Source organism: Rutidosis leptorrhynchoides, chromosome 7 (assembly GCF_046630445.1).
Source record: "Rutidosis leptorrhynchoides isolate AG116_Rl617_1_P2 chromosome 7, CSIRO_AGI_Rlap_v1, whole genome shotgun sequence".
NCBI lineage: Eukaryota > Viridiplantae > Streptophyta > Magnoliopsida > Asterales > Asteraceae > Rutidosis > Rutidosis leptorrhynchoides.
The window spans coordinates 358,079,991-358,152,079 of NC_092339.1; the positions used below are offsets into that span (position 1 = coordinate 358,079,991).

At 30.4% G+C, this 72,089-nt stretch overlaps 4 protein-coding genes across 4 annotated transcripts; 1 reads left to right on the forward strand and 3 right to left on the reverse strand.

Annotated features, from left to right (window-relative positions):
- Positions 1-21,716: 21,716 nt before the first annotated feature.
- LOC139858479 (mitochondrial import inner membrane translocase subunit Tim13) lies at positions 21,717-23,369 on the reverse strand. The gene is made up of 2 exons (XM_071847328.1): positions 23,191-23,369; positions 21,717-22,093 (listed from the first exon to the last, which is right to left on the reverse strand). The coding sequence occupies exons 1-2, from the start codon at positions 23,305-23,307 to the stop codon at positions 21,944-21,946; spliced, it is 267 nt and encodes an 88-aa protein (XP_071703429.1). The 5' UTR covers positions 23,308-23,369; the 3' UTR covers positions 21,717-21,943.
- A 1,790-nt stretch (positions 23,370-25,159) lies between these two features.
- On the reverse strand, positions 25,160-25,968 carry LOC139857126 (photosystem I reaction center subunit II, chloroplastic-like). The gene has a single exon (XM_071845852.1). The coding sequence runs from the start codon at positions 25,873-25,875 to the stop codon at positions 25,267-25,269; it is 609 nt and encodes a 202-aa protein (XP_071701953.1). The 5' UTR covers positions 25,876-25,968; the 3' UTR covers positions 25,160-25,266.
- Positions 25,969-26,767: 799 nt separating this feature from the next.
- On the reverse strand, positions 26,768-32,435 carry LOC139860443 (origin of replication complex subunit 4). Its single transcript, XM_071849202.1, has 17 exons — positions 32,172-32,435; positions 31,131-31,270; positions 30,935-31,025; positions 30,788-30,844; positions 30,647-30,694; positions 29,198-29,248; positions 29,070-29,113; positions 28,694-28,757; positions 28,454-28,540; positions 28,200-28,291; positions 28,029-28,110; positions 27,845-27,930; positions 27,654-27,763; positions 27,422-27,514; positions 27,279-27,343; positions 27,022-27,191; positions 26,768-26,873 (listed from the first exon to the last, which is right to left on the reverse strand). Exons 1-17 carry the CDS (start codon positions 32,433-32,435, stop codon positions 26,768-26,770), a joined length of 1,650 nt encoding a protein of 549 aa, XP_071705303.1.
- A 16-nt stretch (positions 32,436-32,451) lies between these two features.
- On the forward strand, positions 32,452-33,174 carry LOC139860445 (uncharacterized mitochondrial protein AtMg00310-like). The gene has a single exon (XM_071849203.1). The coding sequence runs from the start codon at positions 32,452-32,454 to the stop codon at positions 33,172-33,174; it is 723 nt and encodes a 240-aa protein (XP_071705304.1).
- Positions 33,175-72,089: the final 38,915 nt, after the last annotated feature.

Here is a 72,089-nt window from a genome sequence, read left to right on the forward strand (position 1 = left end):
AGACTCACACCTTCTTTGCAAATCCTGTGATGCTTGTCAAAGGGCCGGAAAAATAAGTCAACGTGATGAAATGCCACAAAATGTCATCCAAGTATGTGAAGTATTTGACATTTGGGGTATTGACTTTATGGGTCCATTTCCAAAATCTCATAATAATCTATATATACTCGTAGCCATTGATTATGTATCTAAATGGGCGGAAGCACAAGCTATCCCAACTAACGATGCACGAGTTGTAGTCAACTTTTTAAACGTCTTTTTGCAAGGTTTGGAACACCGAAAGCTTTAATAAGTGATCGGGGTACTCATTTCTGTAATAATCAACTTGAGAAAGTTCTTAAAAGATATGGAGTAACTCATAAAATCTCCACCGCATATCATCCACAAACAAGTGGACAAGTTGAAAATACCAACCGAGCTTTAAAAAGTATTCTAGAGAAAACCGTAGGATCAAATCCGAAGGAATGGTCCATTAAATTGGAGGATGCACTCTGGGCTTTTAGAACAGCCTACAAAACTCCAATTGGAACCACACCTTTTAGACTTGTTTATGGAAAAGCATGTCATCTTCCAGTAGAAATTGAACACAAAGCATTTTGGGCTTTGAAGACATGTAATCTTGATTTACATGAAGCCGGACGTCTACGATTAAGTCAACTAAACGAATTAGAAGAATTAAGACATGAAGCATACGAAAATTCGTTAATCTATAAGGAAAGAACGAAGAAATGGCATGATAAAAGAATCAGAAGTTCAAAAGAATTTAAAGAAGGAGACATAGTTCTTCTTTTCAATTCACGATTCAAGCTATTTCCTGGAAAATTGAAATCAAGATGGTCTGGACCATTCATAGTCAAAAGAGTTTTCTCATACGGAACGATAGAATTAATAAATTCAAATGGGATTGAATTTAAAGTTAATGGTCACAGAGTTAAACATTATATAGATAGTCCGATGGAAGTCGACAACGAAGTTAATCACAATTTCGACACCACAGCTAACTAAGTGTGGGGAGAATCAAGTCTTTAAAGGATAATATGTATTTCTGTTAGAGTTAGATTGTCTGTTTTCGTGTAGTTCTCGAAAATGGAACCCGAACGGTCTTTCCCTAGCAGACCCTAAAGAACTAGTCTTCTCCCCCCATTCTGAATTTTTATTTTTTTTAGGTTTTTACAAAATGAAGACTGCCTGTGAACTAAACCATGGTCTAATGCTACACGCTTTGATCACTAAACGTAATAATGACACACTTCCGAGTGAAATAGTATCAGTAATCAGAGAAAGATTGGATGGAGTTAGAAAAGAATCCAGATGCGAAGATAATAAGTTACAATTTGGTAAAGGAAAATCAAAATCCGCAGCGAAAAGAAGAGCACGACACCTAGAAAGATGTCACAAATGCGGAAAATGGTCACATGTAGGTAAATGTTCAAATAATCAAACCTATTCAAATACCGAATTTGTTACTTTATGCAGAGACGGACCGTTCATATGTTTAGAAGAAAAAACACTGAATGCTCGAGGTTACGCCTATGTAGCTATGGAAAACCAATTAAACCGACTATCTTATGAATGGGATAGATCATATAACTAAGAAATCTATTTCACAGGTATGTTTGTACAGTTTTTATTTTTTTTATTTTTATTTTTAACCTTTTGATAATAAACGCTAATTTGTTCGCTATAAAGTATTAAATTGGTATTGAATAAAATTAGGTTTGGCGACCGAAATTATTGATATCATTCAAAAATTTATTACATCACTGCGAAATTTAACGTTTATTCTTAAGGTATAAATATCTTTAATCAATCAACCCAAAATATTTCAAAAATTCGTCATGAGTTAAATTAGGTCTTGGAACCGAAATTACTTTACCGAAAAGAGGGGCGCATATTTTTGATAATATTTGATTGATTAAAGTGGGATAAAAAAGCCAAAAAGATTTTTAATTTTATTTTTACCATGTTTTTAAAATTAATATATAAATCTTAAATTAATATTGTAAACTTTGTAAAAACAATATATTTAAAATTGTAAATATTTGAAAAATTAATATAAGTTTGGTGTGAATTTATAATATGAATTTTTAAATTAAGTTTGGTGTGAATTTTTAATTTTTAAAATATGAATTTTTAATTTTATGCATTTCAAATTTTAAGTTTGGTGTGAATTTTTAATATTAATTTTGAATTTTATATTTAAGTTGTGTGAATTTAAAAACAAAAATTTACTTTATCTCATTAAGTTAAAAATATGATTTTTAAAATTCGTCGTAAGTTGAAGACTAGATCGTTGAACCGAAATTGCTTTACCCGAGGGAGGGACGAGAACTTTTATTATCATTATTTTTAATCTTATTGAATTAAAGTATGCCAAAAACATTAAAAAAAACCCAAAAATCTTAGCTTTTAAAACAATCGCTACAAAAAGACAAATTTTAAAATTTTGTCGAAGGACGGACTAGGACATCGATCCGAAACGACCTCGTCCTAAATAACAAGGGAAATAAAATTTTAAAATTAATTACTTAATTGTTTTAATTAGTATAAGATATAAAAAAAAAAAAAAAAATACAAACTCCGCGACTCGCGGAGTTTGAAGGTTTAAACCCCGCGACTCGCGGGAGGACCAAAATACAGAAAAAAATAAAATCGAGCTGAACTGACCAGTCCACACACAACTCAAAAATACTGCGAAAATAATACCCGAAAAAACCCGAAAAACACCCCCAAAATCACAATTTTTAACCGTTAATCATCAAATCTTTTACTAAAATCATGTTGAGAAGGATGCTATAAAGGAATTACTCAAGAAAAACGGTAAATTTCTACACCTAAACACCATTTAATCCGAAAATTAGTGTTCTTGAGCAATTTTTTCCCCAATTTGATTTTGATGCTTTTTAGTGTAATTATGCTTAAATTGTTTATGTATTATGCTTGTATAACCTAGATTGATGCTATTTAACATGATTAGAAGCCTTAAACTTCAAATTTTGAGTAATCTAGGGTTTGTGTTCTTGAGCAATTTGGGGCTTTTTGATATAAACAGGTTATGGCCGATTTTTGTCATGAATTGTTGCTAACTTAAGTAGTGTAACATGTTTAGGTAGTTAAATGATCCAAACTTTGAGCCTAAACATGATTTTGAGAATTAAAGTGGACTTTTTCAAGTCTAAAATTCATGAACTTGATTTTTGAGAGATAATGCCATTTGAAACTTGTTTAATTGCTAGTAATGATTATTTTGACATGTTATTTGAGTTAAATATTTGAAAAAGTGTAGATTTGATGAAAATATGAAAATGAGCTTAAGTTTGATATAAATTGATCATGTCATTGTAATTATTTTGATTGATGATTTTGCTGACACTAATGCATATTTGGATGCACAAAAATTGTGTTTGATGTGTTTTGCAGACTGAAAGGGGTGAATCTTCATCCCAAGCTCGCAATGCTCCTGCTGAGAATGCGGAACAACAGGAGGTGGATAACTACTACAAACAAGATATACCTCATCCAATCATGACATTTTCTGATATGCACTTGGAAGATTTGCACCCGAACCTGAGATTTGACAGACTTTGGATAGATTATCCAAAATACCAAAGGGGTTTGCATACTCTTCATTCTAAAGTTGTTGAGGTACCTAGGGTCATAGAATGGGGACCATTAGAAGCTGTAGAATTTGCCGGGCCAATTAGGGAATTACTTGCACAGAGGTATGGTAATTCTACTTTTAACGACTGGGTACGTTTATTCACCATGTGTAGACCTGTATATAAAGTATGGTGTGAAGAATTGTTGTGTAGTATAGAATTAAATGATCGGGTAGCTAGTTTAACTGATCGATCTTTTATTAGATTTTTGTTAGGAGGTTCGATGAGCCACATGTCTTTACTAGACATGGCTCAGGCTTTACGTATATATACGCCTGAGGAGTTAGCATCTGCCGATTGTAGAGGGTTGATACTAAATGGTAGAAAGATAGATGAAAATTTTGATACACATGGTGTATGGAGTCAAATGACAAGCCATCACCGATTCAAAGGGGGAAATTACTCTTATTTGGATATAGATAGAGCTGAATTAAGAGTAATTCATAGGTTTTTAGCTAATTCAATTACACAAAGAGGTAAGAACCAGGAAAAGGTAAATGAACAGGATTTGTTTTACCATATGTGTATTCGAGACCCACAAAGCGCTGTAAGTATACCTTATTGTGTGGGTTATTATTTATCAGCTATGGTTAGGGGGATGAGACCGCATAGCATAATAGGAGGTGGTATATTTATAACTTTGATTGCTGAATATCTCGGTGTGGATATAAGTCGGGGGGGATTATTAGTCGAAGAACCAGAACCCCGCGATACAATAGGTTTAAATGTATACCATGGTGCGAAAGTTTTGAAGAGGTGAAATAACGTCGCAGTACAATACCATGGTAGACATCCACAGGTTGAGAGAAACCAACAGCAAGGTAATGTAGGAGGGGGAAATGAAATGCAAGAAATGCAAAGGTTTATAGCTTCACATGAGTACGAAAATGCTAGACAGAGAGCATTTGAAGATTGGCAAGTTCATCAAAACCAAATCATAGCTTATTGCCAACATATAGGTAGAAACTATATTCCTACTCCAAAGCCCATATTCCCTCCCTGGTCTATAGAGATTCAACCACCGTATCCTACGTATAACCCAGCCGAAGCATTTTATAGCACCTATGGTTATGCATGGAACCCCTATTGGTATCAGTATCATCCCTAGTCTAATTAGTTTTATTTCTTTTGTAATTTGTAATGTTGATACGTTTAATACTTATGTTAATATTGTAATAGTTTTTATAATTTTCTAACTTTTATTCTTAGATTTTAATAATTTTTGAATGTGGGGTAATATACCAAACTTCAAAAATATGTATATATGTTTGCAGTTTATCTTATGTACACAACAGGGTAAAACAACGCATTTTCAAAGACTGGCATTAAGTTCAGCAAAAGCAACTAATTTTGACGACAAGATGCAAAATATATGTGAAATAACAACAAGACGGAATGAACAAATGATATGCACCATTTATCATTTAGCAAACAAACGCCAATATATTTGGAAACTTTGGTAAAATTTAATCATTTTCACACAAATCACCCTCAATAATTTAAATTGTTACTGATTTCTTGCAAATGAGGGCATTGCAAGATCTTAAGTGTGGGAAGGGGTTAAATTCTTTCGGATAATTAAAATTTTTACTTTATACACTTGGTTACCATTAGAAATACTAGTAAAGTAGTAGTTGTATTAGAATCTAGTGCTCTCTGATAATAAAGAACAGCCCTAGTCTTATATACTGACTACCCAATTCTAGTAAAATTTTTCAAAATTTTTAATTAAATGAACTCAAAATCATGTTTATACATATTTATGAACGATAAAACTAGGTTTTAACACTGAAATTATTGTTACCTCAGAAAGGACATAAATTGAGAAACAAACCAAAATGTTAAAATTCATTTAAAATGGAATAGAGGATAATAAAAAGGAAAATAAAAGCCAAGTGTGGGAAAAATTACCAAGTTATCTTAAACATATGTCACATATTTCTGTAACAAATAACTGAAAATACTTTTGCTTTGGACTAAACTAAACTATTTTACCCGATGAAAGAAAAGAAGAGATGGATCTACACGATGAATCAATTCCATCATTAAAAGGAAGTAAAGTCTTCCGAAAAAGAAACGCGCTTCTTGATTTAGGTCATGAAGTTGTCGTCCAGACCAGCTGTAGGTTGACGAAAAATCTAGAAAAGTCATCACTAAAATCAGCAGCAATCCACGGACCTCAGCATTAAACAGGGTCGCCATGTGGTCAGACTTATCCTAACCATGAGAGGATCTGTCTCGTAAAGTGGGGGCCACCATGCAAATTAGCTGGATAAGACAAATGAATCAGATCCCCAGAAAGGATAATCTCCTTAAAAGATCAAAAATCAGCTTTTAAGCCTGATATTACTCAATCCTAGAGATTGACCTTAAAGATTGAAAATTCAAACTCATGGAATTCAATGATATCTAAACTCGAGCTTGAACGAGAAAATATTTTGATCAAATTATAAACCGATTTATTTTCTGAAAACCCATTTTCAATGCGTCCATTACCATTGAACGTAAAATCCTAGGAATTCACCTGGAATTCATTAGGTCACCTGAACCAAATCGGGTGTCAACCGTAAGAACGGTGGTTGCATAGTGGTCAAAGACAGGACCTTGTGCCAAACCTACAAATTATAAGGGTGAGCTTTGCTATTGCTCCTACCAAGGATAGTAATTGCGTCTGACACGTTATAGACCATAATTAAAAGCATGTCAAGGGACATTGCCTTAACAGTTGCTTGTTCAACGCTTTCCTTTACAACCGGACGGTAGTTTACTGAAAGGTAATATACGGGACAAGTAAACTGGACGTGTTGCTTTCCTAATACAAGGTTAGCAAGTGGGTGACACAAAACCGCAAGTTTTGAGCTAAAATTTTCAAATCTGAAACCCACCAAACCCACAAAAATATTTTGCAAACACCGGTGAAGGGTTATTCCGGAAAACTTATCTAGGATAAAAGCTAGATTTAATTTTCAAAAGATCAAATGTTTTCATAAAGATCCAATTTCCTTAATGGATCTAAATTTTTATAGTCATGTGGGACTGTAAACCATATCGTTACTACCATTGTTTATACCGCCGTATAGAAATCACTGATGTACAAAGTGTGAAGAATAAAGAAGTGATTCTAGTATTTCAAGACGATATTGCTTGAGGACAAGCAACGCTCAAGTGTGGGAATATTTGATAATGCTAAAAACGAACATATATTTCATAGCATTATTCCTCAAGAAAGACAAGCTTTTAGTTGCAATTGTTCTATTTAAAAGTGATATTCGTTTAAATAATAAAAGGTGAAGACAAAAGACAGATTCGACGAATTGAAGACGCAAACGACCAAAAAGCTCAAAAGTACAAAATACAATCAAAGAGGTTCCAATTATTGATAAGAAACGTCTCGAAATTACAAGAGTACAAGATTCAAAACGCAAAGTACAAGATATTAAATTGTACGCAAGGACGTTCGTAAATCCGGAACCGGGACCAGAGTCAACTCTCAACGCTCGACGTAACGGACTAAAAATTACAAGTCAACTATGCACATAAATATAATATAATATTTAAATAATTCTTATAATTATTTATATATTATATAATATATTATAAACCGTCGGCAAGAAAGGCTCCAAACTTGTGAAAGCTGTAAAAGCAAACTCCGCGAGTTGCGGAGTTTGCAGTGCAAAAATTACGCGAGTCGCGGAGCCCCAAATTTAGAAACTGCCTATAAAGCTCGCGCATTCTGATCGTAAAAACATAATATATATCCATCCATCTATCTAAACGTATATATTTATATTTTAATTTTAATTTTAATTTTAATTTTAATTTTAATCCTAATAAAAAGGGTATGTTAGCGAAAGTTGTAAGGGTGTAAGTCGAAATTCTGTCCGTGTAACGCTACGCTATTTTTAATCATTGTAAGTTATGTTCAACCTTTTTAATTTAATGTCTCGTAGCTAAGTTATTATTATGCTTATTTAATCCGAAGTAATCATGATGTTGGGCTAATTACTAAAATTGGGTAATTGGGCTTTGTACCATAATTGGGGTTTGGACAAAAGAACGACATTTGTGGAAATTAGACTATGAGCTATTAATGGGATTTATATTTGTTTAACTAAATGATAGTTTGTTAATGTTAATATAAAGATTTACAATTGGGCGTCCCTATAAATTACCATATACACTCGATCGGACACGATGGGCGGGGTATTTATATGTACGAATAATCGTTCATTTAACCGGACACGGGAATGGATTAATAGCCACTAGAATAATTAAAACAGGGGTGAAATTATGTACAAGGACACTTGGTATAATTGATAACAAAATATTAAAACCTTGGGTTACACTCAGTCGACATCCTGGTGTAATTATTAAACAAAGTATTAAAATCTTGTTACAGTTTAAGTCCCCAATTAGTTGGAATATTTAACTTCAGGTATAAGGATAATTTGACGAGGACACTCGCACTTTATATTTATGACTGATGGACTGTTATGGACAAAAACCAGACGGACATATTAAATAATCCATGACAAAGGACAATTAACCCTTGGGCATAAAACTAAAATTAACACGTCAAACATCATGATTACGGAAGTTTAAATAAGCATAATTCTTTTATTTCATATTTAATTTCTTTTATTTTATATTTAATTGCACTTCTAATTATCGCATTTTTATTGTTATTATATTTAATTGCATTTTTAATTATCGTACTTTTTAATTATCGCAAGTTTATTTTATCGCACTTTTATTATTCGCAATTTCATTATCGTTATTTACTTTACGCTTTAAATTAAGTCTTGTATTTAATTATTATTTTACATTTGGTTTTAACTGCGACTAAAGTTTTAAAATCGACAAACCGGTCATTAAACGGTAAAAACCCCCCTTTATAATAATAATATTACTTATATATACATTTGTATTTTTATAAAAGTAAACTAATATAGCGTTAAGCTTTGTTTAAAGACTTTCCCTGTGAAACGAACCGGACTTACTAAAAACTACACTACTTTACGATTAGGTACACTGCCTATAATTGTTGTAGCAAGGTTTAAGTATATCCATTCTATAAATAAATAAATATCTTGTGTAAAATTGTATCGTATTTAATAGTATTTTCTGCTAAAATATAAAGCTATTTTATATACACCTCGCATGACATCAAGTATTTTTGGCGCCGCTGCCGGGGACAATTTAGCTTAAAAGCCGGAAGCGCAACGCTAATATAAAAAAAAAGATTTTTAGTTTACTTTTATTAAAATTCATTTTTATAAAAATACGTTTTAAATATTCGAAAATATAAAAAAAAACAAAAATATAAGTATTTTTAAGATTTTGTTAAATATTTAAGTTTTATAAAGTTTCTTTATTTTTATATAAGTTTTATTTAAGTATTTTGTTTTTATTTAAAACATAAAAAAAAACCGAAAAAAAAATATATGTATATAAATCTAGTTTTAAGATTTTTATTTATAAAATTATAAAGTAGTTCTATTTTTATTCTAATTTTTAAAATATAAGTTTTTATTATATAAATATTTTAGATTTTAAAACAGAAAATATAAAACAGAAAATATAAAATAAAAAAAGAAAAAAGAAAAAACGCGTCGAATTTTAAACAACCTGTCATTTGAATTTTGGAACCCCGCGACTCGCGGAGTTTTCTGCTTCGGGCACCGCAACTCGCGGAGACACCCTGACACCGACAGAAACCCTAATCTGCATTTAATTAGGAGTAATTATTAATTATTATTATTATTAACCCTAATTACTTATTATTATTATAATTAGTTTTATTTTAAGTTTCTTTTTATTTAATTTATATATTTAGTTAAATTAGTTTAATTAAAATATAAAATTAATAGTTTTATTAAATAAATAATATTAATATTTTTATAAAAATTTGTAACTTTTTACAACTTTTTGTATATTTTTATATTTTGTCCCTTTTTAATCGTTTTAGCGTAATATTTGTATTTTTAGCTCATATTTAGTTTTAAACTTAGTTTTTACCATAGTTATTTTTACTTCTAGATTTTTAGGCTTTGCCGTAGAATTTCTTAAGTGTTTTTTCTTTAGACTAAGATTTAGGTACTTTAGAACTTTGCGACGCCTTTTTAAGTTTTAGTTTCTTTTTAAGTTATTTCCATTTGGGATTTAGTTTTTCCTGTAAGCTTTAATATTTTTAGACGACTTTTACCTATGTATCAATTATCATTCCAATTAGTAATCTCAATTTGCGATTATAATTTTAAGTTAGTTGTAGTAATAAGGTTAGGTTAGTCAAGTGTTTTTTAAGTGTTATAAATTTCTTTTATTTTTCCGTCACCTTTTATTTTTCAACCATTTTTCTTTTTCGACCTTTTTCGACACGCTCTTTTTCTTTCTTATTTCTCGCTATTCTAGTTTTTAGGACATAGATTTTTATTCTACTTCTTATCTAAATTTCTTAAAATTACGAAAATTTATTTTAAGTGGTTAAATTGATAGACATCAAAATTTTCTGGTTCGTAGTAATAGTTGGATTTGTACGTAGACCGGGTTATTGGAGCCAAACAGTCCTCAATTATATTGAGACCAAACGAATCCTGCCCCTCTGCTGCATCTTTTGGCTATTCGAAACGTGGGCAAAATCAGAAAAGTCTATTGATTGGATAACTTATTATAATTTTTCTTTCCTTTTAAAAACTAATAGGATATTCAGTGAATGCACCGAGCAAGACGTTCACCACCTTTTGTACGTTCACCACCTGTAACTAGATCAAGACATTTAGCAAATATTACTGTCGTTGATTTTTCTTTAGAACCGTCATCCAGTCGACCAAGTACTCCAGTTCAAATTTCCGATAATCCATTTTTTGAACCCGACCTCACAATTGAGAATCCGGAGAATATTCAGGGACGATTCGTAGATCCTGAACCACTAAACTTTCCTCCGGAACCACCAATCATTCAAACAGAGATTGTTGAGGAACGAACCATTAAATCAGAATCCTCTAGTGATTCGGATTCAACAAATTCAATTATGGAGAATCTGGAACCCATGCGATCGTATGGCAGCCAGAATTCAGAAACATTCTATAAATTGGCCAGTTTGCTCAACACACACACATATTATTATCTATATTACTCCGTATTATATTTTATATTTATTATTTATATTTATTATTTATATTATTATTATTATTAAGATTAATATTATTATTAATCTTATAGTTAGGAGTATTATTATTAGTATTATTATACATAAAATACTACGACAAGGTCATGAGCGAATTATTTTCAAACAAGCCTTCCGAGCGGGATAGAGCTAGGGAAACTATGGGTTATAACTATGGAGGTTATGGGTAATGTTCGTGAGTATTGTTCGCAAGTCAAACTAGTATTTATCATCTCCGTTGCGTCTACATATTTTTCTGCAATATTGAATCACAATATTGATACGTAAGCATTTATATCTTATCTTTTATATATTAATAGTGTATCCATGTCTAGTACTCGAGTATATATGTTTATGCATGCTTGTATGCTTTAATTTTGTCGTTAGATAGTTTATGATGAATCACAAATTTGATACATATATTATTGATAAAAGGTATATGATATACATGTCATTGAAAAGCTGTCGAAAAATTAATAACTTTTCATTTAGAAATCGTATGTTTTCGATGAACGGATTAAAAGTTATGGTCAACTGAATTATAATTAACATTAATTGAAATTGCTTTTGAATCTGTAATTGATATTTAAACAACTTGTTTATAAGATTGATAAATTGGATTTTTAAATATTACTAATCGAGTAAATGAATTTCTATATAAGGCACGTCTCGTCTTGTTGAACAATTGTCAAAGTTGACTGTCTTATCATGTTTTAAAGCTTTATAAACACTATAATCTGATTTTTCAAGTATTGGAAAACTATATGAAAATCATGTTCGATTGCCATGATAATTCAAATATAATATAGCCCCTGAAATAAATAATATTTTGAGTTTGATAAACTATAAATTCGTTCAATTATCAAGACTTACACTATGTTAATAAACATGTATAGATTTAAAGATCATATTGGGTCAGGTTGACTTTTGAGATGACTTTTGTTAAACTTCTGCATGTCGGTCTCGAGCATTAGGATTGTGATACACTATGACCCAACCTAGTTTATTAGACATGTATTGACCAACATATGTTATCTAGGTTGAGATCTACGGTTAATCTTGCATTCCGAGTTACGGTCACTTTTTGATGAATGACCTTATGTGCTGCTAAGGTGAGTTTCATTTGCTCCCTTTTTAATTGCTTTTGCAATCTATATTTTGGGCTGAGAATACATGCACTTTATTTTATACGCAATGGATACAAGTACATACTAAATTCTACACTGAGTTTTAACCGAAAATCCCTTAGCTTTGGTAACTAGTAACTGCCGGTTATAAGAACTGGTGGGCGCGAGTAGTAGTATATGGATCCATAGGGCTTGATATCCCCGTCCGAGCTAGAGCACTAGCCTTTTAACGGACGTATGCTATTCGAGGAGCGTACACGTTGGTTTGCGTGTATTATTAAGATGATTATACATAGGGTATAAATTATATATACGTTAAGTTTAGTTACCAGAGTGCTCAATTTCGTAGAATATTTTGATAAACGTTTCTGGATAAAACAACTGAAAACTTGTGATTCACCTTTATATACAGATTATGCGCAACATTAAAACTATGAACTCACCAACCTTTGTGTTGACACTTTTAAGCATGTTTATTCTCAGTTTTCTAGAAGTCTTCCGCTGTTTGCTTATATGTAATACAAGCTATGTGCATGGAGTCATACATGCTTTATTCAAGAAAACTTTGCATTCACTAAATCATCACCGTGTATCTTATTTTGACTGCATTGTCAACGAATGTATTATGGTAAACTATTATTTATGGTGATTGTCTATATGTAGAAATCATCAAACGTTGAAAACCTTAGAAATTGATATTCATTTATTGTGTACCTTTTGAAAAGAATGCAATGTTTACAAAACGTATGATATAGAGGTCAAAACCTCACTATGAAATCAATGAATGATGTATTCGTCCAAAGGGATTTGGAAGGATCATCACAGTTGGTATCAGAGCTTGAGGTTATAGAGAACCAGAATTTGCATTAGTGTGTTTAACTGGTAATTGTTAGGATGCATTAGTGAGTCTGGACTATGACCGTATTTGTTCTTACCAATTTTCGCTTATCATTTCTTGTCAGAAATTACATGCTTATCATTCCTAAGTCTAGACACGTCTTACTGCATTTACTGCATAGATAGTGTACCGACAAAATTCATATCTTAGCATATCTGTTACTGTAAACTTTTCCTGACATCTTCCGAAAATTTCTCCGTAATTTACGGGATTTTGGTATTATATATACATATGTAAATTATGTATTGAAGAGTACCAATCTAAATTCTATAATCTATTTCATATCAAAAATCATCCCTCTAATTATACAAGATGGATCACGCATCAAGTTTAAATTCCTTAAACTCCGACAGCTATTCCGATATGGATATTCACCTGAACTCCGAAGACAGTGTAACCAGAATGGATCAACCAATCAGCCATCACCTATTCTAGATGAATTGGGGATGGGTTCGTAGCCTACTTAGTCATTGGAGACAAGAAGAAGGTGATCTCTTCCATCCACCACATTGCCCTCTTGGCGAAGAACCTGAAGCACTTACCGGTGAACCTATCCGAAGCACCATTTTCTCTCTCATTTCCAGAGTATCTCGTCATGATTATATACTATCTCAGATTCTGGATCTTATTCATCCGCTCGTCCGAACCAACAATCTCCCGTTGTAATAGAAGAAGTCAACGAGCTTCGCGCTCGGGTAGTGGCTTTGGAGAATGTGGTGCAAAGGTTACAAGCACCAGCAGCAGCACCGGTAGCAACAGTACCACCATCAGCAACACCAACAGTACCATCACCACCACCAACAACAACATCCGCATCCCACACCTCAACATCACAATCTGTACCTCGAACATCAACGTCATTCGCACTATAGATACCAAGGAATACCAACAACAACAAACGATGAAGTATTGATTCATAACTTCATCGAAGAAATATTCTGCAGAAAATATGTAGTTTCTAAAAGTTTTAGAGATTATATATTCTAGTCCTAGTCGAAAACCAGATGAGATTAATATTATGTTAACTCATTAAAATCGTGATTACATCTAAAGAAAATATATATGTAGGTGTATTTTCATAAAGAATGTAATTAAGAAAACTCTTTTGTACAAACTGTTAATGGTGAGAATATTTTAACGGGTAGATAATACCCGAGAGATATATAAATTCACTATTAATATGTTACATTCTTCGATTCTGATTCAACAAATCATCAACTATACTCACTACTTTCACAACAATATATATTCTTTTATAAAAATCAAAACAACCATTCTCATCCAAATTTGATTACATATTTTGATTTTGACAAATCAAAATCCAAAGTCAAGATTTAACAAAAGACATCATACTTAGATTCCTACATCTTTCGAAGCTATACTTTGACTTCAAAACTGTGCTAGAACATCACTTTTATTCATAAAATCCAGAAAAATATTTGTGTCATTCAAAATTCTAGAACATCATATGTATCTTGACAAATACAATCTTCATGCAAACCCTTCAAACTTTTAAAAACACCTCAGATTGATAACCAACGATTCGGTTATGATAACTTTGAATGCCGATGAAGCAGCAAAAACTGTAAATGACCTTAACAGCCAAAAGTTTGAGGATAAAGAATAGTGTGTTGGCAAAGCTCAGAAAAAAAGAAGGTTTGGAACTGAAAAACGGGTTGAGAAAACCATGAAGGAGGCTGTGGACAAATCACAAAGACTAAACCTGCCTTCAAAGAATCCAAGTGATTCAGTATCTACTGAAGTCATTAACGAATACCTTGCTCCTGACTCTAAACCTTTACGGACAAATCTTCTTTATCATCTTTCGATATTAGAAATTCTAAGATATCATCGTATCTTTCATTATAAATATCCTCGATATTTCTGAAGATATTTTCATAACTATTCTTATCTGAAATCATTTATCTCTTCACGATATCAGTGTTACATCAGAAAGGAAACTGTTTTAGTTTCTAAAATCTGAATAGTTTGAACTTAAATGTTATTGAAGCAGTATTGGGAACTGAAGTATGAGTTAGTATAATATAATAACACTTGATCAACGTGATTATATTACAGTAATTCATACTGAGTTTCTAAATGGAACGTGATGATTCACAGATCATAACGTCATCATGTGCTATGTCATACGACTCTTGTATTCTATTTAATCTCTAAAATATCAAGAAAATATTTCTTGATGATTCGGTCTTTTCCAGGGTATTCTGGTAATTTAACAAATCAAGATCGTACCATTACCATTTTCTTCTTAGAACATTAACAATGTTCATTCTGAAATTCATATCTGCGAATTCTGGACCATTACAAACAATGCTTAGTCACAAGAAGAAGAAACAAAGGGACAAAACTCCGAAATAGAAATTGGGGTATAAATCGCAGCAAATAAAAGAGAGCATTAACTGGGAATGACAATAGTTATAGAAGACAGAAGCAGGAACTTTGAAATATAAGGGAGAATATAAAGCCCGATAACAACACATAAATTACAAAACGTGTATATCAATGTTTATCGCAACATAAAGACACGGGAGAATTAAAAGCACTATAACCCCAAGGGCAAAGTAGAAGTAAGCAGATTTCTCTGGCGGAAGTTGGAAAAGGAGAATAATTGTTGCGATAGTAAGGATAAGAACAAGGATCAGAACTGGATTAAGCATTTTCACAATCTTTTGAATTTGGGAATTGAGTATAGGAATGGTAAAAGTAAGGAAACGAAGGGGGTGGATTTATAGTGAAATATTCGACAGAGTAATCAAAACAGATGATCGCATTTAAAGCGGATTCTAATTTCCTTGATTTTTGAAGAATCAAATCTTATTACTAAGACCTTCTCCAAATCTCTTGAACTCTGGAAATCAACCTGTCTACGTCAAAAGATATGACGAAACTTTACCTACTCATTTCACTCCTTTGTGATAACTTCATTTATACTCTTCGCGTAACCAAATTGTTTTATCTATATTACTCGCTGATGATAAAACTTTAATTTTCAGCTCGCATGCATCATGAAAACGTATTTATTGTCAGCCATGACCATCTCAATCAAATTTCGGGACGAAATTTCTTTAACGGGTAGGTACTGTGACAACTCGGAAATTTCTGACCAAATTTAAACTTTATCTTTATATTATTCTGACACGATAAGTAAAGTTTGTTAAGTTGAATCTCAAAAAGTGTAAACTGTATTCATACATTCATTTAACCTTGACCAAACCCTGACGATTCACGAACCATTATAATTGGATTGGAAAATATACATACATATATACATATATATATATATATATATATATATATATATATATATATATATATATATATATATATATATATATATATATATATATATATATATATATATATATATATATATTTTACAAAAATATAATATTAACTTAGTCAAAAAAAAAACGTCCTGATTTAAAATAATATATTTTGATAAACAACGAGTCACTGATTTATAGAAGCAAATGACCACAACGCTCAATTTTGTAAGTTACATTTTTTATAAAGTAATTTATTGATGAGTAAGTCAAATTATTAATAAGGGTACACGTCGCGTAACGTAAAAGGCTAGTTTTCTAAACGTACGAAAGTGCGTTAGAAAAACCGAAAGTCGTACACGAGTCGAGTATCAACGTACGAGTCAACGGACCTAAAATTACAAGTCAACTATGTACATGAATATAATATAATATATATAATTAATATAAATTATATATAAATAATATATATATATATATATATATATATATATATATATATATATATATATATATATATATATATATATATATATATATAATATGTCGACAAACAAGAAAACAAAAAAATTGTGAGCTGGATTTTGAGGCCATGCGACCGCATGAGAAATAGGCATAAAACTCATGCGATCGCATGGCAGCCAGAATTCAGAAACATTCTATAAATTGGCCAGTTTGCTCAACACACACACATATTATTATCTATATTACTCCGTATTATATTTTATATTTATTATTTATATTTATTATTTATGTTATTATTATTATTATTATTAAGATTAATATTATTATTAATCTTATAGTTAGGAGTATTATTATTAGTATTATTATACATAAAATACTACGACAAGGTCATGAGCGAATTATTTTCAAACAAGCCTTCCGAGCGGGATAGAGCTAGGGAAACTATGGGTTATAACTATGGAGGTTATGGGTAATGTTCGTGAGTATTGTTCGCAAGTCAAACTAGTATTTATCATATGTGTTGCGTCTACGTACTTTTCTGCAATATTGAATCACAATATTGATACGTAAGCATTTATATCTTATCTTTTATATATTAATAGGGTATCCATGTCTAGTGCTGGAGTATATATGTTTATGCATGCTCGTATGCTTTAATTTTGTCGTTAGATAGTTTATGATGAATCACAAATTTGATACATATATTATTGATAAAAGGTATATGATATACATGTCATTGAAAAGCTGTCGAAAAATTAATAACTTTTCATTTAGAAATCGTATGTTTTCGATGTACGGATTAAAAGTTATGGTCAACTGAATTATAATTAACATTAATTGAAATTGCTTTTGAATCTGTAATTGATATTTAAACAACTTGTTTATAAGATTGATAAGTTGAATTTTCAAATATTACAAATCGAGTAAATGAATTTCTATATAAGGCACGTCTCGTCTTGTTGAACAATTGTCAAAGTTGACTGTCTTATCATGTTTTAAAGCTTTATAAACACTATAATCTGATTTTTCAAGTATTGGAAAACTATATGAAAATCATGTTCGATTGCCATGATAATTTAAATATAATATAGCCCCTGAAATAAATAATATTTTGAGTTTGATAAACTATAAATTCGTTCAATTATCAAGACTTATACTATGTTAATAAACATGTATAGATTTAAAGATCATATTGAGTCAGGTTGACTTTTGAGATGACTTTTGTTAAACTTCTGCATGTCGGTCTCGAGCATTAGGATTGTGATACACTATGACCCAACCTAGTTTATTAGACATGTATTGACCAACATATGTTATCTAGGTTGAGATCTACGGTTAATCTTGCATTCCGAGTTACGGTCACTTTTTGATGAATGACCTTATGTGCTGCTAAGGTGAGTTTCATTTGCTCCCCTTTTAATTGCTTTTGCAATCTATATTTTGGGCTGAGAATGCATGCACTTTATTTTATACGCAATGGATACAAGTACATACTAAATTCTATACCGAGTTTGAACCGAAAATCCCTTAGCTTTGGTAACTAGTAACTGCCGGTTATAAGAACTGGTGGGCGCGAGTAGTAGTATATGGATCCATAGGGCTTGATATCCCCGTCCGAGCTAGAGCACTAGCCTTTTAACGGACGTATGCTATTTGAGGAGCGTACACGTTGGTTTGCGTGTATTATTAAGATTATACAAAGGGTATAAATTATATATATGTTAAGTTTAGTTACCAGGGTGCTCAATTTCGTAGAATATTTTGATAAACGTTTCTGGATGAAACAACTGAAAACTTGTGATTCACCTTTATATACAGATGATGCGCAACATTAAAACTATGAACTCACCAACCTTTGTGTTGACACTTTTAAGCATGTTTATTCTCAGATTTCTAGAAGTCTTTCGCTGTTTGCTTATATGTGATACAAGCTATGTGCATGGAGTCATACATGCTTTATTCAAGAAAACTTTGCATTCACAAAATCATTACCGTGTATCTTATTTTGACTGCATTGTCAACGAATGTATTATGGTAAACTATTATTTATGGTGATTGTCTATATGTAGAAATCATCAAACGTTGAAAACCTTAGAAATTGATATTCATTTATTGTGTACCTTTTGAAAAGAATGCAATATTTACAAAACGTATGATATAGAGGTCAAAACCTCACTATGAAATCAATGAATGATGTATTCGTCCAAAGGGATTTGGAAGGATCGTCACAATTGCACGCCAGTTATATAAATTAGTATTCGATAACATCAGTCATGTCTATTTATCAGATATATAATACAATTACAATAAAAATCCGCTTATTACTAATAATATTTGTATCGAAAACATTAGTATTTAATACTAACGCGTATATCATGAGCCCGTTTATGTGGCATATTGTTTATTTAAAAATATAAATAAACAAAATTATTTGTAATTATAAATATAAATTACATACCTTTAAACGGTTTTTTAATATTTTGTAATTAAAAATATAAACATAGGATTAAATATGGAATTAAAAGTTTCACGGATATAACAGAAATTAAGAATCCTATGATATTACAATACTAACAACAACAACAACAACAACAACAACAACAACAACAACAAAACCCAATACCACATGAGTGGTGTATGGGAGAGGTGATATGTAGACAATCTTTCCCCTATCCGAGAATAAAGACAAGTCATTTCTCCACCGAGTGAAACACTCTCAAGAGTAGAAAAAGGCATCCCTCTCTTTATTCGACGAATAAAGAGACCGCTTCCGAGAGGACCCCCAGCCTTTAAATAGGAAAACGTTTTTTACAAAAAAATAAAAATAATAATAATAGACGCCATGAAAATGGTAGAATCCAATTTACATGGGTTTTAAATCATGCCTGAAATTTAATTTAAGCTCTAAGAATCAGTCAAGTTGCCAATAAATTGATGAGTGATGTCGACTCAATAGAGCCGTAGATATTACAATACTAAGAGTGGTAAAATTCTTAATAGATACTCCGTACAAAAGTTAAGAGTCGTATGATATTATAATATTTGACATGTTAATTATTTTAAGGAATTAATATTTAATTCAGTATAACTAAGGAAATAACACGTATGATTACTTAAATCAGTTTAATTAAGAAAATGACATGTATTTATAGCACGTGCTTTATAATAATGTATAGATAGATAGATTTTGGATTGACGTTAATCTTTTAGATTGACCATTACCCTTCTCCAATTAAGTATATAAAATCAGAAATGCCTTCATTTTTAAGGTTGAATCTAGGCGACAATCCCAAACTACTAGCCTTTCACAGGCCCTTTTGGACCTAAGTCCGATAGATAGCATCCAGATGTTTTCATTTAATTGGATTTTTAGCAGTTTATAATGTAAATCAGACTACATGGCTTCAAAGTCCATGGTTGATACATGTTGGTGTACGTATGTTGAAGCAGTCAATCAATTAGCAATAGTTGTTTACCAAAGTCTACCATGTTCCAATATAGGTGGGCATAAAAACCGGATCCGAAAAAAAAATCGAAAAAAAAATCCAGAACCGGATCTGACAGGATCCGGTTTGTGTCAGAACCGGAACCGGTTCCTGGATCCGATCCGGATCCGACCGGATCCCAACGTTCGAAAAGGACCGGATATTTTCCGGATAAAAACCGGATAAAATCCGGATTTTTTGGGCTGCTTCGATTTTTTTTTAAAAATAGCTGTTTGGGCCTTTTTTTTGCAGTTTTTTGAATTGTTATGGACCATTTTAGCCCTACAAGTGTAGTATAAATAGATGGTATTGGGTTTTGGTTGAAAACACACCATCTAATTCTCTATGTTCTCTCTAAATCTCAAAATACTCTATAATTACACTATAATTAGTTAATTACTCACTAAACTCTACTTACTAATCATATAATGGATAATTCTCAAGCATCCGCTTCCGATTCCGCTTCCGTTGCAACATCTTCACAACGTTATACCAACAACGATGTTCATATGATCAAAAATATGAGTCGAAAAGGTGACGTTTGGTCGAATTTCGACTTGTGCGTGATGAACGATAATCAAGAAAGAGCTCGTTGTAAGAGATGTTTTAAGTTCCTAGGTGTTTCGGGTAACTCTACGTTAAGAAAACATCTTGAAAAAAGTTGTAAAGGAGCCGTTCAAGAAGACCCGACACAACCTACACTTGGTCGGGATGGTTCGATTTTTTTCTACGATCAAGAAGCTCTTCGTGAAGATTTGGCAAGGTTTGTCATTCAACAAGAGCTTCCTTTCAACCACTTCGACAATCCAAAGCTTACAGAGCTAATTCGGAACCGACTACAACCGCGATATAACAATGTAAGTCGTACTACTCTAAGACGTGACGCTTTTAAATTATGGAAAAAAGCTAAAAATGATATAATTGAAGGTTTTCGAACATATAAACATAAAGTTTCTATAACTTGTGATGTTTGGACCGCACCACACGGAACGGAAAATTCTTATTTAGCCGTTACCGCTCATTGGTTTCATCCCGATTCGTGGTTATTAATGAAACGGACTATCGCTTTTAAATTATTTGCTTATCCGCATAATGGTAATAATTTAAGAAAAATTATACAAGACACTTTGATTGAATATAATTTAATCGATAAAGTTTTTACTATTTCGCTAAATAATGCTTCTAATAATACTAGCGCCATGGATATGTTAAAAATACGAATGCAAATTTTATTGCCATGTAGTTGTTAGTTCGTGTATTCATGTTAGTGGTAGTCTGTAACTGTTAGTCCCATGTTGCATGTAGAAGTTAACTGTGAGTACAAAGTCTCTTTTTCAGAAGTCTATTTTCTTTGAAGATTATTCATCTCGAATCAGCTCCTATCATTAAAATTCACGGTCAACTCGAAGAGACCGTATCAATGGTCTTCTTTGTAACCCTAACTCCTCGGTAGTTTTATTTTAGTAAATTTTAATTAAAAAATTATTAGGTCTATTTGTAGTGATGCTATATCAACTTTCTCCTTCCATTATGAATGAATCAACGAAAGAAAGTAAAGATGCAATAACTAAAAAACCGCAAGCGCATTATACAAGTATAAAGGGAGAACCACAGAAATAACCAGGTCAACAACCATTTGGATCTAAAAGTCTATTGATAACAAGCAAACAAAAAGACAACAATCCGATTCAAGAAAACCAAGTTCAATTATCAAAAACCACTTACGATCCTCACTTTCATTTTAATCAAGTATAATGTAAGTTACATAAATTTGATAGATGATCCAAACAATGTGTGGTCTGAAACTTCACACACCTAAAACATGATCCTTTTCGTTTAAAATACTCTCCACTTAAATATTCATCTTTGTGTATTGAAAAGGGCTTTGGTAATGATACCAGTAGCCTCAATATAGCGATCAACACACCTAGAGATGCAACTACTTTCTCCTCCACTCAAACTGCTGCCTGGTTTAGTGATACACTTGTCAAAGCACTTCCCCCTCACCGTCTGTTCACATCATCAATGAAAACCAATGTAAGAACTTTGAGAAACCGAAAGCACAAAAAGCTAAACAAAGATCTTTAAAACTTGACAACACAATGTATTAGTGCTGGTGCATAAAGTTCTACAAGTTAACCATGTTTACATAACTAGATTCAATAAAAGATATGTTAATCTAGGATGACATATCATGACAATATAGACCATCAAGATGCCAAATCTTGTCATAAACTAGTACAACACTTCAAGTTTAATTGTGTATGAAAAAAAATTGGTTGTGTACAGATAAACACGCCAAACATGTGGCGAATTTAAGTAGAGACCCGTGGGGTCACGGAACACCGCTAGTTTGCAAATTTTAGTAGAAAATACCCTATAAATTGTATAGGACACCACTAAATTTATTTAAATGTATGACCCCATACATTTTTCAAATCTACAGCTTTTCTTTTAAATTGTACTATAAGACACCACTAAATTATACTGCTCGGACCCCATATATTTGTCGAATTTATAATTTTTTTGAGAGTAAACTATCACTAAAATAGTATTATAATATAATTAGTAATGGAAAAAATTTCGGAACCCCATTGACTTATAATCCTAGAATCGCCACTGGCTGCTGAAACCCCACTCTATGAAATTAGGAATGCGGCCAGCATGAATAAGCATAATAATATATAATATATAATATATAATATATTCAGATAATAAGAAAAAGCCTTTTACAAAAAGCTTAGGAGACAAAACTGTAATGGTGGTGATATTAGTTCATAAACACATCCTACTCATCAATTGAGACTACTGTACCACACCTTCCCTGATTTCATAACATATCTACAGACTTATTATTCATACATTAATCAAATTACCTGTCAACATAAAAAAGTGATTTTATGAATGTATATACAAAAACATCAGATATATAGCTAATTGTATGTACCAGATCTAGGTTTTAATCTCCCAACATCAGTCAATTTTGCAATTAACAATCAAATCAACAACAGTACAACAAATAAACTTTAGCTACGATATATCTCAATATAAACCTATACATACACATCGACAATTAGATATACCGATATACAGATTAAGAGATATACCTCAAGGAATTCCTCAAGGTATGCCTGAGCTAGTTGAGCCTTAATCTGATCCATCAAATCCTCGGCGGACATCTGAGACGACGGAGATGAACTTGAAGACGAAGAAAATGAATCCATTTGTGTGTGTTGTTTGATATCTCCGGTGTGTTTTGATTACCTGCAAAATATAAGCAAAGATCTATAAACCCTAGGTTTTGTGGTGGTCTTCGTTTATAACTCCTACTAGAACCCTGATTTTATTTTACGGTTTAGACCCTCGGTTATGCTAGAGTGACAATTTTAGCCTATTTTATTTTGCACTGTGAGGCACTCTGACATCAAAATTCAAAAACAAGATTTAGACCTTGAGTTAGGTGTATGGAGCTAAGGTTCTTGCTAGTTACTCGAGCTCTACTCAATGAAAACTCAATTTGATTTTGAAATATTTTAATGCGTGTTTAGTATACGAGTTCAGGCTTGAACTTCTTACATGAAGCTCAAACAAACTCGCGATCTCAAATGAGCTTTTTATTTATATACAATAAATATAAACGAGTATATTGGCTCTATTTATCGAGTCAACAGGAAACGTCGATTTATTGGCGAGTTGACTGTCGTTTATAGCCTAAATTGAATTCCAGACATGATTTAAAACCCTCGGAAATTTGATTCTACCATTTTCATGGCGTCTCATTTTTTATTTTTTATATATATATGTATTAGATTTTTCCTACTTATACGCCAGAGGTCCTTTTGGAAGCAATTTCTCTATCCATAGAACATTGAGAAGGATGAATTTCTCTACTCTTGGGAGTGTTTCACTTCGTATGGAGAAATTATTTGTCTTTATTCTAAGATATGGGAATGATTGTCTACATCTCACCTCCTCACACCTCGCATATACAGGATTGGGTTTTGTTGTTGTTGTAAATATAAACGAGTCTAACTCAAGTCAAGCACAGAAATTACAAAAGAGCAGTGCTATAACTTTTATAACTACACACGAGCCGAGCTCAAATTTAATATATCAAGCTCGTAACGAGCTGAACTTGAGATGAGCAGTTAAATTTTAAACGAGCTTGGCCAAGCTCAAGTTTGACTCGACTCCACTCGTTTACACTCTTACTTTTACTCAAGAAATTTAGAAAGTTTTGATTATTTATGTTTACTCTTGTTATCATAATGTCATAATGTCATAATGTTACCATACGTTTTGATCTTTTTAAATCCTTGTCGTTTATATCATTACACTAGGTCAGTTCTTATGATATAGTAGAAATCTTACATGAACAATCACTAAATTAACAATAATTAAAAAAAAAACGTTAAATCTCTTTACATGCTTTACACGTAAAGATTAAAATAGTCCGTATATCCTTTTACCTCCCACTTTTCTCCACCAGTATAAGCAAAACTCAACTCCCCTGCCAATCTTCATAATCAACAACCACAATTCATCTCTCTCATCAATCTTCAATTTTTTTGTTTTTAGGTTGCTATTAACTCAACATCACTAGAAAATGTAAACCTGAACGTTCTTGAATGCCAATGGGCAATGGCGCCAATGCTTGTTCTTGATATGCATATATTTAAGGGTAGAAAAATTTGTACAAAATAAAAAATGAACTTGTATATGATAATTGATTATATATAAAAATCAAGTAGCAAAATTATCAGTGATGGAAAGCTTGATATAGAAGATGGAAGGTTCCCCTTCTTAGGCAGGTTTAACTTTGCATTTATCATCAAATATTTTCTCTTGATGGTTCAGAATGTTTCATATGTATAATTTTCTTATATTTTTTTCTTGTAAGACAGAGATCTAAAACTTGTAATTGAGTATCTACTTTGTTGTTTAATAAACGAACAAAAATACTTAAGAAAGTAGATATGAAACTTATTAAGTAGGATTTTCTAATACTGCGTCACTAAACAAAGTTGCAATTTGAATGGGACAGGGTGAGTATTAACTTAAGAATAACGACGTCCCTAATACGAAATAAACAAGCTTATGTTTATAATTTATGATATGAAATGAAGTATATTACATAACAGAAATCATACTCACAAATCCATACAACATTTATTTTCATACATTCATATATCATAAGGTTGTTTCCCAGTAAACTTAACTTCAATAGGACTAACATTCTTCCCAATAGACCTCATGTTTTGACCAACACCTTGTCTTCCAGCGTTGACTTTTTCAGGATAAACACCATCTTTAGGATGCAAATATTGGACTTCACCATTAGGAAACACCCTATAAAACTGATACTTAATCTTATATTTAGACCTCAATCTTGTCCCTAAAGCCAAACACTGTTCTTTCCTAGCCAACTTTAACAAATTTGGTCCTTCCCTCATGATGGCTGCGCCGCCAGTTGGCATTTCAAATATTTGTTCTTTTGGTGATTCCCATGTTATAACATAGAATTCTTCAACTTGTGCTTTTCTAAGTAAGCCGCCGGTTGAACCTGCGAAGATTGGAGATGGGGTGTTTGGGTCGAGTTCGGGTGGTGTGAACCCGGCTGGTGCCGGTTTTGGTGGTGCGGCGGTTGGTGCCGGTGTGCCGTCGCACGCTTTGATTGTGAAAGTACGTGAAGTGAAAGTGAGGTGTTTGATGGTGGATGATGATGATGATTGTAGTTTGAATGAGTTTGAAAGTGTTGGTGTGAAGAGGGAAGCTTGTGTTGCCATTGCCATTGATGAATTACGAAAGATGAATGATGAGATGTTTGTGTCTTTTGTGTTTGTAATCGTGTGTTAGAGATGTAACGATTTGGAATGTGGATTATGTGGAGGGAAATGAGATAAGATGATATGTTATAACCAATCATAATGTCTTATTTTGATACTCTCCCATATCTTATGGTCTTCGGTTTTTTGATACTGTCTCAAACTTTACAACGTGTATCAAACTTTATTTTCGTATATTATGTATTTTAACTTACAACCAATTATAAATTATAGCTGAGTGGTTATAATTTGACTTCTTGAATAGAATTAAAGCACCAAAAAATTCCAAGTTCAAATCTACTAAGCAAGAGAAACTCCATCGTAGCTATACAAATTCACCCACGATGACTCCAATTTGATCGCAAAGTGAGTCAAATTAAAAAAAAATAAGAAATTATAATATTAAAACGATAACCACACACTATGTAAATGTGATAACTTTTAAATCAGAAGGTTTTCACATGTAAATATTTCAAAAGAATTCAGGGAAATTAGGTAATGAAAATTGATTATTGACATCATCAAGACCAACATCAAGAACAATATGTCAAAGGCAATGACGAACATACGTCACGGATTTAACGTACCGCTAAGAAATTTTAATATGTTTACCATGGAATCTGTATTATAAACTCACATAAAACGTATCACAAACCTCACTAGCAACATAATATCGGGGTGACTAGGAAAAAGGTTCAAAATGATCATGTAATAACCCGATTAAGCCGTTCACATTTTAAAAATTAGTTTCTTCCTCGGGTAGCCCAAACAAAAAAAAAACATTATCCATTTCGAAGGTGAAGCAAGTCAGCTATATTGATACAATGCAATTTGCCATTTTAGTCTATAACAATGACTACTAAAAATTAGTTAAAGAAGAAGATGGTTTAATCATCTTAACGTTATACATACTTTCTTTTGCAGCAAATGACTCTTCATGATTCCAATAGTTTCTGAAGGATGGCCTGCATAAGTCAAATAAAAAAAAGATCAATTACCATCTTATTACTTTGTGCAAGTTCCATAAGAAAAAGTTTGTTCTTGTCGATATCAACTAAATGAACCCATATTAGCATAATCTACTACAATAAGATAATGAAATCGTGAAATGACTCAATCAAAACAAAAGTGAAGTAACTTACCGGAAATGAGCGATTTGATTTCAATCCTTGATGTAGTTCAGATGGTGAAATTAACAACTTTACTGAACGAAACTCAATAGACTGATTGTGTCCTCTATCTGCAAAGTCGATTAACTGGCGTTCTAGAAGGTGTTCAAAGGCCTACAGGTTATAAATTTCACCAAATTAACATAAAAATTATAAAACCAATACAATAAGAAAATGATATTAAATAAAGATAAACTTTACCCGTAAGCATACACTCCTTGAATAGTTATCAGATGTTTGGAATGAATCATGTATGCTTTTATACTCTGCATGTCAAATTAACAATTAATAAATAATAATATCATTAAACAATGTACTAAAATCACCAGAGATGATTAAACTACCTTTCATTACAGAATTAAAATTATATGACTCCTGTTCTTTAACTTCCAACCGCTTCATGCAAACCATCATATAAAGTTCTAAAATTGAGCAATCTGCAACAATTTTTTAATTTTGATTTACCAACAGAGAATCTTGCCATTTTCACTCTAAAAATAGAGATAAAAAATAGATGAAAGCATATTATAAATGATAATAAATATTAAATGGAAAAACTTGTGGACATTATAATACCTTTCAAACAATCCAACTTAGGCTGGCGGTGGATGGTTAAAAGTGCAGATTTGAAGTTATCAAGTGTCATAAAACCAGATTTTAAATCGATGCAACTAACAGCAGAAAACCTAACAAAACAAAAACTTAAACAAGTTTGTAACAAGGTCACATTAAAAAGGTTACAAAATGGTCTTACAGGAAAAACTTACAGAAATCGAACGAAATTACTGTAGGTACAGTCATAATCTGATAATTTGTCAGTCATTTCTATGAATCTTTTATCTGATAATAAAATCTGTAGCATGTTAAGAAATGCAATTCTTTATTTCTTTATATATTATATAAATATTATATATTATATATTATAATTATATATAGAGAGAAAAAGGATACTGAGATTCTTGAATTAAACTCTGTAACATAGTCACGAGGGAGGCTTGAATCTGTTGGTAACAGTAAAATGTGTTTCAACAATCTACATAATGAACAAACAAGAGTCAAAACAAAAATTTGTAAATTCCATAAAATTCAACTTATCAAAAAATTTAATCGTATGAAAATCACCTATGTAAATCATCTTTCTGGGGAGGAAGAAACAATAACTTCCGATGTGAGAATCGAGATCTTACTCTTTTTTCCAGCAATTGATCAGCATCCTGCAATAATAAACAACTTAAATTCTTGATATTGCAAGCTAAAATATGTTTTAAGTTCCACAAGGTTGTCCCTTTAACATATAGCAATTAATATTTAATATTTTATACAATAAAAATTTTAAAAAAAAGTTAATTGATGATTTAAATATACTCCAAACATACCAATCGACAACTGACACCAATGACAACAGCTTGTGACGATACAGATTGCATTGCATCCAGCAAACTGTAGAGTAATCTTTGCTTTCCCTGTAATTATACGATTGTCTTATGAATGTCAATGAACAGGGCCCCACAGAAGTAAAAAAAATAATAATAATAATAAAAAAAGGATTAAATTCCAAGCTCCGAGGATGAAAGAAAATAACCAGATAATTACACAGATAATATGCATGAATTCACCTGAGCAAAAAGGTCAAATTCATCCAATATGAAAATTACAGTCTTGTGTGCTAATCCACATTCTCTGGACGAAGATTATAATTAAGAAATACTTTGTCATCGACTGAAATACACATATCAACAAAAAAAGCTTGCACATTTTGTGTATTTGACAGTTTTTACTAGAAACCAAATGACTTAAATGCCCTTACAGAGAACAATATAGAGAATTTTATGAAACATGATGACAATGGGAGAGACAACAGTTTATACATAAAAACTTATGGAAAGGGATTTTTTTTTTTTTTGCAATAATCATGGAACACAGTGTTGTAGTTTTTTATGGGACAAGGAACATAGCTTCACAGAAAATAATAATAATAATAAACAGACTTACCGCAACATGGCTATCATGAACTGAGAATTATCATCAAATGATGCCTGCAATATATCAACAAGGAGATAAACTCCAAGTTAAATTGGCTCAAAATTATCATTTAAGGATAAGTGAATCCAAGATAATACCATTTTAGAAAACATCAGTTCGTGTTCAATACATAGTTGTCTAGCAATTTCCTGAAACAAGAGTAAAGCATATTCAAACAAAGAAAAAGGGAGAACAAATAGATAAAAGACGCTGAACCATGTTTGCATTATTAAAGCGATTTTTATGCTTAATACTTTAACAGACAACTGATAAACAGGCCACCTGAAACGACCCTCAAATCGACCCAACAGATGCACGAATTGCATGCTCGTCACAACCCAAGAGACAATCGCCCCTCACAACTTGGATTAACGAGATATCTCCATGTTTCAACTAAAAGCCATGGTGGGAGCTATTAGTTAGCCATTACTTTAAGCTTATAAGGGACTCACAAATTCTCTCTCTATCCGATGTTACCCCACTTAAATTCCCGATGTCCTCGTCAGGACGAAACATAATTCCAAGATCACTCATGTCCACGGCCGATGTGGGATTTGCCTAAACTCATCGTCCTCAATGAGGTTTGCCCCAACCATCCCGAACGCCACATCCGATACCTATGTAAGGTCCCAAAGTTAAAGCAATAGACTAACCAGATATCTCTAGGTTTCAATTAAAACCACGATTGAATGTATTAGTTAGCCACAACTTTTAAGCTTATTAGGACAGGTTATTACAACACTTCTATTTAATAAAGCTACTAAGTAGTACGGAGTAGTATTTTATTTTGGTGAGATGGATTAAGACTTTCTTAGTGTATGATTATATGTGTTGATAACAATAAAAGTATGAATAATGCCTACAAATATTAAGTTCCAACATCTTCACACGACTACTAATCATTCACTTTTCAAATTCGGTGATTATACCACCGCGTATTCGGGTTAACAAACACCACCCACCTGTTGGGGATTAGTGAAGTTTTATCAAGATGTTTGACTTGATGTGAAATTTGGGCAGCAATTTCCGTACCAACAAGATAGTTATGAGATCCTAGACCAATAAGTTGGAGATCGAGCATAATCATGTTAAATCCTTAATGTTTTATCATGTTATTTGGTTTTATTTATCCATTTATTGTTTGTGGGTGTAAGCTCGAATACAGAATCTTACTTGGGTTCATTTTGCTAATGATTCATACCAGTGTCATGAACTGATTGTTTTTAGTTTTTAATTCTGTTGTACTTCCTAACAACACCAACCCAAACCCGATACAGATTGCCACCCATTAGATTACTTCTTGTAGAAGACTGCTAAGACACTAATGATTAAGTTTTTGTTACATTGTTCCAACTTAGACTTATATTTACAGCTTATCAAGGTCCTAAATATGACTCTATGATTACATCTCATACCTAATCATATCAACAATATAATTAATCTATACGAAACCATATACAACTAACAATATGAAAACAACTGACAGACAAAAACAGAAGCCAATGCATAGCCTCATAAGATACAAAGAACTAATTTGGGGATCTCACCTTAATAGCACAATTATCATCACAATGCAAAAGTCCATTCAACTTAATCTGACATAATCACAAAAGCTAGTTAGACATAATCAAACCTAATACTAACATAATGCATACATACAAATCACATATATATACACAGAAACATACCACAGAGATCATTTCAGGATACTCTTTCAGCAAATCTTCTAGAACAAGGTCCAAAACCTAAATTCATAAATCAATAACTTATTAATAAAATTCATACTACATTATCGATAACATGAACAAATTAGCGAAAAAAACAAGATATCGTACCGCGATTTTACCGCATCCTCGGGGACCCAAAAGCAATATTGAATTATTACATGCCTCAGTTACCGAACTTGATACTATATACTTCAATTTACTGAAATTTGTTGATATAAATTCAATAAGACAAATCTAAATTTCTGAATATACTAAAGACATTGAGATACAAAGGCAAAATTTAAACATTTACAACTGAACGAACCTGTAGTTGCTATCCGGGGAATCGGAGAAGAGGGAGAATATGAAATTAGGGTTACAGAGTCTTGTACGAAGCAGCACTATTGCTTCCTCTGCTTTCGTTCGGTCCATACTTACTAATCGCCGGCGATTATCTCCGGTGAACTTTCACTTGAGAGGCCGATAGGGGAGACTAAATAAACGGCGGTGAGAGAAATGGCGGGAAAAAAGATGGACGACGCAGTTGTGGGCCTTGTAACCTATTAGGCCCATAGAAAAATATTATACATAGCTTTGAGCCTTTGATCAAACATATATTCTTACCATTCCGATTCTATTGTCCAAAATTTTATTTTGAGCGGAAATTAATTTGATAGACAAATAATAAATCTAGAACTCAAATCATGATCAAATGAACATTGATCAAGATTTTAAAATAAAATACAGAATAGTTTATCGTATAGTATGAGTAGACATATTTAACAAGCTGAGAGATCATGACCATATGAAGTTAATTCGTAGATAGATGGTACATGTCCACTTAAATATCATGTCCACTTAAAGGATAATCCGATTTATGTTCAAGACTTTCGTCCAATAACTTTAATTGGAGTGCAATACAAGATCATTGTGAAGATTCTAGCAAACAGATTAGCCGCGGTGATTGATGAGGTTATAGGTCCAAGTCAGACGACTTTTATAAAAGGAAGACAAATCTTGGATGGCCCACTAATGATTAACGAAGTGATTACATAGTGCAAGAAAAGGAAAAAGAAAGTAATGTTGTTCAAAATTGATTTTGAAAAGGCATTAGACACTATCCATTGGGACTATATTTTTTCTATGATGAACTTCATGGGCTTTAGCGAGAGATGGATATCTTGGATTCGAGCATGCTTAGTCTCCTCTAAAGCATCACTTCTTCTTAACGGTAGACCTTCTATGGAATTCTCAATCGGCAGAGGGCTTCGGCAAAGAGATCCTCTATCTCCGTTCCTATTTATAATTGGCATGGAAGGTCTTCAAGTTGCATTGAAAGACGCTACGGATGCTTCTCTTTTCAAACCCCTTCGCATCGGTAATGAGCACCTTTCCTATGATTTAGACTCATGTTTTTATCGGATGACGTAATTTTTGCAGGCGAATGGATTGAGTCAAACCTCGAAAACTTGGTGATCATATTAGCTTGCTTTTTCTCTGTTTCGGGTCTGAGTTTAAATCCCCTTAAATCACTGCTATACGGTATAGGGGTCCCCCCTATTTTAGTTTCAGAAGCTGCAAGAAAATTAGGATGTTTAGCATCTAATATTCCTTTTATCCACTTGGGCATTCCGGTAGGCCGAAGCATGAACAATGCTGCAAGTTGGGAGCCCGTTATGGAAAAAGCTCGAAAACGCCTAGCTTCTTGGAAATCAAATTTAATTTCGATGGGTGGACGACTTACTCTTATTAAGTTGGTTCTTGGATCGGTAGGCACATATTACATGCCGATGTTTAGAGCTCCCAATAAAGTAACTAACAAGCTTGAATCGATGAGAGCATCATTTTTTTGGGGTGAAAAAGATAACTCCCGAAAAATTCATTGGGTCAAGTGGCGTTTAATTCTTAATTCTTTGGATCAGGGAGGGCTAGGTGTGCCTAGCCTAAATTCACTCAACTTGGCACTTTTATACAAGTGGAGATGGAGGTTTGTCACAAATAAAAACTCAAGCTGGACAAGGTTAATAATGGCTATCCATGGAAAACCTCAAGGCGCAGTGGTCCCGTGCGCGTCTAATACTTCTCGAACTTGGGTTTCTATTTCACGCATGATAAATCTGATCCACGATGAATTCTTGTTGGACGCTTCTCTTATGAGCATCAAAATAGGTAATGGTTTAAATGCTAATTTCTGGTTTGATCTTTGGTTCAATGGTGTATCTCTTGCTTCATGTTTACTACGCTTACTATCACTTGATTCACATATTCATGCTTCTGTTGCCACTCGACTTGTCAACAACACATGGATTTATTTTTGGAGAAGAGAGCCTCGTTACGGTATTGAAGTGGAGGATCAGCAAGCTTTATGAAAGGACCAGTTCATATCGATTATAAACGATTCACAATAGTTGATTACATCGCGAGGTACTTGACCTCTATATGAAACATTTTACAAACATTGCATTCGTTTTTAAAAGACAAACTTTCATTACATCGAAAGTTGACGGCATGCATACCATTTCATAATATATCCAACTATAATTGACTTAATAATAATCTTGATGAACTCAACGACTCGAATGCAACGTCTTTTAAAATATGTCATGAATGACTCCAAGTAATATCTCTAAAATGAGCAAATGCACAGCGAAAAATTTCTTTAATACCTGAGAATAAACATGCTTTCAAGTGTCAACCAAAAGGTTGGTGAGTTCATTAGTTTATCATAACAATCATTTCCATTAGTTTAATAGACCACAAGATTTTTCATTTCATTTCTCATAAACATCATCTCATATCAGGCATTTCGCAAACTGCATAGAGATAAAAATCATTCATATGGTGAACGCTTGATAACCGAACTAACAGGATGCATATAGAATATCCCCATCATTCCGGGACTCTCATCGGACATGATAATCGAAGTACTAAAGCATTCGTAACCCGAATGAGACGTGTCAAGGTCCATAGATCTATCTTTAGGATTCGCGTCAATTAGGGGCCATTTCTCTAATTCTTAGGCTACCAAGCTAAAAAGGGCATATTCGATTCGATAATCCAACCATAGAATGTAGTTTCGATTACTTGTGTCTATTTCATAAAACATTTATAAAAGCAGCGCATGTATTCTCAGTCCCAAAAATATATATTGCAAAAGCATTTAAAAAGGGAGTAATGAAACTCACGGTACTGTATTTTGTAGTAAAAATACATATGACATCATTGAACAAAAGTAGGGTTGGCCTCGGATTGACGAACCTATATCATTCATATATATATTAAAACTATACTAGAAATATCATAATTTCATTTATTAATATATATTATTTATATACATTTTGTAGTTATATAAGGTTTATACTTGATTTCATTTAAAAACATATACTTTATTTTTTATCTTAAATTATATGTTTTATATATTTATTTTGTATATGTAATTAAAGTGATTAATATAGTTATATTAATATCTATGTATATTTAGTATTATATTAAGAATACCCAATTTGTTATATGCAAGTTTTTATACATGAAATGTTAATATGATTTATATATAGTTATATGGCATATTAATATAATGGTAGTATATGTAGTAAATATGTTTTATGTACAAAATTATTTAGTTGTTTTAAAAAAATATGATAGTTTTGATATTAATGATTTACTAATAATAATAATAATAATAACTTTATTAATAATGATACTAATAATATTATTGATAATAATAATGATAGTAATATTATTAATAATGATATAAAATAATAATTTTAATACTAACTCTTAAGTTCATACCAAAATTTAACAATACAACTTATGCTTAATATTAATACTAGTCTTAATAATAATGATAATAATAATTTTACTTATTTTAATGATAATAATATTCATAATATTTAGTTAGTATTAGCATATCCATAATCTTAATCATAATAGTTAATAATAACAATAATGATACAATAATAATAATAATACAAATGATAATAATAGTGTTAATATTAATAAATGATAATACTTAGCAATATAATAATACTAGTAAGTAATAATAATAACCTAACAATAATAATAATGATATTAATAATAATAATAATAATAATAATAATAATAATAATAATAATAATAATAATAATAATAATAATAATAATAATAATAATAATAATAATAATAATAATAATAGAAATGAATTTGCTAGTAAACTACCTTATAATTAAGTTCTAAAAAAAATAGACCATTGCAGAGCTCGAACCCGTGACCTCCCGCTCATATACAAACACATCAAACCACTCCTCTAAAATTGTTTTTCTGTAAATATGGGAATCCAGTATTCATTTAATTCGTTTATCAAATGTTCTTCTTCATCCCTTTTAAAATCAATTAAAGAGATTAACAATCAGAACGTTCAATTACCACACGATTTAAGTTCTAAAATTTATACAGAAACGACCCTTAGTGTGTGATTAAATTAATTTAAACAAAAGAACAAGAATTTAATTGTAACAGACCATAAAACGCGTATGAACTTCCAATTTGATTTTTGAAATTAAGAATGTTTTAGACCTCGTTTCCTTCATGAAAAAGATTCTAAATCGTTAGTATAAACTTCTGGAATCATTACATTAACCCAAAACATCAAAACAATTACAAATTTCATGAAGAACAATTATTTTGACTTTTTGAAATTAAAAGTTTGACTTAACAATTTAAATTCAATTTAAGGAATTAAGAACTGGAACTTTGCAGATAGATTCACAAAAAGATTTATATTCTAACTGCAATATTAGATTTTGAAATTCAATTTGAATTTATGCTATTGTATGTCACAGTCAATAAAGTTATGAACACCAAATCGAATTATAAGTTTTTGATAGTTTTAGGTTATAATTAAAACATGAAAAGAGCTCTAAATCAGTAATATAAACTTTCTAAATCTTCAATTAAACTTAAAACACAAGAACGAGTTCGAATTTTACCATGATCCATTTAGTTGACTTTTTGAGATAAAACTTTGACTCCAAAATTCTTGATCGACATAAGGAATTGAATCATTATACTTTCCAGTTTGTTTAGATGAAGTAATTCTAACAATCTGGCATTAACACTTTTTGAAATTTATTGTAAAATTGAGCTTTTTGGAAAATTAAAACAAGAACAGGGCAGGAGCTGTTCTTCGTATTCTTCCTGATTAAAATTGGTTTAATTAAGGGTTGTTACTGAGTTATGTGATTGGTAATAGATAATGTGAGGTTATATGGTCTTAATTAACATATGTAATGGATTAATTTATGATGACTTTAGCGACAACAAATAATTGATCAGTACAAAAAAATAATTAAAAAAAATTAAAGTCAGATTGTGATTTCCATATATTGTACGATTGATTCTTATGTTTAACGTTTTCAAAGACAGAAACAAAATTGGTTATGGTCTGATTTTGACGTGAATCTGATTCTAAATATAACCGATTATTTATATTTGGTATTAATAAAAAATCTATAAGTATACATTAATATTAATAATAATTATATAAGTAATAATAATAAAATTAATAATATTGATAATAATATCCATAATTCTAATAATATCAATAAATATGTATTAATAATGATAATAAATAATAATGATACTAATAATCATAAAAATGATAGTTTTAATAAGTTTAATAATAACAATCATAATAACAACAATCCTTAATGATAATGGTAATAATAATATTTAATAATAATACTAATATTAATCATGATAACTAAAATTATAACTTTATTATTAATTATAATAATAATGATATTAACAATAATAACTATGATAATAGTAATAATAATAATAACATAACAAATCAAATGCATAAATTTTTATATTATAATTTTCAATAATTTTAATAGTTCTGATATTGAATAATAATAATGTAATAATAATATAACAACTTAAATGTATCAAATTTTATATCTATATATAATAATATTCATAATACTGATATTAGTATAAATTTTAATATTTATTCTAATACTGAAGGTAATAGTAACAATATTAGTATTATAATTATATTTTTTCTTGTAATTACATATATATTATTAGTTATGTAATATTTCATATTTATATAATATACATTATATATTTAATATTTATGCCTTTTAACAATATACATATAGTAATAGTTATGTATCAAAATCATATATATATATATATATATATATATATATATATATATATATATATATATATATATGTGTGTGTGTGTGTGTGTGTGTGTGTGTGTGTGTGTGTGTGTGTTCAAACTACTATATATAATTATGTTGTAAATATCAAGTTTTATTGTATATCATAAATTATCTTACGTCTTTAATTCTAAAACTAAATCGTATAATATTTTATTAATGTATTTCAAGTTATCATGTTATCATATATATATATATATATATATATATATATATATATATATATATATATATATATATATATATATATATACACACACACACACACACACACACACACACACACACATATTCATATACATATATCTATTTATAAATGATTGTTCGTGAATCGTTGGAACAGTCAAGGGTAATTGAATGTATGAAATAGTTCAAAATTTTTGAGACTTCTATCTTACAGACTTTGCTTATCGTGTCAGAAATATATAAAGATTTAGTTTAAATTTGATCGGAAATTTCTGGGTCGTCACAGTACCTACCCGTTAAAGAAATTTCGTCCCGAAATTTGAGTGAGATGGTCATGGCCAACAATAAAAATGTTTTCATGACGAATATGAGTTGATAAATAGAGTTTTATCATCATTGAGTAATATAGATAAACCGATTTGATTACGCGAAGAGTATAATTGAAGTTATCATAAAAGAGTGAGACGAGTAAATGCAGGTTCGTCTTAACCGGTGACGTAGTTAGGGGTGATTTCCGAAATTCAAGGGATTTAAAGAAAATCTTCGAAATCTAAAAGATCTGATTCTTCGGAATTTAAGGGAATTAGGATCTCTTTAATTAAATGCGGTCATCTGTCTCGATTGTTACGTCTGATTTTTTCTTTATAAATTAAACTATCCCGTTCCATTATTCTCACCATTCCTATACTTTCTTTCTTAGTTCGTACATCCAAAAGATTGTGAAAATACTTAATCCAGTTCTAATCCTTGATATTTTCCTAATTATCATTTCTATCATCCTTCTTTGCAATCTTCCACCAGAAAACTCTGTTTACTTTTACTATTATCTTGGGGTGATACTATTCTTAATTATACTGTATCTTTATATCGTTATTCGTATTAATATCCACGGTTTGTAACCTCCGTGTTGTTATTGGGCTTTATATTTTCTCTTATATTTTGGAGCTCTATGGTTTTGTTTTCTCTTCCCGACTTTAAGTCAAACGAATAATGGTCCAAAATATGTAGATATGAGTTTTGGTATGAACATGTCTAATGTTCTAAGAGAGAAATTGTAATAGCACGATTTGATTTGTTAAATTACCAGAATCTCTGAGAATAGAACTATCAAGAATATACTTTCTTGATATGTTCAGAAGTTAAGCAGAATGAAAGAGTTATGTAACATGGCACATGATGACGTTATGATCTGTGAATCATCACGTTCCATTAGAAACTCAGTACGACTTACTGTAATATAATCACGTTGATCAAGTGTCATTATATTATACTAATTCATGCATCAATTTCTTTACATTTCTCTAGAATTCATTCATAAATTAAACTTAAATTTTACAGAAGTTTCCAATATAATGAAACACAGAAAGCACGAAGAGGTATATAATTTCGGATGAGAATATTTATGAAAATATCCTCAGAAATATCGAAGATATTTATGATGATATTTTGAAATTTCCAAGTTCGAAGGTTGATGAAGAAAAATTTTCCGCAAGATTTTAACATAACTTCGGAGCAAGATATTCTCTAAAGATTTTATTGGATCCAGAATTACCTAAATTCTTTGAATATAGGGTTTGGTCCTTGTATTTGTCCTTGGTCTCCTTCAGGGTTAGCTCAATCCGGTTTTTTAGTACTAAATTTTCTATCGAGCGTTTCCAACCTTCCATTCTTTGTTATCAACTTTTGGCCGTTTAAACCATCTATAATTTTGCTGTTTCCTCTGTATTTAATGCTACCATATCTGAATCATCGGTTATCAATCAGTGGTGGTTTCAAGAGAATTGTGTTTTTAGATGATTAAACGCTGATGGTAATATGGTGGAATATAAAAGGTTTTCCGGCAACAACAAAAGAGCACGCATATATGTCAAGGTTATAATAAGGTTGTTTCGAACGAAAAGTCAAAGTTGATTTGTTGGAGCTGTGACAAAATTTACTAATTTGGAAAGGAATTTGCAAAGTTATTTTCGGTAATAACAACGCCAAAAGGGCAAGCTCAGATATGTGTTTAAACGTTTACTCAGGTTCCGAGTGTTTTCAGGTGCATAACTATATGCATCAATCTTTTCTTCCGTAGATGAAGTGCGGTTGGTTCATCCTCTCGATTGAGGTGTTTTCAAAAATCATGAAAGGTTTGAACGCAAATCGTAATCGTCAAGATACAAACGAGGTTTAAGATGAAATCAAGTGTCAAACTTGAAGAAATGTTTAGTTTCATATGTTATAATCAATATTTTTATTTCATTTTAATTGTCCAATGTTATTAGTCCACAGTCGAGAGTCCACAGTTAACAGTCCAATAATTCATATATAGTTTAATATATAATATTCGAATTAATTAATACGTATCGTGACCCGTGTACATGTCTCAGACTCGATCACAACTCAAGGTATATATATTATTATAGAATCAACCTCAACCCTGTATAGCTAACTCCAGCATTACTGCATATAGAGTGTCTATGGTTATTCCAAATAATATATATAGATGCGTCGATATGATATGTCAAAACCTTGTATACGTGTTCCGATATTTAAAGCGCGTAAAATAAATAATAGAAATTAAATGATGATAAATAAAGTTCGTAAGGTAAATAACAGAAATTAAATGACGATAAATAAAATTGCGATAAATAAACTGCGATAAATAAAATGTAATCAGTTAGCTAGGAACAGTTAGCTAGGATTTTTGTTAGCGTGGATTCTTAATAGAATTTCTCATAGTTAATTCGTTTGTTTCTAACAAATTTTTATTTTGTCCAATGTTTTCTTCATTATGCCACTTGTTGGATTCTGATAGATCAAAATCCAAATATAAAATTGAATGAAAATGGTTATTTTGCGGTGAACGGATACGTATATCGGTGGTTGTAAATAGGATAGTAAATGACTGTTGAATCAGATTTGAAAGAATGTACAGTGTAACTTATTAATATGAAAGTTAAATATTTCCTCGGGTATTACCTACCCGTTAAAATATTTTCACCATTAACAGTTTGTACAAAAGAATTTTTAATTACAACCCTTATGAAAATATATATACATATATATTTTCTTCAGATGTAATCATGGATTTAATGAGTTAATATGATATTAATCTCATTTGATTTACCGTTAGAACTAGAATACATAATCTCTAAAACATTAGAGATTACATAATCATCATGAAGAACGAAGATGTAGAACGTCATGTAGAACGATGATTATACTCGAGGTACAGAATGAGATGTTGAGGCATGTGATGTTGAAGCTTGAGTTGTTGGTGGTATTGGTATTGATATTGGTGATACTGTTGGTGCCGGTGATGTTGTTGAAGCTGGTACGTTTTGCACTATATTTTCCAAGGCTACAACTCGGGCGCGAAGCTCGTTGACTTCTTCTATTATACCAGGATGATTGTCGGTTCGGACGAGCAGATGAATGAGGTTTAAAATCTGAGATAGTATATGATCATGACGAGATACTCTGGAAATGAGAGAGAAAATGGTGTCTCGAACAGGTTCGCCGGTAAACGCTTCAGGTTCATTGCCAAGAGGTGAATTCGGTTAGTGGAAGGGATCGCCTTCTTCGCGTCTCCATTGATTAAGTCGACTATGAACCCATCAGATGAATTGGAGATGGATGATTGATTGATTCATTCTGGTGACACCGCTTTCGGAGTTTAGGTGAATATCCATGTCGGAATAGTTGTCGAAATAATTATCGGAATAGCTATCAAAATCTGAGGGACTCGAACTGGTTGAGGGATTCATCTCGTACGATCAGATGAAGGATTTTCGATAAGAAATAGATTATAGGATGTAGATTAGTACCCTGCAATACATAATTTACATATGCATATATAATACTAAAATCCCATAAGTTACGGAGAAATCTACGGAAGCTGTCAGGCAAAGGTAACAATAACAGATACGCTAAGATATGAATTTATCTATACACTGTCTATGCAATAGAGGCAGTAAGATGTGTCTAGACTTTAAGGATGATAAGCAAATAATTTTCAACACTAAATGATAAGCAAAACTTTTGACACGCAGATACAGTCGAAGTCCAGACCCACTAATGCATCTAAACAACTATCAGTTAGACACACTTATGCAAGACCTCGTTCGCTAAGACCACCGCTCTGATACCAACTGAAAGGACCCGTTCATATCGATTATAAACGATTCACAACAGTTGATTACATCGCGAGGTACTTGACCTCTATATGATAAATTTTACAAACATTGCATTCGTTTTTAAAAGACAAACTTTCATTACATCGAAAGTTGATGGCATGCATACCATTTCATAATATATCTAACTATAATTGACTTAATAATAATCTTGATGAACTCAACGACTCGAATGCAACATCTTTTGAAATATGTCATGAATGACTCCAAGTAATATCTCTAAAATGAGCAAATGCACATCGGAAGATTTCTTTAATACCTGAGAATAAACATGCTTTCAAGTGTCAACCAAAAGGTTGGTGAGTTCATTAATTTATCATAACAATCATTTCTATTAGTTTAATAGACCACAAGATTTTCATTTCATTTCTCATAAACATCATCTCATATCAGGCATTTCGCAAACTGCATAGAGATAAAAATCATTCATATGGTGAACGCTTGATAACCGAACTAACAGGATGCATATAGAATATCCCCATCATTCCAGGACTCTCATCGGACATGATAATCGAAGTACTAAAGCATTCGTAACCCGAATGGGACGTGTCAAGGTCCATAGATCTATCTTTAGAATTCGCGTCAATTAGGGGCCATTTCCCTAATTCTTAGGCTACCAAGCTACAAAGGGGCATATTCGATTCGATAATCCAACCATAGAATGTAGTTTCGATTACTTGTGTCTATTTCGTAAAACATTTATAAAAGCAGCTCATGTATTCTCAGTCCCAAAAATATATATTGCAAAAGCATTTAAAAAGGGAGTAATGAAACTCACGGTACTGTATTTTGTAGTAAAAATACATATGACGTCATTGAGCAAAAGCATTTATACTTGATTTCATTTAAAAACATATACTTTATTTTATATCTTAAATTATATGTTTTATATATTTATTTTGTATATGTAATTAAAGTGATTAATATAGTTATATTAATATCTATGTATATTTAGTATTATATTAAGAATACCCAATTTGTTATATGCAAGTTTTTATACATGAAATGTTAATATGATTTATATATAGTTATATGGCATATTAATATAATGGTAGTATATGTAGTAAATATGTTTTATGTACAAAATTATTTAGTTGTTTTAAAAAAATATGATAGTTTTGATATTAATGATTTACTAATAATAATAATAATAACTTTATTAATAATGATACTAATAATATTATTGATAATAATAATGATAGTAATATTATTAATAATGATATAAAATAATAATTTTAATACTAACTCTTAAGTTCATACCAAAATTTAACAATACAACTTATGCTTAATATTAATACTAGTCTTAATAATAATGATAATAATAATTTTACTTATTTTAATGATAATAATATTCATAATATTTAGTTAGTATTAGCATATCCATAATCTTAATCATAATAGTTAATAATAACAATAATGATACAATAATAATAATAATACAAATGATAATAATAGTGTTAATATTAATAAATGATAATACTTAGTAATATAATAATACTAGTAAGTAATAATAATAACCTAACAATAATAATAATGATATTAATAATAATAATAATAATAATAATAATAATAATAATAATAATAATAATAATAATAATAATAGAAATGAATTTGCTAGTAAACTACCTTATAATTAAGTTCTAAAAAAATAGACCATTGCAGAGCTCGAACCCGTGACCTCCCGCTTATATACAAACACATCAAACCACTCCTCTAAAACTGTTTTTTTGTAAATATGGGAATCCAGTATTCATTTAATTCGTTTATCAAATGTGATTAGTAATAGATAATGTAAGGTTATATGGTCTTAATTAACATCTGTAATGGATTAATTTATGACGAATTTAGCGACAACAAATAATTGATCAGTACAAAAAAATAATTAAAAAAAATTAAAGTCAGATTGTGATTTCCATATATTGTACGATTGATTCTTATGTTTAATGTTTTCAAAGACAGAAACAAAATTGGTTATGGTCTGATTTTGACGTGAATCTGATTCTAAATATAACTGATTATTTATATTTGGTATTAATAATTAATAAATAAATCTATAAGTATACATTAATATTAATAATAATTATATAAGTAATAATAATAAAATTAATAATATTGATAATAATATCCATAATTCTAATAATATCAATAAATATGTATTCATAATGATAATAAATAATAATGATACTAACAATCATAAAAATGACAGTTTTAATAAGTTTAATAATAACAATCATAATAACAACAATCCTTAATGATAATGGTAATAATAATATTTAATAATAATACTAATATTAATCATGATAACTAAAATTATAATTTTATTATTAATTATAATAATAATGATATTAACAATAATAACTATGATAATAGTAATGATAATATTAACATAACAAATCAAATGCATAAATTTTTATATTATAATTTTCAATAATTTTAATAGTTTTGATATTGAATAATAATAATGTAATAATAATATAACAACTTAAATGTATCAAATTTTATATCTATATATAATAATATTCATAATACTGATATTAGTATAAATTTTAATATTTATTCTAATACTGAAGGTAATAGTAACAATATTAGTATAATAATTATATTTTTTCTTGTAATTACATATATATTATTAGTTATGTAATATTTCATATTTATATAATATACATTATATATTTAATATTTATGCCTTTTAACAATATACATATAGAAATAGTTATGTATCGAAATCATATATACATATATATATGTGTTCAAACTACTATATATATAATTATGTTGTAAATATCAAGTTTTATTGTATATCATAAATTATCTTACGTCTTTAATTCTAGAACTAAATCGTATAATATTTTATTAATGTATTTCAAGTTATCATGTTATCATATATATATATATATATATATATATATATATATATATATATATATATATATATATATATATATATATATATATATATATATATATATATATATATATATATATATACATATATTCATATACATATATCTATTTATAAATGATTGTTCGTGAATCGTTGGAACAGTCAAGGGTAATTGAATTATGAAATAGTTCAAAATTTTTGAGACTTCTATCTTACAGACTTTGCTTATCGTGTCAGAAACATATAAAGATTTAGTTTAAATTTGATCGGAAATTTCCGGGTCGTCACACTTTAAACAACATCATTAATTCAATAACACTTTCTCATGAACCTGATCAATGGACTTGGAATGGGGAAAAGTATTCTGTTTCCAAAGCTCGTAAAATAATTGATGCAAAAGATTCGGTCCCCGGTGCTAATGCTACAACATGGTGTAAACAAGCTCCCATCAAAGCAAACGTCTTCATATGGCGCCTAAAGCTCTCGAGATTAGCAACAAAGGTTAACCTCTTATCTCGTGGAATTGATCTTGAGGAAACAGGATGTAGTCTTTGCGACGAGACATTCGAAGACGAAAACCACCTATTTTTACATTGCGAAACAAGTCGACAAATCTGGGGGAAAATTTCTCAATGGTCGAACATATTGTTTCCTTCATGACCCTCTTTGGCTAATATGTGGGCTTGGATAGATGGTGTTCCGATTCATAAAAGCGAGTGGATCATTGTTACTGTCATTATAATGTCAACGCTTTGGAACATATGGAGATTTAGAAATAGCATCATCTTTAAGGATAAAAGCTTCGGGAAGTGCCACGTGATCGACAACATTGTAGAAACAGGCTTCAACTGGATATTCGCTAGACATAAAAAGAAAACACGTAATTGGAACAATTGGTTGCATTCTCCTCTACATTCCTTGTAATTATTTAAATTATTATTTTTTGTTCTTTTCTAGCTCTTGCTTGTTTTTAATAAAATTCAGCCGTTCGAAAAAAATAATAATTTATGTTTACTTTTTTTATCTTTGGAAAAGTCAAATTGTTAAGCTAATGTCTTAAATAAGAATCGAACACAAGACGAACAGATTGTATCGATCTTAGAATACTGAGACCACAACACAATACCTAATGTCACAAATCTCATAAAATATGTTTAACCAAAAGATACTGTATATGGCTTATGCTAATCAACTTTATCACACACTTCCTTATAATATATATATATATATATATATATATATATATATATATATATATATATATATATATATATATATATATGAGGTTGGAGAATATGTGACTGTTATACATGTAAGCTGGGTGTAGAACCAACATGTCATTGGTTAAAAAACAAGTTGGGTGCACATTTTTCAAAGTTTTTAAAATTTTTTAATCATATGAACCAATCATATTTTGGTTCTACACCCAACTACATGTATAACAGCCTCATATACACTACTATATATATATATATATATATATATATATATATATATATATATATATATATATATATATATATATATATATAGGGGCAGGATGAAGTAACCAATCGGGGGGAAGCGGGGGGAAGCAATTTTTTTTTTCTTCGTTTTTTTGGAATTTTTTTTTCCGGCATCAAGATAACACAAAAATACGAACATTTAGAAGAGACACTTCGTGATGAATGTTATTATTTAGGCGGGAAAACGATCGATAAAAATAACATTCAAGATAATATTGTTCGTGAAGAATATGAACGTTTTTTTTCTTCATGTTTTGTGAAGTAAAATTTAGCCCGATTTAGAGTTTAGGGTTTAAGGTTTAGGGTTTAGGGTTTGGTGTTTTGGGTTTATTCCATAAACCCAAAACACCAAACCCTAAACCTTAAACTCTAAACCGTTCGTGTTAAAAACTCAATCTAAATCCTAAATCTAAACCCTAAATCTAAACCCTAAACCCTAAATTTATAAACCCTAATATCTAAACCCTATAAACCCTAATATCTAAACCCTAATAGCTAAAACCTCAACATACGCTCGAAAAACACGATAATTGTTATATATTACTTCTTCGAACGTTTTCCCGCCAAAATAAAAACATTTATCACAAACTGTCTCTACTAAATGTTCATATTTTCATCTCATCTATAATGTTCGTGAACAAAGTTTTTTCAAAAAACGAAAAAAAAAGTTTTTGCTTCCCCCTGCTTCCCCCCGATTGGTTACTTCCCTCTTAATCCTACCACTATATATATATATATATATATATATATATATATATATATATATATATATATATATATATATATATATATATATATATATTCAACTAAATGTCACAAATCTCATAAAATGAGTTCAACCATGAAAATGAGCTGAATTGAATATGCATAAGAAATAAATTTATACTGAATTGAATGAATTAATTAAAAATATTATTTAATGAATGAATAAAAGAAACATTAACATCCCTACCCAGCACTACCCAAGTACCATATATTTCATATACAAGAAACCAATCTATTTGTACGATATTAATAAAACCCATTTGTTCTTAGCTTGTTTTACTTTCTCCTTTAGCCAGGCTACCTCAAGCTCTAAAAAAAAAAAAAAAAAAAAAAAAAAAAACAAGACGAAAAAAACCCCAACTATTAATTACTTAAAAGATTCAAAGAAATAAACACTAAAAAAACACCACTCGTAACACTAAACCTAATAAAGTTTCTCAAATCTTCTCATGTTGCACACTTCATTAGTTTCAAAATAGCCTTAAGTTTTTGACTTCCCATTAGCTTCTTCTTTAGTTAAATAACCATACGGGTTCTTGTTGGCCCAGTTCCACTGATCTCTACACATTTCCTCTATTCCATATTTTGCCCTGCAATAAAATAGTGAACTTAAGTGTAAGCATAATTATAGATATGAAAAGTAGTACTGTGTAAATCAAGTATAACAGGTTCCGGTAAGCTAAAAGATGATCCAACATTACTTGAAATAGCATCACTATTTTCTAAAAGATAGCAACCTCAATCCATCAACTTGTAAATGGGTCATTCAGGTTCTGTTTCATCACTAATGGGTAATGGGTCAAATGAAATAAATCAAAAGAGTAGCTACAAATGTAACCTGTCAAATAAGTCAAACAGGATGAAGATCACCCAAAGAGTATGTTAATATTTGAATACAAAAAACCTAAAACCATTTTATAAAAGCATTTGGTAACCTTAACTTATTTGACCCGTGAGTAAAAGAGTATGTTAATATTTGAATACAAAAATCCTAAAACCATTTTATAAAAGCATTTGGTAACCTTGATATGGAAATTAATGAGTTAATGAATGAAGCAACGAAATGGGAACTCATTGCCGAAACTAGACAACTAACAAACGATGAAAGATCCAATTGGATGGATGTGAGAAAGAAATGGATCGAAAAAGACAAAATTAAATCTAACATGGCAAAACAAAAATCTAGGGCTAAGTGGGTGGTGGATGGAGATGAAAATACCAAGTTTTTTCACTCGTTTATTCATCGAAGAGATGCTAAAAGAAACATTAGGGGTCTTATTATTGATGGTATTTGGAACGAAAATCCTATTGATGTCAAAGAAGCCGCGTTTTTACACTTTGAGAAACAGTTTAAGCGTACAAAGTCTAAGAGGATGCAGTTTGCGAATACTGAAAATTTGGGGGCTGTTAACACGATTACAGCAGCTGAATCTGCTGATCTCGAGGCATCGTTTTCAGAAAATGAAGTATGGAGGCTATACGCGAATGTGGGTGCTCCAAATCGCCGGGACCGGATGGTTTTAAGTTCAAATTTTTTAAACTTCATTGGAACTTAATCAAGGTGGATCTAATAAAAGCTTTGTGTTGGTGTTGGGAAAGGGGAGAAATCTCGTTCGGTTGTAATGCTGCGTTCATAACACTTGTCCCAAAGAAGATGGATCCGTTAAATCTAAATGATTACCGCCCTATTAGCCTTATCGGGTGTTATTATAAGATTCTAACAAAAATTCTCGTGTCTCGAATAAGAAAAGTCATACCGAATCTTATTGATAATGTCCAAAGCGCTTTCATAAAGGGTAGATATATTCTAGATGGGTTCCTTATCGCAAGTGAAGCTATTGAATTTCTTAATAAAAGTAAGAAAAAAGTCTCATATTCAAGGTTGACTTCGAAAAGGCGTTTGATAGTATTAATTGGGAGTTTCTCTTGGACATTATGAAAAGGATGGGGTTCGGGGATAGGTGGAGGAAATGGATCTTGGCTTGCCTTGAATCGGCATCCGTATCCGTTTTGGTTAACGGGTCTCCAACGAACGAGTTTAAACTTGAGAGGGGTATTCGACAAGGGGATCCATTATCCCCCTTCCTTTTTATTATTGCAGCGGAGGGTTTAAATGTGTTGACAAAAAAGGCAATCGATTCCGGGTTTAATTAAAGGTGTCGAAATTGGGTCCGATAAAGTCTTAATCTCCCACCTTCAATACGCGGATGACACGATTTTCCTTGGTGAGTGGAACATCCATAATTTTTGTAATCTCATGAAGTTACTAAAGTGTTATGAAAATATGTCAGGCCTTAAAGTGAACTGTCAAAAAAGGCCCGTGTATGGATTGGGTGTTGGAAAGGATGAAGTGAAAAGTATGGCGTCTCGTGTGGGATGTAAAGTGGGTGAGTTACCATTCATTTATTTAGGGCTACCTACCTATCAGCCAAAATATGAATAGAATTGAGCATTGGAAACCCGTTGTTGACAAGTTTAATTCAAGACTTGCGGATTGGAAAGCAAAGATGATTTCATTTGGTGGAAGGTTGACGTTGGTTAAGTAGGTCTTAAGTAGTTTACCGTTATATTTTTTTCTAGCTCTTTCGTGCTCCGTCGTATGTTATTAAAAAATTAGAGAGTATTAGGTGAAATTTTTTTCTGGGCGGGACGGGTGAGAGTACCAAAATTTTGTGGGGAAAGTGGGAGGAAACACTTTTACCTTTTAGCGAGGGTGGACTTAATATCGGGTCTTTGAGGGGTAAAAACCTTGCTTTATTGGGAAAATAGTTTTGGAGGGCTAAAACCGAGCCTAATGCTCTATGGGTCAAAGTTCTTAAAGTATCCATGAGGCATGTGGTTTAATTGCTCCTTCGGGTCTTAACGGGCCAAAAGGAAAGTGTGGTGTGTGGGCAAATATTATTCGTGCAGGTATTGCTATAAATGTTAATATATTAATGTTTTTCTATAGTATCTTAGAATTAATTAGATAATTAAATAGATATTTAGTATGAAATTAATAGAAGTATGAAGATATGGTTAGTAAAAATTAGATGTTACTAGAAGTAGAATCACCGACATATGTATAGCTATAAATAGCAAGTGATAAGTGAAATTCCATGTACACAAACCAACTCAAGATTTGAATCAATAAAAAGGATTTTCTTTCAAAAACAAAAGTCTTCCTCATATTCACAAATATTCATATTCAATATTTTATCCCCTCATAACAATTTAATTACTACTTTACAACATCTTAATTAAAACTAATCAACAATTCTAATTAATCTAACAACAACAAATCTAACAAGTGGTATCAAGACCCGTGTTTAGGCGTTTGTTCGACTACACTATGACTACCGTTGGTACATACAATATTCTCGTCCCCATCTTTAATGGCGACAACTATGATTTTTGGAGTATCCGAATGAAGACATATTTTCAAGCACAAAGCTTGTTGGATATTGTCGAAGTCGGGTTTACAACTCCGAAAGACGTCAAAACTTTGTCCGTAGAAGATCAAGAAAATACAACAAAAAAGTAGTCAGAAATGCTGCCGCTCTTGGCTACATTCAACAAACCTTGACACCGTCTATTTTTCCACGAATCATGGGAGCTATGACAGCCAAAGAGGCGTGGAAAATCCTTCAAGAAGAATTTCAAGGAAATGCCAAGGAGAGATCTGTCAAACTACTAACTCTAAGACGAGATTTTGAAAATTTAAACATGAAAGAGACCGAGACCGTAAAAGATTACTATTCTAGAATTAAAGAAATAGTAAATCAAATGAGAGCCTATGGAGATTCGATAACTGATAAAAGGATCGTAGAAAAAATACTTATTAGTATGACAGAGAAATGCGATCACGTCATTACCGCTATTGAAGAGTCAAAAGACATCGAGACTCTGTCAGTAACGGAATTAGTTGGCTCTTTAGAAGCATATGAGGCTAGACTGAGTCGGCGCAGTGAAAACTCACTCGAAAGTGCCTTTCAGTCTAAACTCAAATTAAGGTCTCAAAAAACTAATACTGAGGGGAAAAGAAATTTTCAAGAAAACTCGAGAGGAGGAGAAAAACTCAGAACCGGGTTCGATCATAGAAGAAGAAGTTACCCTCCATGTGGTATTTGCAAAAAGACAAACCACTTGGAGAAAGATTGCTTCCACAAAGGGAAGCCACAATGCAATAACTGCAAAAGATTTGGGCATCTAGAAAAAGATTGTCGTTTAAAACAAAATTATCGAGCTAACTTCACGGAAGAAAGTGAAGACATATCGGAGAACAAAAAACAGCTATTCTATGCATGCCATGTTGCAAATAAATAGAGAGACGATACTTGATTAATCGACAGGGGGTGCAGCAACCATATGATAGGAGATGAGAAGTTATTTCATAGTATCAACACGTCAGTAAAATCCCGCGTCAAACTAGGGAATGGAGCGCTTGTTGATACTAAAGGAAAATGTACTATTACTGTTCAAACTAATAACTTCACTAGATCTATCAATGACGTTCTTCTAGTACCAAGCATAGCAAGTAACTTGCTAAGTGTTGGTCAAATGATGGAGCACGGATACTCTTTACTCTTCGAAGATAAATCATGCGTTATCCGTGAAAAGAAAAACAACTACAAATTAATAGCTGAAGTGTCAATGGAGAACAGCAACTTTCCGCTTCGTTGGCAGAGACACTGCCATGAAAGTACAAGTTGAAGAATCATGGCTATGACATCGAAAATTTGGCCACTTTAACTTTCACGCACTAAAAATCCTCCAACCGAAGAATATGATGAGAGACTTGCTGGACATAGAAGAGATCACCGACACGTGTGAAAGCTGTATGATGGGCAAGCAATATCGAAAACCTTTCCCTCGTGACAAAGCCTGGAGAGCGAAAGGTATACTGGAGCTGGTGCACACTGACGTTCGTGGACCAATGAGGACCCCGTCACTTAACCAAAACAGGTACTTTATTCTCTTCATCGATGACTATTCTAGAATGACGTAGGTGTACTTCATGCATGAAAAATCTGAAGTATTTACTATATTCAAGAAGTTCAAGAATTTTGTAGAAAAGAGTAGCGGCCATCATATAAAAACACTAAGGAGTGATAGAGGAAAAGAATACACCTCTATTTAATGCCCCGTTCATATCGATTATAAATGATTCACAATAGTTGATTACATCGCGAGATATTTGACCTCTATATGGTACATTTTACAAACATTGCATTCGTTTTTGAAAGACAAACTTTCATTACATCGAAAGTTGACAGGCATGCATACCATTTCATAATATATCCAACTATAATTGACTTAATAATAATCTTGATGAACTCAACGACTCGAATGCAACGTCTTTTGAAATATGTTATGAATGACTCCAAGTAATAACTCTAATGAGCAAATGCACGGCGGAAGATTTCTTTCATACCTGAGAATAAACATACTTTAAAGTGTCAACCAAAAGGTTGGTGAGTTCATTAGTTTATCATCAATATTCATTTCTATCATTTTTAATAGACCACAAGATTTCATATTTTCATTTCTTATAAACATCATGCATGCATATAGCCATCTGCATAAAATCATTCATATTGATTGAACACTGGTAACCGACATTAACATAATGCATATAGAATATCCCCAAACAGAAACTCGTCTGTATAATATAAACTCAAAGTACTAAAACCATTTTTCAGTATTGGGGGGGGGGGGGTGTTAGTGCCCGTAGATCTACCTTTAGGATTCGCATCAATTAGGGTGTCTGTTCCCTAATTCTTAGGCTACCAAGCTAAAAGGGGTGATATTCGATTCGATAATCCAACCATAGAATGTAGTTTCGATTACTTGTGTCTATTTCGTAAAGCATTTATAAAAGTAGCGCATGTATTCTCAGTCCCCAAAATATATATTTCAAAAGCATTTAAAAAGGGAGTAATGAAACTCACGATACTGTATTTCGTAGTAAAAATACATATGACGTCATTGAACAAGTGCAAGGCTGGCCTCGGATTCACGAACCTATATCAATTATATATCAAGTAATATTAACACATATAATAATAGTAAATAAATATTATGATCATATTTAATATTTATATATATCCAATTCTTATTAAAGTATTTTAATAAGAATATATATATATATATATATATATATATATATATATATATATATATATATATATATCATTTATTATAAGTTTTATATATACTTAAAATATTATATAATGTATCAAAATTAATATTTCTATATATATGATTATGTAAAAATATATATTTATACCATATGTGAATTAATTATATATAAAATTATAGATAGTAATATTTTATAAAAAAAAATTATGTAGTATTAATATTGTATATGTAATAAGTATACCTTTATATACAAAATATTTATTTGTTATAATAATAATGATAATAAAAATGATAATACTTATAATGATAAAAATGATAATACTAATGATAGTTTTAATAATAAAGGCACATTAATTAAAAATGATATTTTAATACTTTTTAATAATAAGAATGATAATAATAATAGTAATAATGATAATAACTATAATATCTAAAATAATAATACTTATGTTAGTAATAATAATAACAATAATAATAATACTAATAATTATAAAATGGTACTAATACTAATGTTAATGATAATAATAATACTTTTAATATTTCTTAGTAATCACAAATGATAGAAATATTAATCATATAATTAATATTAACATAATAACAATAATAATTAATAATAATAACAATAATAATAAAGATAATAATAATAATAATAATAATAATAATAATAATAATAATAATAATAATAATGATGATGATAAATAACTACCTCAAAATAGGCTAAAAAATAAACTGCCCGCAACGGGACTCGAACCTGAGACCTCTCGCTCCCCCACTATCCCTCAAACCACTCCTCCATTTCTGCCTTTCTTGTATAATATGAAACCCGTTTATATTTAACTATTCTTTTCGGCCCAACTATATTTTGGAGCCCAAGTTTAATTGAATAAGCCCAAGATAAATGATATGCCCATGAGATAATTAATCAAGCCCTATTATCAAAACCCAATTAGCAAACCCCAATAATTAAAAACCCCATTTAGCGTCTGCAACACCTAGATGATTACCGAAATCGTTTATCAGCAAATAACAAATTAGTCACGTTTTGGTTCATCATCATCGTTCATCATAAGGGTTTCATTCTTTATCATCACATCTAACTCATTATCATCATCAAAACTTACAGAAGGAGAAATAGAAATATGGAACGCGACTGTAGCATCTTCATCATCCTATCGTTCACTTTATCACCACCATTGTTATCATAACATCATCACCTTCATCGTTTAATTTTAACAGAATTAAAAAGAAACAGAATAACAGAAACAGTGAGGAACAAAAACATTTTAATGGTTAGCGATTTGCAGGTGGGTTGTGGTTGTGGGTCAAGAGAGACGGACCAGAAGTAGCTGAAATAAAAGAAAACGATGGTGGTGCGTTTAGGTTTATGAACTATCGAACAAAGCATAAAGAAGGAATATATATATATATATATATATATATATATATATATATATATATATATATATATATATATATATATATATATCAGCATCATTTAAATGGGTTTTGATGGTGGATTTTATGTAGATACAGTAGCAGGAAAACAGTCCGATCACAGTAGCAGAAAGTTGCAGGTTACATAGGTTTGGTTGATCCTGACGGAAATAAAAATATGGGTTCGAATGTTTGTGGTGGTTTATCGGTTACCAATTTGAGAGAGAGAGGGAGTGGTGATTTATATGATGGTGACCAACGATGGTGGTTTAAGGGGGTTTATCCGAAGTATAATAAAAAACTGAATAGCAGAAAGTATAGCGCCCTTCTAATGGAAGCAGGTTATGGTTTGTTGATGGTGTTCAAGGTGATGCCCGTAAAAAGAATTACAAAGAGAAAGGGAAAGTCCAAGTGGGTTTATTTAGTATGTATGTGTGGTGTCTAGATAAGAGAGAGAGAGATGAGAGAGAGAGAGTAGCGGTGAGGATGGTGAAGTGGTGGTTGTAGGGTGACGGTTTTAGTGATCACGGTGGATGGTCAAAGATGGTAGTATTAGGTATTTATGGACGTTAATGGTGGGTTTAAATGGTGTTCTGTGGGTATTGTTCAAATGGTTGCAACACGTACAGAGCATTTGTGATTCAAGACTGAGATAGATTAGTGATAGTAAATCAAACAAATGGGTTTGGGTGATGGTTTTATGATCATGGGTGTTGAAGATTGACTATGGTGGTGGTGGGTTTCATTAAGGAAGGTGGTGAGGATGATGGTTATTGTGGTTCGATGGTTGTTATAACCGTGGTGGTGATCGACATGATGGGGATGGCTCATGATGGGATACAGAAAACAAGAAGTATCAAATGGTGGTCGACAAAGAAATAGAAGGAAGAAAAAGATGTGGGTTTTGTTTAGCATAAAATTTCAATATGCATTTCAATATACATATGTATAGATATAGATATATAGATTTTAGATGCTAGGTAGATGGTGTGGTCAGGTGAAAAGAAAAACAGTGATATTAAATTAATAATAATAATAATATAATAATTATAATAATAATAATTGTAACATATATAATGGAATTAAGAACGTGGGAATGGCAAGTTAGTCAAGCAGCCTGAAATCTTTTCATATACTTATCGACAGTTCTCACGGACTGTGTATCGTGCGAAATCAGTGGCGGATAAAAGTGTTTAGAAAAATCCCTTATTTTTAATTTAACTATATTTATTTATTTTGGTCATTATGGTATAAAATTCGATCACTAATTTGTTAAATAAAAATTACATGAACTGTCCCTCTCATTTCTGTAAAATATAAAAAGTGTTAAAACTTAACAAATAGTTCCTAAATACATTTTTAATAAGCCTAAAAGTTATAGAACTCATTTTTGTATCACCGTTTATTTTAAAATTACATAAGTTTGAATTTAACTTGCTTAATATCAATCGAAACATCAAACGAATATTACAATCATTTAATATTTATTTTTAATATACTTTATTTATATATAGAGATATATTTTAAATAATAATTATTATAATATCCTATTTTTATTTTATTAATTTTTAATAACAACAACATATAATACTTCAAATTATATTTCGAATTATTATTTATATATACATACACACATATCTATTTACAATTAATTGTTCGTGAATCGTCGAGAGCAGTCGAAGGTCAATTGAATATATGAACATCGTTCTAAAATTTTCTAGACTCAACATTACATACTTTGCTTATCATATCGAAATCATATAAAGATTAAATTTAAATTTGGTCGAAAATTTTCGGGTCGTCACACTCTACACAGTTTAACAAATTCTGTGAAGAGGAAGGAGTTAAATGCCAACTCACTATTGGTTTCGCCCCATAACAAAATGGCGTCTCTGAACGCAAAAATAGAACTGTAATGGAAATGGCCAAAACAATGATACATGAAAAGGCCTTCCAAATAGTTTCTGGGCTGAAGCTGTATATATACTAAATCGATGTCCCACGAAAGCCATAGAAAACAAGAATCTGATAGAGGCATGGAGTGGAAGGAAACCGTCGGCGAAACATCTACGAGTATTTGGATCTATCTGGTACATCCATGTTCCTAAGGAGAAACGTCACAAGCTCCAAGAAAAATCAGAGAAGGGAATATTCTTGGGCTATAGCACACAATCAAAAGGTTACCGAGTCTACAACTTGAAGACTAATAACATCGTGATTAGCCGAGACGTGGAGTTTGATGAAGACGCTTCTTGGAACTGGGAGAAGGACAAAGTTGAAAAACAAACATATTTGCCGAGGATATCTATAGAAACTCCAGCTCAACAACCACTACAAATGGAGCATCCTATAACAACCCATCCTAATCCATCTGGACGAATACATTACATTTGGTTACATCGCGAGGTACTTGACATCTATATGATACATTTTACAAACATTGCATTCGTTTTTAAAAGACAAACTTTCTTTACATCGAAAGTTGACGGCATGCATACCATTTCATAATATATCCAACTATAATTGACTTAATAATAATCTTGATGAACTCAACGACTCGAATGCAACGTCTTTTGAAATATGTCATGAATGACTCCAAGTAATATCTTTAAAATGAGCAAATGCACAGCGGAAGATTTCTTTCATACCTGAGAATAAACATGCTTTAAAGTGTCAACTAAAAGGTTGGTGAGTTCATAAGTTTATCGTAAACAATAAAATTCACAATTTTGATAGACCACAAGATTTAAATACATTACACCTATCTCGTGTACGAAACCATTTTTCATAATGCTTGGCAAAGTAGGTTCGTATCCTTTTCTCCCCCGTAGGTTGCCTCGCGATTTTTAAATAACAGTACACATATCTCGTGCACAAAAATATCATACACATAACCTGTGTATAAAATTATTCTCTCGATACATAACATTCACTTTACTTTCATTGCTTGGCTTGGTAACCAACCTTAACATATAATGCGCATCAATAATATCCACAAAACAGAACATCTCGTTTGTAAAATAATAATAAACTTCGAAGTACTAAACACCACGCCCACTAGCCCTTTCGTCTAGTGAACATTCTGGGTGGGGGTGTTAAACCCGGTAGCTACCTTTAGGATTCGCGTGAATTAGGGCCATACCCATTTCTAATTCTTAGGTTACCAAGCAATAATAATCAGGGAGAAAATTCATATCAATTAGTGGCAATTATCACGTCCAACTAATTCAGTCATAATCAACAGAACTTCTGTCTGCATAATAATTCATTCGAGGAATGTTTTGCTTGTGTCTATCTCGTCAAACATTTATAAAAGAATTTCATGTAATCTCAGTTCAAAATATATTTCAAAAGCATTTAATAAAGCAGTTATAAAATCAGCGCATGTATTCTCAGTCCCAAAAATGTAAAGAGTAAAAGGGAGCAAATGAACTCACGATACGATATTTTGTAGTAAAAATATGCATACGACGGAATGGAACAATGCAAGGTTGGCCTCAGATTCACGAACCTATATCATTTATATATATATATATATATATATATATATATATATATATATATATATATATATATATATATATATATATATATATATATATATATATATATATTAATACATATATTTGTATTTGAACAAATTTATATATTATATCTTTATTAGTTATATCATTTTTATATTAATAACCTATATGTTTCATATATATATTTTTATATATTTAAAGTAAAAATATTACTTTTGTTTAATAATAATAATACTAATACTAATAGTTACGAAAGTGATACTAATATTAATGATAAAAATGATAAATTCTATTATTTTCAGAATAATAATAATAATAATAATAATAATAATAATAATAATAATAATAATAATAATAATAATAATAATAATAATAATAATAATAATAATAGTAATACTAATAATAATAACAATACTAATAATGGTAATAGTAATACTACCTCAAAGAAGTAGCCTTTAAAAAAATGCGCAAGTCCGGGTTTGAACCCGCGACCTCCCACTAAACCAATAATACTCTTAAACCATCGATCCGTCTATCATTTTTCTGAAATTTTTAACACCCTAAATATATTTAACCCGTCATCTCGTTCACAGAATCGTAAAATAGATGCAGACATAGTAGCTGTGTTCAGGTGGTGGTGATTTGTTCGAACTAGAAGCAAAAGTACAGCAGTTGTGGTGTGCTGCGAAATAGAAACAACAAATATATCGTCGCAGTTTCCGCCCATAAGGAGCCCATCATGATTATTAACCCAATTAGAAGAGATTGGACTTAAGGAAGTAGGCCCAGTTGGTCTGATCAAAATTCAGGGAATCCAACGATGAAATTTGTAACTTGTGCACATAGCTCTTCATTCATCATCTCTTTCACATCATCATAGTCATCGTGTATCATCATTATCATAACATACATCATTCATGATCATCGTCATCTCGTTCATATCATCATCATTGTATCGTGATCATCATCACCATGATCCTCCGTAACCACTATCATTATCAAAACCCATCACTATTCATCGTCTTCGTTACTCGTCATCGTCATCATCATCAACCTATATCATCTTTATCTTCATCATCGTTATTTTAACATCATCAACATAATTGTGTTTCATCATCATATCATCATCACTCCTCAATAAACAAGTGTAAGTGTCGGGTGTGATTCTTGTTAGAAAACAGAAGCAAGCAAAACAGATTGATCGAATTGGTTGGTTCTTGGGTGATGATTGAGAGAAAAAAAATATAACGAACAGAGTAGTTGTGGGTTTATTGGTGATCAGAAAAAGAAAAGGAAAGGCATTAGCGAACAATAGCAATAAATAGAATAGAAACGTTACAAGTTATGGTGGTTCTCGATGGTGATTTGGTGAGTGGTTTCTGGACAGAAAACATCATCAAGGTAGCACGCAGGTAGGCTCATTGGTCAACATTGGTAGCAGTATCGAACGAATGGGTGTTAGGGTTTTTGAGGTTGTCAAACATACACAGGAAAACAAGCAGGAATAGTTTGAAGAGATGTGTGAACGTATTTCTGATTAAAAAGAATTATTCGAGCAAGTAGTATTCGAGAGGGTTTTGTTTAGGGTGATTCTTGGCGGCCCAAATGGTGGTTGTAGTTGTGGGTTGATGATTGCATAAATTAGAAACAGATGACTAGTAGTAGCCTCACAATGGGTTCAATGGTGGTGTGCTAATTTATATACAAGTAGTAAACATGCAAAGATAAGGAAACATTATACATGTGTGGTGTATTCCACTAATCAAGAAATAATTAAAAAAAAAACAAGCTGCATATCTATATAGATACAACTTTTGACTATAAACATATTTTAACTAATTAAACATGGAATCCAACGTGCATGAATAGGAAAAAAAATATAAAATATCTAATCCTCCATCTTGTCCTAACACTCTCGTGAGATGAAAGAAAACAAGACCGGTGATTATTGGTTTTATTCTCTACCGATACTTAAAAGAAGAAAAATGATTGACTATTAATATTGAATTATTAATAGTGATTGAAGAGGATAGATGAATTAACTATTATGGTTGCTAAATTTACGTGAGCAAAAGAAAAAAAATAAATAGATAAATAAATAAAGTTAGTGATGTGTAGGTGTTGATCGATCAAACATGTAAAAAGAGATAAAGTGCCAATTTACAAGTTCCAAGTTAGTAGCATGTATGTGGGTTTATTAAATACAAAAATTGAATAGCATGAAGTAACATGGGTGGTACTTGACAAAACACGAACAGGATCATGGTTGTGTTGGTGGGTGTTCATGTTTGACAAAAGTAAAGTAAATATGTAATTTAGCAATCATTCCTCACATGCATAAGATAGATATATTCACTTATAAAAATCTAGAGTTTAACGATGAAAATAACTTTTATTTTTCTTTATAATACAAAAAATATTTGCTAATTTGATATATATAAAAACATAATCATAAAAAGAGAAACGTATATTAAACTTAACGCAAACGTTCTAAATGACGAGTTTTATTATGTCATAAATCCTTTTACATATTAATTAGTTCTAACACCCAAATCGTAGTATTTTATTAACATGTTTCAAGTTATTATATACATATATAATATAAATACATATTATTTACAAATAGTTGTTCGTGAATCGTCGGGAATGGTCGAAGGTCAATTGAATATATGAAACAGTTCAAAATTTTTGAGACTAAACATTACAGACTTTGCTTATCATGTCGAAATCATAATAAGATTAGGTTTAAATTTGTTCGGAAATTTCCGGGTCGTCACAGTACCTACCCGTTAAAGAAATTTCATCCCGAAATTTGATTGGGATGGTCATGTCTAACCATAAAAATATTTTCATGATGAATACGAGCTAGGAATTTGAGTTTTTGTCATCAATGAGTATTATGGATAAGATAATTCAATTACTCGAAGAGTACTAGTGAAGCTATCATAAAAGAATGAAATAAGTAAATGCGAGTTCATCTTAACTGGTGACGTAGTCACGGTTGATTTCCTGAATTCAAGGGAAAAGATAGAACTATCAAGATAATATGTTCTTGATGTGTTTAGAGATTAGATTGAATGTAAGAGTCATGTAACATGGCACAAGATGACGTTATAATATGTGAATCATCATGTTCCATTAGAAACTCAGCATGAATTACTGTAATATAATCACGTTGATCAAGTGTCATTATATTATACTAATTCATGCATCAGTTTCCAACACTACATCAAAAACATTCATAATTCAAACTCGAATTTTTCAAAATTTTAGAATCTAAAACAGTTTCTTTCATGATGTAACACAGATAGCTCGGAGAGATAAATAATATCGGACAAGAATATTTATGGATATATCTTCAGAAATATTGAGGATATTTATAAAAAAAGATACCATGATATCTTATAATTCTAGAATCAAAGTGTGATGAAGAAATTCATTCACGATGATTTAGAATGATTAAGGAGCGAGGTAATCGCTGAAGATTTCATCAGAACAGAATCATCAGGATTCTTTATGTACAAATTTAGTCCTTGTGATTTATTTAGAGAGATTTAAGCCAAAGGGCAACGAGGTTGCTAGTACGTCAGCTGGTAATATGGTGGAATATAAAAGGTTCTCCGGTAACAATAAAAGAGCACGCATATATATCAAGGTTATAATAAAGTTGTTTCGAACGAAAATTCGAAGTTGACTTGCCGGAGCTGTGACAAAACTGGGTATCTCGAACAGGAGTTGCAAAGTTATTTTCGGTAATAACATCGCCAAGGAATCATAAGTTCATTTTAAACTTCTACTTAGGTTTCAAGAGTTTTCTAGGTGCATGCCCTTATGCATAAGTTCTTCCTTTCGTAGATAATGTGACGACCCGGAAATTTCCGATCAAATTTAAACTTAATCTCTATATGATTCCAACACGATAAGCAAAGTCTATAATATTGAGTCTCGATAATTTTGGAACTATGTTCGTATATTCAAGTACCCTTTGATTATTCCCGATGATTCACGAACTATTGTGTGTAAATAAATAAGTAAATATATATATATATATATATATATATATATATATATATATATATATATATATATATATATATATATATATATATATATATATATATATAAGTGTATATATATTAAGTTGAAATAACATAATATCATTTAATAATTTGAATTAAATATGTAGAGTAATATACAAAATAATTAAGATATTATTAAAATAAATATATATATAAATTCTATACATAAGTAACATTATATATACTGTAATATATAAATATTAAAGATTCAATAAATTATAGATATGATATAATAAATGGTAATATATTATACGTAATTACAAGCTAAAGTATAATTGTTATATTAATACTATTATTATTACTTTCATTAATATTATTATTAACATTAAAATTAATATTGATATTTGTATCATTAATATTATTATATATACACATAAAATTTGATAAGTATAAATTGTTACATTATTATTGTTAATATTAGTATTATTAATAGATAAAATATAGATATGAGAGTTGGTATATATAAATTTGTATATTATTATTATTAGTAGTATTATTGTTATTATGATTATGATTATAATTAGTATTATTATAATTAGTATTATTATTATTAATAATATTATTGTTATACATTTATAGTAATTATTGTAGTTATCATTGGTAACCATATTATTATTACTATTATAAATTGCATTAATATTATTAAGAGTAATATTATTATATTTATATTTATTATTAAAGTTAACTAAAATCTATAGATATAAATACCGATATAAAAACAGATATATGAATATAGATAGGTATATAAAATACTGATAAATATATAAACTAATATATTTGGAATCAGATACATACAACATCGACTCCTTTTGCACATCCACATCGGATTCTATCAATTATGTTATATCACTAGCTGCTTTATTTTTTGTTTCTTCTTCTTGTTTGTGATTTTCTATTGACATAGCAGACATACGAATCCAATAATCGACTGTCCTTTTGATTTCTAATTCAATCATTCAAAACCAACATCAATTATTCATCAAATAATCTACTGCCACTCGAAAATATAAAGCAGAAATTCAAGGGAACAAGAACCGTCCCTCTGCTCGTGACTTCTATAATCAAAGTTTCAAATTCAAACGAATTTTCAAAAACTAAAATTGCAGTTATGATAGGAATCTTATGAACGAACTTTCTGCAAAAACTCAGGTTTTAATTCTTTAAATTGAGTGTTAATTTTCGAAGTCAAAGTTCTGAAACAAAAGTCAAACAAATTGTTCTTCAGTCAAATTCGCATGTTCTGTTTTGAATTGAGTTAAATTGATAATTTTTATAGTTTATAGAGGTGATTTGCAACATATTTTGTGTTATGAACTTTGGCTAAAACTTTATCAAATTCGAAACCCATTTTTTTCTTCTTCTTCCTTTATTGCGTCGAACAGAAACATGATGTATATATATTTTTTTTTATTTTTTTTGTTATTCAAGTCTTGTAATTTAAATACACTATATCAAAACGTTTTCTGTTTAAACCATAGCATCAAGAAGGGGTGGTTGTGATTAAATTTGATTTTGGTATATCGAAATGGGTTGAAGAAGATGTACTTGGAAATAAATCGGGAATAGGGTAAATAGTAATGGAATAAGATAAAAATCAGAAAAGAGAAACTGGAGGAATGGTTCAAGGTGTTAGCGGTGTTGCGGGAGGTCGCGGGTTCGAGTCCCGGCTTCGGCGGTTTGATATTTTTTTTGGAGCTTTTAAGGTAGTAACCATTTTTATTATTATTATTATTATTATTATTATTATTATTATTATTATTATTATTATTATTATTATTATTATTATTATTATTATTATTATTATTATTATTATTATTATTATTATTATTATTATTATTATTATTATTATTATTGTTATTGTTATTGTTATTGTTATGTATTATTAATTATTGTTATTAATACAAGTATTATTGTTATTAGCAGTATTATTTAGAAATTATTAGTATTAAGATTATTATTACTATAAGTATTATCATTATTGTTAATATTATTGTTAATATTAGTTATTATTATTATTATTATCATCATTACTAATAAAAGCTATCATTTATTATTGCTAATATAATTAAAAGTCACAATTATGACTACTATTATTATCATTATCACTAGTATTATTATTAAGTAATAATATTATTAATATTATCAATTTTATTATTATAAGTAATATTAATATTATTAATCGTACGATTTTAGTATTATTATAAATATTATGATTATGATTAACATTGGTAATATTATTAAAAAAAAAATGATACGATTTATTAGTACTTACATAAATATTAGTATTATTATCATAAGTATATTATTAAGGTTATTATCATTATTTTTACCTTTACTAATATTAACTTAGTATAATTAGAACTACTGTTTTGATAAACAAACGAAATATATATACATAAATATATTTAACACATACAACATAACAAGGTATTTTTTTTTACATATATAAAACGAATATATGAAACCTAAATATATTATTAATATAAATATGATATAACTAATAAGTTATGTATACATATATATAAATTTATTCGATTACGATTATGGGTATTGATAAATATACAAATGATATAGGTTCGTGAATCCGAGGCCAACCCTACACTTGTTAAATGTCGTCATATGTATTTTTACTACAAAATACAGTATGGTGAGTTTCATTTGCCTTTTTACCCTTTATATTTTTGGGCTGAGAATACATGCCCAATTTTTATAAATGTTTTACGAAATAGACACAAGTAATTGAAACTACATTATATGGGTGAATGATCGAAGCCAAATATGCCCCTTTTGCTTGGTAACCTAAGAATTAGTAAACCGATCTACTAATTGACGCGAATCCTAAAGATAGATCTATTGGGCCTAACGAACCCCATCCAAAGTACCGGATGCTTTAGTACTTCGATGTTGTTTATATCATGTTCGAAGGATTTTCCGGAATGATAGGGGATATTCTTATATGCATCTTGTTAATGTCAGTTACCAGGTGTTCACCATATGAATGATTTTTGTCTCTATGCATAGGACGTATATTTATGAGAACTGGAAATAAAATTCTTGTGGTCTATTAAAATGATGGAAATGATTATTTATGTTAAACTAATGAACTCACTAACCTTTTGGTTAACACTTTAAAGCATGTTTATTCTCAGGTATGAAAGAAATCTTCCGCTGTGCATTTGCTCATTTTAGAGATATTACTTGGAGTCATTCATGATATATTTCAAAAGACGTTGCATTCGAGTCGTTGAGTTCATCAAGATTATTATTAAGTCAATTATAGTTGGATATATTCTGAAATGGTATGCATGCCGTCAACTTTCGATGTAATGAAAGATTGTTTTTTCAAAAACGAATGCAATGTTTGTAAAATGTATCATATAGAGGTCAATTACCTCGCGATGAAATCAATTATTGTGAATCATTTATAATCGATATGGACTTCGTCCAGATGGATTAGGACGGGTCTCTACAGTTGGTATCAGAGCGGTGGTCTTAGCGAACCAGGTCTTGCATTAGTGTGTCTAACTGATAGTTGTTTAGATGCATTAGTGGGTCTGGACTTCGACCGTGTCTGCATGTCAAAAGTTTTGCTTATCATTTAGTGTCGAAAATTATTTGCTTATCATCCTTAAAGTCTAGACACGTCTTACTACCTCTATTGTATAGACAGTGTATAGATAAATTCATATCTTAGCGTATCTGTTATTATTACCTTTGCCTGACAGCTTCCGTAGATTCCTCCGTAACTTATGGGATTTTAGTATTATATATGCATATGTAAATTATGTATTACAGGGTACTAATCTACATCCTATAATCTATTTCTTATTGAAAATCCTTCATCTGATCGTATGAGATGAATCCCTCAACCAGTTCGAGTCTCTCAGATTCCGATAACTATTCCGATAGTTATTCCGACAGCTATTTCGACATGGATATTCACCTAAGCTCCGAAAGCAGTGTAAATGAAACGGATCAACCAACTAGTCATCTTCAATTCTGGATGAATTGAGGATGGGTTCATAGTCGACTTAACCAATGGAGACGCGAAGAAGGCGATCCTTTCCACCAACCGAATTCACCTCTTGACGAAAAATATGAATCACTTACCGGCGAACCTGTTCGAAACACCATTTTCTATCTCATTTCCAGGGTATCTCGTCATGACTATATACTATCTCGGATTTTAGATCTTATTCATCCACTCGTCCGAACCGACAATCACCCCGGTGTAATAGAAGAAGTCAACGAGCTTCGAGCTCGGGTAGTGGCTTTGGAGAATATGGTGCAAAGGTTACAAAAACTAGCAGCATCACCAGCAGCATAACCAGTACCACCATCAACAACAGCAACAGTACCATCACCACCACCAACGTCAACATCTGCATCCCACACCTCAACATCACAATCTTTATATTGAACATCAATATCATACGCACCACGGATACCAAAGAGTACCAACAACAATTAACAATGAAGTATTGATCCATAACTTCATTAATATTCTGCGAAGAATATGTGGATCCTAATAGTTTTAGAGATTACTTATTCTAGCTCAAATCGAAAAGCAAATGAGATTAATACCATATTAACTCATTAAACCCATGATTACATCTGAAGAAAATATATATGTATATATGTTTTCATAAAGATTGTAATTAAAAATTCTTTTGTACAATCTGTTAATGGTGAAAATATTTTAACGGGTAGGTAATACCTGAGGAATATTTAAATTTCACATTAACAAGTTACACTGTACAGTCTTTCAATCTGATTCAATAGTCATTTGCTATTATACTTACATCCACTGATATACGAATCTGTTCACTACAAAATAACCATTTTCAATCAATTTCATATTTGGATTTTGACTTATCAAAATCCAATAAGTGGCATAATGAAGAAAACATTGGACAAAATAAAATTTGTTAGAAACAAACAAATTAATTATGAGAAATTTTGTTAAGAATCCACGCTAACTGTTCCTAGCTAATTGATTACATTTTATTTATCGCAATTTTATTTATCGTCATTTAAATTCTGTTATTTATTTTACGCACTTTAAATATCGGGACACGTATACGAGGTTTTGACATATCACATCGACGCATATATATATATATATATATTATTTGGAATCACCGTAGACACTCTATATGCTGTAATGCTAGAGTTCACTATACAGGGTTGAGGTGGATTCTCAAATAATATATATACTTTGAGTTGTGATCGAGTCTGAGACATGTACACGGGTCACGATACGTATTAATTAATTCGAATATTATATATTAAACTATATATGAATTATTGAATTACCAACTGTGGACTACCAATATTGGACAATTAAAATAAATTAAAATATTGATTATAACATATGAAACTAAACCATTCTTCAAGTTTGCCACTTGATTTCATGTAAAACCTCATTTGTATCTTAACGATTACAATCTGCGTACAAATCCTTTGAAATTCCTGAAGATACTTCAAATAATGAACAATTGAGATGATGATCCAACCATATGTTACCAACAGTTGTATCCTAAAAAGCTCTCGAAACCAAAGTCATAATTCGACACGTATCCGTGTCAGATCTTTTGGCATTTACTAGCAAAAATGACTTTTCAATTTCGTTTCAAAATAGACAGTTTTGTCACAGCTCCAGCAAGTAAACTTCGACTTCCCAGTCAGATTAGTCTCATTGTAATCGCGATAAATACATTGCCCTTTCTCCATCATTACTGGGGAACCTTTCATATTCCACCACATCAGCAATAAACTTATTCACAACTTCACTGATCTTTGACCTTCCGAAGAATCATTATATTTATTGGAACTCCATCATTTACTCATCCGCATCTTGTAACGAGAATTGCCATACGAATCATCGGAAATTAGTAATCAGTATTTTGAAATCTAGCAGCATGTCTACGCCAACAGTTATATGTATATATATAACGTCTATCTTCTAGACTTACAAATGTAAAGTTTCTAAAAAACACCTTGAACTGCGAAATAGTTCTTGAAATACTGATGAAGCAGCAAAAACTGTAAATGATCTTAACAGTAAAAAGTTTAATGATAAAGAATAGTGGGTTGGCAAAGCTCAGAAAAAGAGAAGATTTGGAACTGAAAAACGGATTGAGCAAAGTATGAAGGAGGCTGTGGATAAATCACAAGGACAAAATCTACCTTCAAAGAATCAATATGATTCCGTGCCTGTTGAAGTCATTTTTGAATACCTTGCTTCTGAATCTAAACCCTTGCGGACAATATTCTTCATCATCCTCTGATATTAGAAATTTTAAGATATCATCGTATCTTTCATTATAAATATCCTCCATATTTCTGAATATATTTTCATAACCATTCTTATCTGAAATCATTTATTTCCTCGCAATATCTGTATCACATCATAAAGGAAACTGTTTTAGTTTCTAAATTCTGAAGCCTTCGAGTATAAAGTATGAATGTTTTGAAGTAGTGTTGGGAGCTGAAGCATGAGTTAAAATAATATAATGACACATGATCAACGTGATTATATTACAGTAAGTCATGCTGAGTTTCTAAATGGAATATGATGATTCACAGATCATAACGTCATCATGTGCCATGTTACATGACTCTTACATTCCGTTTAAATCTATAAACATATCAAGAACATGTTTTCTTGATAGTCCTATTTTTCCCTTGAATTCTGGTAATTTGACAAGTCAGATTGTACTATTACCGTTTCTTTTTTTAGAACATTAACTATGTTCATTCCGAAATTCATATCTACAAATTTTGGACCATTACAAGAGATGCCTAATCGCAAGAAGAAGAAACGAAGGGACAAAGCTCCGAAATAGAAATTGGAGTATAAATCGCAGCAAATAGGAGGGAGTATTAACTTTGGATGACAGGGATTATAGGAGACAGAAGCAGGAACATCGAAATGTAAGGGAAGATATAAAACCCAACAACATCACATAAATTACAAATCGTGTATATCAATGTTAATCGCAACATAAAGAAACGGGAGAATTAAAAGTACTATAACCCCAAGGGCAAAGTAGAAGTAAACAGATTCCTCTGGAGGAATATGGAAAAGGAAAATGATTGTTGCAATAGTAAGGATAAGGACAAGAATCAGAACTGAATTAAGAATTTTCACAATCTTTTGAATTTGGAAATTGAGTATAGGAGTGGTAAAAATAATGGAACGGAAAAAGTTAATTTATAGTGAAATAATCGATAAAGAAATCAAGACAGATTCTGCATTTAATTAGAGAGATCCTAATTCCCTCAATCCCGAGGAAATCAGATCTTATTCAGATTTCCAAGATTTTCTTCAAATCCCTTGAATTCCGGAATTCAACCATGACTACGTCAAAAGTAAAGACGAATATCTATTACCTTATCCCAATCTTTTGTGATAGCTTCGCTCGTACGTTTTGAGTAATTGAATCATTTTATCCAAATAATTCAATGTGATAAAACTATAATTATCAACTCATATTCGTCATGAAAACATTTTTATTGTTAGCCATGACCATTTCACTCAAATTTCGCGACGAAATTTCTTTAACGTGTAGGTACTGTGACGACCCGGAAATTTTCGGTCAAATTTAAACTTAATCTCTATATGATTCCGACATGATAAGCAAAGTCTATAATATTGAATCTCAACAATTTTGGAATTATGTTCGTATATTCAAGTACCCTTTGATTATTCCCGATGATTCACGAACTATTGTGTGTAAATGAATAAGTGTACATATATATATATATATAAGTGTATATATATAAGTGTATATAAGTGTATATATATAAGTGTATATATATATAAGTGTATATATATAAGTGTATATGTGTGTGTATATATATATATATATATATATATATATATATATATATATATATATATATATATATATATATATATATATATATATATATATATATATATATTTATATATTTATATAAGTGTATATATATTAAGTTGAAACAACATAATATCATTTAATAATTTGAATTAAATATGTAGAGTAATATACAAAATAATTAAGATATTATTAAAATAAATATATATAAATATTTATATAAATTCTATACATAAGTAACATTATATATACTGTAATATATAAATATTAAAGATTCAATAAATTATAGATATGATATAATAAATGGTAATATATTATACGTAATTACAAGCTAAAGTATAATTGTTATATTAATACTATTATTATTACTTTCATTAATATTATTATTAACATTAAAATTAATATTGATATTTGTATCATTAATATTATTATATATACACATAAAATTTGATAAGTATAAATTATTACATTATTATTGTTAATATTATTATTATTAATAGATAAAATATAGATATGAGAGTTGGTATATATAAATTTGTATATTATTATTATTATTATTAGTATTATTGTTATTATGATTATGATTATAATTAGTATTATTATTATTATTAATAATATTATTGTTATACATTTATAGTAATTATTGTAGTTATCATTAGTAACCATATTATTATTACTATTATAAATTGCATTACTATTATTAAGAGTAATATTATTATATTTATATTTATTATTAAAGTTAACTAAAATCTATAGATATAAATACCGATATAAAAACAGATATATGAATATAGATAGGTATATAAAATACTGATAAATATATAAACTGATATATTTGGAATCAGATAGATACAACATCGACTCCTTTTGCACATCCACATCGGATTCTATCAATTATGTTATATCACTAGCTGCTTTATTTTTTGTTTATTCTTCTTGTTTGTGATTTTCTGTCGACATAGCAGACATACGAATCCAATAATTGACTGTCCTTTTGATTTCTAATTCAATCATTCAAAACCAACATCAATTATTCATCAAATAATCTACTGCCACTCGAAAATATAAAGCAGAAATTCAAGGGAACAAGAACCGTCCCTCTGCTCATGACTTCTATAATCAAAGTTTCAAATTCAAACGAATTTTCAAAAACTAAAATTGCAGTTATGATAGGAATCTTATGAACGAACTTTCTGCAAAAACTCAGGTTTTAATTCTTTAAATTGAGTGTGAATTTTTGAAGTCAAAGTTCTGAAACAAAAGTCAAACAAATTATTCTTCAGTCAAATTCGCGTGTTCTGTTTCGAATTGAGTTAATTTGATAATTTTTATAGTTTATAGAGGTGATTTGCAACATATTTCGTGTTATGAACTTTGGCTAAAACTTTATCAAATTCGAAACCCATTTTTTTCTTCTTCTTCCTTTATTGCGTTTACCAGAAACATGATGTATATATTTTTTTTTTATTTTTTTTTGTTATTCGAGTCTTGTAATTTAAATACACTATATCAAAATGTTTTCTGTTTAAACCATAGCATCAAGAAGGGGTGGTTGTGATTAAATTCGATTTTGGTATATCGAAATGGGTTGAAGAAGATGAACTTGGAAATAAATTAGGAATAGGGTAAATAGTAATGGAATAAGATAAAAATCAGAAAAGAGAAACTGGAGGAATGATTCAAGGTGTTAGCGGTGTTGCGGGAGGTCGCGGGTTCGAGTCCCGGCTTCGGCGGTTTGATATTTTTTTTGGAGCTTTTAAGGTAGTAACCATTTTTATTATTATTATTATTATTATTATTATTATTATTATTATTATTATTATTATTATTATTATTATTATTATTATTATTATTATTATTATTATTATTATTATTATTATTATTATTATTATTATTATTATTATTATTATTATTATGATTGTTATTGTTATTGTTATGTATTATTAATTATTGTTATTAATACAAATATTATTGTTATTAGCAGTATTATTTAGAAATTATTAGTATTAAGATTATTATTACTATAAGTATTATCATTATTGTTAATATTATTGTTAATATTAGTTATTATTATTATTATCATCATTACTAATAAAAGCTATCATTTATTATTGCTAATATAATTAAAAATCATAATTATGACTACTATTATTATCATTATCACTAGTATTATTATTAAGTAATAATATTATTAATATTATCAATTTTATTATTATAAGTAATATTAATATTATTAATCGTACGATTTTAGTATTATTATAAATATTATGATTATGATTAACATTGGTAATATTATTATAAAAAAATGATACGATTTATTAGTACTTACATAAATATTAGTATTATTATCATAAGTATATTATTAAGGTTATTATCATTATTTTTACCTTTACTAATATTAACTTAGTATAATTAGAACTACTGTTTTGATAAACAAATGAAATATATATACATAAATATATTTAACACATACAACATAACAAGGTATTTTTTTACATATATAAAACGAATATATGAAACCTAAATATATTATTAATATA

What these genes read in the sequence shown, in the direction of transcription:
- LOC139858479 (XM_071847328.1), bottom strand. Translation starts at nt 23,307, where the DNA reads ATGGATTCATTTTCTTCGTCTTCAAGTTCATCTCCGTCGTCTCAGATG. An exon ending in ACCTTGAGGAATTCCTTGAG is followed by an intron (nt 22,094 to 23,190) that starts GTATATCTCTTA and finishes TGATGTGAACAG; the next exon opens with ACGGTGAGGGGGAAGTGCTT.
- LOC139857126 (XM_071845852.1), bottom strand. Translation starts at nt 25,875, where the DNA reads ATGGCAATGGCAACACAAGCTTCCCTCTTCACACCAACACTTTCAAAC.
- LOC139860443 (XM_071849202.1), bottom strand. Translation starts at nt 32,435, where the DNA reads ATGCCCAAGTGGATAAAAGGAATATTAGATGCTAAACATCCTAATTTT. An exon ending in AACTGATGTTTTCTAAAATG is followed by an intron (nt 29,114 to 29,197) that starts GTATTATCTTGG and finishes GATATATTGCAG; the next exon opens with GCATCATTTGATGATAATTC. An exon ending in TTGGTGTCAGTTGTCGATTG is followed by an intron (nt 28,292 to 28,453) that starts GTATGTTTGGAG and finishes TTATTATTGCAG; the next exon opens with GATGCTGATCAATTGCTGGA.
- LOC139860445 (XM_071849203.1), top strand. Translation starts at nt 32,452, where the DNA reads ATGAACAATGCTGCAAGTTGGGAGCCCGTTATGGAAAAAGCTCGAAAA.